Source organism: Setaria viridis, chromosome 6 (genome assembly GCF_005286985.2).
Source record: "Setaria viridis chromosome 6, Setaria_viridis_v4.0, whole genome shotgun sequence".
In the NCBI taxonomy this organism is placed as follows: Eukaryota; Viridiplantae; Streptophyta; class Magnoliopsida; order Poales; family Poaceae; genus Setaria; species Setaria viridis.
In genome coordinates, this window is record NC_048268.2 from 10,833,685 (window position 1) to 10,904,765 (window position 71,081).

At 43.8% G+C, this 71,081-nt stretch overlaps 5 protein-coding genes across 7 annotated transcripts; 2 read left to right on the top strand and 3 right to left on the bottom strand.

The window, feature by feature from the left end:
• Window positions 1–17,266: 17,266 nt before the first annotated feature.
• Window positions 17,267–21,533, top strand: LOC117859741 (probable receptor-like serine/threonine-protein kinase At5g57670). 2 transcript variants are annotated; one of them, XM_034742927.2, is made up of 11 exons: window positions 17,267–17,908; window positions 18,017–18,108; window positions 18,578–18,696; window positions 18,977–19,098; window positions 19,184–19,582; window positions 19,874–20,128; window positions 20,215–20,372; window positions 20,572–20,651; window positions 20,739–20,874; window positions 20,962–21,111; window positions 21,211–21,533. In XM_034742927.2, exons 1-11 carry the CDS (start codon window positions 17,740–17,742, stop codon window positions 21,328–21,330), a joined length of 1,800 nt encoding a protein of 599 aa, XP_034598818.1. In that variant the 5' UTR covers window positions 17,267–17,739; the 3' UTR covers window positions 21,331–21,533. The 2 variants fall into 2 exon arrangements, with proteins under 2 accessions (XP_034598818.1, XP_034598817.1); XM_034742926.2 differs by having other exon boundaries at window positions 17,279–17,908; window positions 19,181–19,582.
• Window positions 21,534–22,665: 1,132 nt separating this feature from the next.
• Window positions 22,666–23,948, bottom strand: LOC117860053 (uncharacterized). The gene has a single exon (XM_034743258.2). It carries the CDS (start codon window positions 23,834–23,836, stop codon window positions 22,991–22,993), a length of 846 nt encoding a protein of 281 aa, XP_034599149.1. The 5' UTR covers window positions 23,837–23,948; the 3' UTR covers window positions 22,666–22,990.
• Window positions 23,949–30,189: 6,241 nt separating this feature from the next.
• On the bottom strand, window positions 30,190–36,802 carry LOC117860544 (ADP-ribosylation factor 3). 2 transcript variants are annotated; one of them, XM_034743857.2, is made up of 8 exons: window positions 36,519–36,802; window positions 36,347–36,385; window positions 36,185–36,247; window positions 34,323–34,341; window positions 32,847–32,958; window positions 31,464–31,511; window positions 30,845–30,975; window positions 30,190–30,562 (listed from the first exon to the last, which is right to left on the bottom strand). In XM_034743857.2, exons 1-8 carry the CDS (start codon window positions 36,619–36,621, stop codon window positions 30,355–30,357), a joined length of 723 nt encoding a protein of 240 aa, XP_034599748.1. In that variant the 5' UTR covers window positions 36,622–36,802; the 3' UTR covers window positions 30,190–30,354. The 2 variants fall into 2 exon arrangements, with proteins under 2 accessions (XP_034599748.1, XP_034599749.1); XM_034743858.2 differs by having other exon boundaries at window positions 30,315–30,533; window positions 36,519–36,798.
• Window positions 36,803–48,078: 11,276 nt separating this feature from the next.
• LOC117862218 (aspartate carbamoyltransferase, chloroplastic) lies at window positions 48,079–51,983 on the top strand. Its single transcript, XM_034745749.1, has 5 exons — window positions 48,079–48,532; window positions 49,086–49,225; window positions 49,900–50,073; window positions 50,187–50,423; window positions 51,449–51,983. Exons 1-5 carry the CDS (start codon window positions 48,094–48,096, stop codon window positions 51,554–51,556), a joined length of 1,098 nt encoding a protein of 365 aa, XP_034601640.1. The 5' UTR covers window positions 48,079–48,093; the 3' UTR covers window positions 51,557–51,983.
• A 2,130-nt stretch (window positions 51,984–54,113) lies between these two features.
• Window positions 54,114–55,516, bottom strand: LOC117861174 (transcription factor MYB36). The gene is made up of 3 exons (XM_034744689.2): window positions 55,274–55,516; window positions 55,030–55,159; window positions 54,114–54,930 (listed from the first exon to the last, which is right to left on the bottom strand). The coding sequence occupies exons 1-3, from the start codon at window positions 55,407–55,409 to the stop codon at window positions 54,288–54,290; spliced, it is 909 nt and encodes a 302-aa protein (XP_034600580.1). The 5' UTR covers window positions 55,410–55,516; the 3' UTR covers window positions 54,114–54,287.
• Window positions 55,517–71,081: the final 15,565 nt, after the last annotated feature.

Genomic DNA, 71,081 nt, shown 5'->3' on the forward strand with positions numbered 1-71,081 from the left:
TGATATAATGGGCCGGTCGAAGCTGTCGTTTGGTAGGAAGACTGCCGTCTTTGGTGGGGATTTCAAACAGTCCTTCCTGTTTGTACAGAAAGGATCCAGAGCTCAAATAGTCGATGCTTCTCTAAGGAGGTCAGATCTTTCGGAATTCATGCGCCACCTTAAGCTCGTGCGCAACATGAGGGCGCAAAGTGACTCGTGGTTTGCTGATTATCTGCTGCGCGTTGGTGGCGGCACGAAGGAGGTTAACAGAGATGGTGATGTACGTCTTCCAGACGATATATGTGTCCCATATTCTGGCAATTCTGAGAAAGATCTTGACAGATTGATCAAATGCATCTTTCTAAACCTCAATGCAAACATGAAAAAACAAATACAACATGACCTCTAGATTGATTTTATCCACACGTAATGATTGGGTAGACAATATTAATATGAAAATGATTGGCATGTTCCAAGGTGGGGAGATTGTGTATCATAGTTTCGACTCCACGATTAATGAGTTGCATAATTACTATCCATCTGAGTTCCTTAACACATTGACACTCAACGGGCTACCTCCACATTTGCTAAAGCTCAAGATCGGTTGTCCGGTAATATTGCTTAGGAATATTGACCCTGCGAATGGACTCTACAATGGTACAAGGCTGGTGGTTTGAGGGTTCCAAAGAAATTCAATCAATGTTGAAATTGTGATGGGACAGCATGCTGGGAAGAGGGATTTTCTTCCTTGAATACCGTTGTGCCCCTCTGATGATGAGATATTCCCATTCCAATTTAAGAGGAAGCAGTTCCCTGTTAGGCTCAGCTTTGCCATAACAGTCAACAAGTCACATGGCCAAACTATAGGTGTGTACCTGCCCGCACTTGTGTTCTCTCTTGGTCAGTTGTATGTTGCTATGTCTAGAGCCATAGCCAGAACGAACATCAAGATCCTCGCCCTCCCGCCTAACGTAGAGGCGGAGGAGGAAGAGGCTAAAAAGAAGGAAAAGAAAAATGCTAAAAAGAAAGCGAAGGGCCAGGGTAATCAAAATGAAAAGGAACAAAAAGGTAGATCAAAGAAGAAGAAAAGGGTACCAATAGTAGATGGCATGTATACGAAGAATATTGTATACAAGGAGGTTTTAACACCATAGGTGAGGTAATATAATCATTATTCGTGTGTGTTTTATACTTTTCATTTAATTTTTTTTAAAATACTTAACTCATAAATTCCATGTTTCTTGCTCTTGCTAGGTAATTTTAAATTCCATGTTTCTTGCTCTTGCTAGGTAACTTTAAATGCTTTGCCGTAATCTCCATGGAAAATTTGCATCCACGTGAGCTGCTAATTATCAAGTCAAGCGTTTAGGTAAAAGTGATTGCTTAATTTTGTCACATGATGTCACTGCATAGGAAATTTTCATCCACACGAGCTACTATGAATCAAAAATTACGGTTTACAGTCCAAAACAATAGTTCAAGCATGCTCCCCTGATTGAGCGAATATCCTTATGTTTGCAGATTTTGAGACCCTGATGTACTTCTTTTCCAAGTTGTAATGTGTAACTACTATGACATTAGACCTTTTTGTGGGAGCATGTTCAATCATAGGTATACCTCTAATGGTACTGTAATTATTTCCAGGCTTCAATTGTTTAGATAAGCAATTACCAATCTCATCATTTTCATTTTACAATACAATTAGAAGATCAATAATGTTTACCTGAATGGACTCATATCCTCCTAGGTACTTGGAAAGCTGCTTTTGAAATATGGTTCTTGAAGGGAGCTCGTGTGTTAGAAAATTTAAAATGCTATATTGTACTGAGCATGGAAAAGTTGTATCCACACGACCTGCTAATTCTCAAATCAAGACTTCAGATAAAAGAAAGACATTGCTTACTGTTGTCACCACTAGATGTTGGTAGATGGTTTCAGTGCGTCGAAAGTGATGTTGTTCTGTTACTTTCAGCGGGAGGGAGACAGAGTATATAATTTCCCAAGTTTGATGTGAGATGACATCAGGCCATTTGTGAATGCATCGCCATTTGAGATCCTGGTGCATTTAGTTGCTGTTAATAGTGGAGATGCTGCTGCCACCTATGCTGTTAGTTTTATGTGAGATGATATCAGGCCATTTGGCTCTAAATTATTGATATAGTTCTGTAAAAAAACTGACTACTAATCAAAATGTAGTTTTATTTGCATTATGAGAGGCTAATGTCGATGCAAAAATGTTGATGAATGTCCATGTTATATCGACTCAAATATCTTTATCTGCTTGTCAGCGTTATGCAGGCTTGAAAAGTTCTTGGAAACAAGTGGACTGAAATTGCAATGCTGTCTCGGGAAGGTGGGTTTTCTATGGGAAGTGCGAACTAAGATTAATGGCATGCGTATATTTTTTGTTTTCCTTGCAACAGAATTAAAAATGTGGTGAAGATTAGGTTTTCTGTTGTAAGCAAAAGGAAGGACAAGGAAGAATATATACCAAGAAAATGGTGAATCATGTTCCAACACAAATGCAGAGAGGGATTCTAACAGAAGCATGATGCTGAGAGTATATCATCATCCAAGATGCAAGCATGCATGGATGGATGCTCCTCGATGTCGCCTGCTGATGCCGGACGCTCGTAAAGTTGGCTCATTGATACTCGTTAAGTCGATGAGGTATATAAAGTACAAGCTGAACTTGTTACATATTCTATATCAAGTATCAAGTATTCAATGGTCTGCGTAAAATTGTACAGCTTAACTGGAAGTAGGTATGTTCTTGGATTAAATATTTTTTAATATAGGTGCTTATTTTCACACTATTGTTACCTTATTGAATGCTCTTTGTATTGAAATATAAATATATCACAGCTCGTAGCAACGCACGAGCACAATCCTAGTTAAATGGAAATGACCCAACTTTTTTATGTATTATTTCATTGCAGCTCGGCAAATCCGGGAAACCGCCCCGTTTTCCGGTTGGGAAAGGTTGCTCGATTACATTGTTCGGGGTTGGGGGAGGATGCATTTGTGGCTGTGTCACGCAGAGAAGGTGCACGGTCTGATAAAAAAGGACACCGGCCGGACTGATTTCGTTTTTCCATCTTTCGACGTTCTCTATGCCACGTACGGCAGTAGCAGAGGGTGTGAAAGAGTGGTTGGTTGGCAGTGGCACGGCCAGCTCGGGCTCCGCGAAATTAATGCAAGTGGCAAATGGAATGCAGGACACATTGCGCAGCAGCCCGCTACGAGAGACGAACCACGGACTGGGCCGCTGCTGCCGCTCCCGGCAGCCCACTACGTACTGTAGGAGAGACGAACCAGAAGGCCTCTCTAAATTTTCAGTTTGCTGCATTTGGGGTAGGTCTTCTTCTCCTCATACAACAAAATCTCAGGCAAGAGGAAATGCATGTAGGCCACTGGCCCATCGCCATTTAATAATTGATGTTTCAATAAGTGCCCACCGTCATATCACCTATCACACTTGGTTCATATTATCCTCCACCTAATTATTCGAGAATTTATATGACTACATGTAAGCACAGGATTATCTCCTCGTCATGCTCCTTTTCATAGGATTATTTCCCCGAGTTGGGAACTTGTTCCGGGTTGCCATGCATCTTTGCTCTCAGATCAGTCTATTCTCAGCGCCGTTCAACCTGCCACCAGTTAATATGCTAACCTCTAACAAGTTGGGAAGCACCTGTCAATGTCATGTGGCGCCACACACACACACACACTTGACACTTGCAACGCGGGACCCGCCACATCTCTACGCAATGATCGCGCAGCATCTCCATGCAAGTGAGAAACAAGCTAAGGAACATCTCTCTCATGATCAGATTAAACTAACACACGATCGCCGCCCATGATGATGATTGCCTCCACGACGGCATGGCGAGGGATTTTGGCGCAACTCCCTGCGTGTGGGAGCCAAATATCCCGTGCAGTATGGTGGTGGATCCTGTGGCCATGATCATATCACGGGCAAGCTAGCTGAGCCGAACTGCCGAGCTAGGCCACTCCACACTCATGCTGCCGCTGGCGTCGCCGCCAAGCAGAGGGAGAAGGGATGGCAGGCAGCCCCTCCACTACTGGATGGACGCGAGTGAGCCTTGGCTTCCACCCTAAACAAGCCTCTTTCCCTGTACCAACCGGCATTACTGCTGACTTGCCCAATGGCAACTAACAGTTTGTAGATAAACTTTTCGGTTCACTTATATCATTTTACTTGAAGGGTTAAAAAGTCATGATATGCGACATTAATTTTTGGACTTTCAGAATTAACAAATATGAGTTGTAAAATCCAAATTTGGCTTTAGCAATTACAAATGATGAACATAAAACAATTTGAAATTTAATGGTTCAGAATTTTGCAATATGGGTGTTGAGAAAATAAGAGCTTAATTTCCCTAATAGTTGAACTTTTATATCGTGATTCACGGCAGTGGCGGACGGATGAAAACTTGGCTGTGGCAAAGTTGATCGATCTTGAAGCAAATCAAACTTCTATTTGCAGTGCGCAATGTCTGAATGTGCATAGCACTTCACCCCTCTTCTTGGTACAAGATTGGTGCTTAATATGCATCCGTGGCAGTGTTTATATATAGCAGAAATTAACAGAAAGAGCTGGAGGATTCAGCTAACATGGAAAAACAAGGTATGGCAACTGCCATACTTTGCCATGTTGCTCCTAGGCCACTGATTCAGGGTTTCTTTAGGTTCCGGATTGAGGTTGGAAAAATAAGAAGATGAAAACTATGGCAAACTACAATTTTGGAAATCTATTTGAAAAGCTACACATTTCTTGTCCTTTTGCATCGCAGCTACAAATATAGATTCAAAACTTTAAAATTACGCTTTCTACTATCATTTTGTATGGTAAACCTAAGCCTTTCCCAAAAAAATGTATCATAAAACTGCACTTATATTATCATTCCATTTCACAAAACTATATACTTACACAAAATGCCAGTTGAAGTGTAGTTTTCGATACAATACGGTAATGGAAGTGTAATTTTGTGAACTTGACTCTTCTGAGTGCCATCCCTACGATATATAAAAAACTAGAAAAAAGTGTAGTTTCAAATCATATTCGAAAGTTTTTTTTTTGCCATTTCTACAACATACAAAGCTGGAAAATTATTCCCGATTGCAAAGCAGTACTTGAAAACACTGGATATTTCTGAAATTTGTAATTTAATATTGATAGTTTTGACTTAGTTTAAGACTTTTAAGTGCCAGTTGAAGTGTAGTTTTTCGACACAATATGGTAATGGAAGTGTAATTTTGTGAAATTGACTCTTATGAGTTTCATCCCGTACGATATAAAAAACTAGAAAAAAGTGTAGTTTTCTTATGGCTTTCACAATTATAGTATAGTTTTGTCAAATTTACCCAGTTCATTTTCCAACTACTCTGCATTCTGCCAAACCAGAAGTTCAAAACCAGAAATTCAAATCATATTTGAAAGTTATTATTGCCATTTGTACAACATACAAAGCTAGAAAATTATTCAGGATTGCAAAAGCAGTACTTGAAAACACCGGATATTTCTGAAATTTGTAATTTAATATGATATATAGTTTCGACTTAGTTTAAGACTGTTGCCATAATATTAAAAATATTGAAAAGCTAGCACAGAATTCATCGAACCAAACTTGCACCCCCAAGATTTATTCTTCACAAATAATGCGCACACCAACAACATTTTAAGAATTCTAAAAAACAAAATTTTAAAGGTTTTGGATCAAAATAACAAGTCGAACATGTAGTTAACGGGGTGGCCTGCTGCACGTACAGATGGGATCCATAAGAGCTTCGTGAAGGATGTGACACATTAGGTGGTCTTGTTGTTTTGGCAATAATGTGAAGGAATGCTAGGGTGTTCAGCCACCTGCCATGTTCCATTTCAAATAATTATTGATAGCATGAGGCAACATGGAGCACTGCTGAAGCAGGGGCTAGTTTGTCTCCGGAGTTCGCTTTTTTTATCTGAGTGTGTATTTTTAGGGTTGTGTTTTTTCATGTCATTTTCCGCGTTTGTGACTGAGTCGCAAGATGTCATGGATTAGCATCTGGATTTTGCAACTTATTGGATGGTCTCTCCTCCTTAATTACACTACTGGGAAAACACCTTCAGTAGCGGGTCCAAACCCCCTTCAATACCGGTTGTGCAACCGGTATTATTATGTCGGTACTCCTGTACTAAATTGTCGGATTTTTTTCTTTTCTGTTTCTTTTCTCATTTTCTTTTCTGTTTCTTTATGCTATATTAGTATTTCATATTTATTTTCTTTACGTATGTTAGTTCTAATACGCAATATATATAAAGTTGTATTTGATCTATAATATTACATTTGAGGTAATATTATACATAGATATATTGTGCATACACATATATGAATATTATTACATTGCATCAACTCTCCAAGTTCAACATTTTGGATCAATTATTCTGAACCTAAGTCCTAACAGTGATGCAAATTTGATCCATCGTTATGAAACTCTCCCGCTGGATTTACTACCTTATCCATAAGAAATCCACTGAGTTGTTCTTGAATTGCCCTGATTTTTTCCGTCTCAATGAGTTCTTCCTTCATGTGCATAATCTATGTCATTAGCAAAGGTTATTATATTAGATCAATGGATCTGCACAATTAAAACAAATGTACTGTTAAGAAATTTGTATACATACTTTGAATTCGTGGTCAGTTATACGCTTGGGACCTACAAAGCCACGGATGAACTTACATATGTAGTGTCCGTATAAATTATTCCCCGGATTGTTTCAAACACTATATATGGCAAAACAAGTTATGAAATATTTATTGTGTTCAAGGAAGTGACACGAGATATGCAAATTCAATACATACCGGGAATTCATAGTGGATATGAAGTTGCTCCTTAAATTCACCTAAGTGATGTTGCGGAAGCGAGCCCATGCTCTGTTAAGCATGTCTATGATGTTGGTGTATTGATTTCTTGATCTCCTTATAGAGTCCAGGATATAGACCATGCTTCGATCAACCACGACAACAAGGAGTATTCAGTGGAAGCTGTACATATTGCATAGTGAAAAGCTATTTAGTCTTATTTTTAACTGCTAGTTCGAAACATAAAAGAGATGGGAAACACGCTAACTTGAAGTTGTACGGCAGAAGTATGTACTTTTTGTAATGTTGTTTCTCCAAGAAATTATATATATTTTTCAAGGTCTAATTTAGTTTATCTCTTACATTTGCCTCATTTATAGCATCCGGAACCATGAAGCCAACGTTATACAATCCTATCATCCGGCAAGCTTGAACAAAATAGAATAGGAGATAAGACATCGCACAATGACTAGAGCAGGGATTCTGAAGTTAGAGCAAATTAAACACTTACAGAACTGAGGAACTGATGAGTGATTTGTCAAGTGCGTCTTGATTGTAAAGGAAATAAAGTTCCTCGAGCGGCACATTTATAATGGCATCACCATGAAAATAATGTTGATCTCCAATCCAAACTTCTAGCATGAGTAAACCGGTGGTTGAAGCCTCTATGTACCATTAGTGCAATTATACATCTTCGTTGAAAGATGATCCACCAACTGCAGCCAAACAAACTCTTTCCCTAACTCAAATTTCCATTTACCAACACCAGGATGCTTTGGGATGTGATCCTCCCCTCGAAGTTGAGCTGCAATGAAATTTGTATATTTAGCAAATAGAAACACGTGCTTATCAAACTCCGAAAGTACCTGAAGTAGGGCAATAAATTGGTTGGATTGGGTTCCGAGCTGTGGAATACTTGACTCACTTTTCTTCTTCTTCTAAAAAGCCTTTGTTATTGTGCAGTTGTAGTCAGATAGCGGTGGTTTCTTTGGATTTTTCTTTTTCTCCAACTCCATGCCTCTAATGAAAGCACGAAATTTAACCTTATCAAGTGGTGGATCTTTCTTCACGAGAGGCTTTGGTGCGAAGTGAGCTTTAACCTCAGCATCCACTACTGCGTTGATTTTCGCATCAGTCTTCTCGTAAGCTTTCTTGGGCTTTCATTGCTTCTCCTTCGGCTTCTTCTGCTTCTTCTTTGTAGGCGGAACTAAGGGCGTCTTTCACCGTGTAGCCTTGCTCATAACAGGGGGAGGTGGACTCATGCTACGATCCCTATCAGGTGGTGGAGAGCGTGGACTCATGCTAGGATCCCTGTCAGCTAGTAGAGAGGGTGCCCTAGCAGATGGTGTAGGTGATCTTGCCCTTGAGACCCAAGGTTGGGGGATTCGGTTGCGGAATCCTTATGTAGCGCTTGGGCCATAGAATCCAACCATGGATGGCTTCTCCCAGATTCTTTTCCCCAACACCTCCAGTTACCTCCAGTTCGAGGTCATCCCAACCGTCGACCACTCGGTCCACCCCAACTTTGGCGTAACCGCAAGTTGGAATCTTCATGCCATGAATTATTTGGCCTTGTGTCGATTGTTCAGCAACACCATAAGCCACCACGATGAGCTTATTTTTCACAGGAGTAACAAGCTCACAAGGGGCCCTCCTAGTCATGTCGTCCATGGGGTGGCGTTGGTTGTCCTCAACCATGTCAGAAGATTCTCTAGTTGGGGATTCCGTGGAAGCAAGGGATTACATTGATATTTTTCCCTAATGATGCAGCTGCTTGTTCACTGGCTTGTTTGCTAAGAGCTACAGCTCGTCGATTGCTTCCTCCATTCTTGCTTCTGTCAAAGCTACGTATTCTTGCAACTCTCACAGCTGTCGTGCGTGTTCGGCCTTACTTCTTTGGCAACATGTAGGAATCAATGAGCTCACGAAAGGCAAACTTCAATGGAATTACTCCTTTGTCTTGGCAACTTCCAGGGTGTTCTGGATTACCTAGTGCCATAGTCAGCTGGTCCTTCTCTCGATCAGGCACGAAAGATCTTTCGGCCGTAGACTTTATTAACTCAACAAACCTCGTAGCCGCTTCTCTTAATTCTTGGCCAAACACAAATGATCCATCTTCGGGATTGAGCGTGCTGCGATGAGAATAATACCAATGCTTTGCTAGCTCCGGCCATTCGACAGTCGCTGGTACTATTCCCTTCTTGTAACCTCCTGGCCCAATTACTACAACAATATTCCCTTCTTGTAACCTCCATTAGCAATTATGTCATCTTCCATCCTCTGCCATTTGATGATCCCCTTCTTGTAACCTCCTAGCCCAAGACGATGAAAGTATTTCTTCTGACGAGCATTGTTAGTGCTGGTTTTAGTTGTCTTATTGCTCTTTTACAACTGCTTCAACTACACAAATGAATCCCAGTTATCTCTTAACTTCGGGTTCGTGAAATCTGGTGTAACGCCGTTCTTTATGTAGCCTTTGTTTAGGTTCTTTTTGTACGTCTGAAAAGCAATACCCTTCCAAAAGCCCCAATCTTTCACTTTTTCTTCATCTACATCTTCGAACGTGAAGCTGCTCCCATATCATTTCCTTCTCTCGCTCGAGGACCGTGCTTGTGGGGACCACGCTCTCATCAATTTCAGGGCTTTTCCAAATCTGAAAGCTTATTGGGATATTATCCCTAACAAGAAACTAAATTTGATTCACCAATTTGGTCTTAGCATTATCTGGAGCAGATGGTTCACCCCCTTCATTAAGTTCCATGATGATGATACGGCCCTCTAACTTCTTCTTGGGCCTCATTTTCGTTTAGGCCTACTCGATCCAGATGGCTGAAAAATGAAAGAACTATTAATTCCTAATAATCTTGATAAGTAGAGAATTCAAATCATGTTTACATATAATAATTGCTATACCTCGCCTTGTTGCCTATCATTGCCTCCCTCAGCAATTGGTTGCTCCTTATTGCCATCACCACACATGTTGAAGTAGATGTCATTCTGGCTATGATCAACCTCTTCATTTGGCGGATCGTTCGTGCGACCTTGAGCAATCAAATCCATTAGGTATTCCTCATCCAATTGGGCCTACTCATCCTCTGATCGTGCCATTGTAACTAATATAATATAAAAAGAATTATTTAAAAAATGACTTTAACTTATACAATTTCAAACAATAAATGACTAAAAAAGAATGAAACACTTGAAACACTTATACAATTTGTTACAATAAATGACTACAACAATATTTATTGTGAATTGCTAGTAAATGAAAAAAAAGAATTAAACACTTATACAATTTGTTACAATAAATGATTACAACAATATTTACTGTGAATTGCGAGTAAATGACAACAAGAAAAGAGTTAAATAAATATATATTTTGTTACAATAAATGACTACAATAATTATTATTTACTATGAATTGTTAGTAAATGAAAAAAATGACTAAATAAAACTTATACATTTTGTAACAATAATTGACTTCGGAATGAATAGCTAATATTTGTAACAATAATTGACTACAAAAATTAACATGATTTCTAAAATAATTTGGTAATTTCTAAAAGTATCAGAGCAATTTTCTAGTATTTCTAGACATTTCTAACAATTAACACGATTTTCTAACATGGCATGTTGTACAATTTATGATTAATAGGATTTATAGCTAATTCAAGAATTTTTCTATATTTTCTAGCTAATTAAACATTTTTTCTACATTTTCTAGCTAACTCAACATTTCTAGAAATAAAAAAGGAAAAAAATGACGTCAACCGGTCGCGAGCTTACGGCAGCGGAGAAGACGGAGCCCGCGGCCGGCCGGTTGCACTTCGTGCAGGACGGGTCACGGGTGGCATCACCGGTGTCGGCGTGGCGCCGGTTTCGGCGAGGCCGGCCGGCAGCACGTCGACCGGGAGGAGGCCAGCGTGGAGTGGAGGAAGGGCAGCGGAGTGGGGAAGCCGCCAGCGGTCGGGTCGGGGGCGGCGCCGGTGTCAGGCGGGAGGCTGGCGGCGGCGGAGTGGAGGCGGTGTCAGTACGGTGAAGGAGGCCGAGGCAGCGGCAGTGGAGGAAGGGCAGCGCCGGTCGAGGAGGGGCGGTGCTGGCGTGGAGGTTGGGCGCCGGCGACAGGAGGCTACAGAGCCGCGCGCACGATGGGGGTGACGAGGCTGACGTGGGCACACAGCGTCGGAGAAGGCGCTGGGGGCATGACACGACAGCAGCACGCGGCATGGAGGAGGAGTGGAGGATAGGGTTTTTATCTCTCCCCCCCTCCCCCCCCTCCCGTCCCCCGCCCAGTACCAGATCTTACCCCCACTTAGTACTAAAGCCCTTTAGTATCCCCTTTAGTACCGGGTGGTAGCTACACCCGGTACTAAAGGGGTGTAAACACACCCCTTTAGTACCGGGTGTAGCTATCACCAGGTACTAAAGGGGTTATAACCCACTGTTTCAGTTCCTGCCAAGACAAATGTTTTATTTCCTTTCTTTTAAAATTGCTATTATATTTATTTATTGCGTAGTAAATCTAATAAAGTTCATAAAATTGCAAAAAAAAGTTTGTTATCTTTATGTTGATTAGATCTACACAATGAAAATATTAGATGTAGTTAAATATCAAACATAGTAAAATTAGTAATATTAAGTTAGTAATAGGTTATAAATGGTCATAATACTAATGTTAACTTAAAATAAGAAAAAATAAATATTTTCACCATGCAAAAATCAAGAAAAATATTGCCTGTAGTGTTATTAACATGTTTACCATCACTTAGTCATCTAAATTTATTGTTTAATATTTAATGGTGCTACAAAAATCAAAATAATTAATATTTTAACCATGCAAAAATTAGTTCTAGTTTAATAACTGCATAGAACGTTGTTACATTACTTTGTCGCTTGACTACAAAACTTTGTTACTTGACCACATTATATTACATATCATTACAATGCATTATTATATTAATTTGTCACTTGACCACCAAACATAGCATAATGGTTTCAATACATTACACATCATCATCTAATGGAACATTAAGAACCTTCCTCTTGACGAACGTCCCTTGGTTGTGATCGCGGCGTAAAAAGGAGTGTCCTCTTTGGCTAACAGGATGCTTGGGTCAACCTCGACTGAAAATGCAGAAAGATCATCGACTAATCATAATCCTCTAAAATGACAATTTTATCCTCAACTCCAATGAGTTTTCTTTTCCTTGGAAGAACTATATGGCGCTTTGGCTGATCATCTGACTTATTAGCACCCTTCTATTTTGGTTTGCTTAATATGTCCTTAACATAGAAAACTTGAGTCACATCATTGGCTAGGACAAATGGTTCATCTCTGTATCCAATCTTGTTCAGGTCCACTATTATCATCCCATAGTTGTCTGTTGTCACGCCTCCTCCAGTAAGTTTCACCCATTGGCACCGAAACAGAGGGATTTTCAAAGGTCCATAATCGAGTTCCCATATCTCCTCAATGACACCATAGTATCTGTTTTTTTCCATTGTTGTCTATTGCATCTATACGGACACCACTATTTTGGTTTGTGCTCTTTTGGTCTTGGGCTGACATGTAAAATGTGTACCCATTATCTCGTATCCTTGGAATGTTGATACTAAGATAGATGGACCCCTAGCTAACCATGCTAGTTGCTCTTCAATCGTGTCATCACCCATCAGTCGTCGCCACAACCAAGAGGTGAAAGTTTCAATATGATGACGTGTAATCCAGGCCTCAGTCTTCCCCTAGTTTGAGGACCCTACAATGGTCTTGTGCTCCTCCAAGTATGGAGCCACCAGGGATGATTGTTGTAGGACCATGAAGTGTGCTTTACAAAATGTACTATCATCAATATCCATCTGAGCTTTCCTCCCTGATATGCCCTTTCCCTTGAGTCTCCCCTCATGGCATGATGCAAGAACTCCAATCGAACTCAGGTCATCAATAAAGTCAATACAAAACTCAATGACCTCCTATGTTCCGTATTGCTTTGCGATGCTTCCTTCTGGACGGGCACAATTACGAACATATTTCTTCAGAACTATCAAACCTGTCAAAAGGGAACATATTGTGTAGAAATACAGGACCAAGAATAAAAATCTTTTCAACAAAGTAGACTAGAAGGTAGGTCATGATATTAAAGAAGGAAGGTGGAAAGACCATCTCAAAGCTGACAAGGCATTGCACAATGTCATTCTACAACTTTAATAGATGGTTTGGATAGATTGCCTTCTGAGAAATCATGTTGAGGAATGCACATAGCTTCACGATTGTCATTCTCACATTCTCTAGTAGAATACCCCTCAGTGCAACAAGCAGCAATTGTGTCATCAGGACGTGGCAGTCATAGGCCTTTAGATTTATGAATTTCTTCTCTTTAACATTTATTATTCCCTGTATATTCTAGGAGTAGCCTGATGGGATCTTGATACTATTCAAGCACTAGAACATGTTTTTTCTCTTCCTTGTTGAGAGTATAACTGGCATGCAAATAATGTCCATCATCTCTCTTTTCCAGATGTAGGCCATCTCGTTATTTCATACATTTCAGGTCCCAACGTGCTTCAATTGTATCATTTGCCTTTCAATATGTACCAAAGAAGCCAAGTATGTTCACATAAAGATTTTTTGTCAGGTGCATCACATCGATTGCATTACGGACCTCAAGGACTTCCCAATAAGGTAGCTCCCAAAATATAGACTTCTTCTTCCACATGGGTGCATGTCCATCCTCATCGTTTGGATCAAGTTGGCTACCAGAGCCCTTGCCAAAGACTACCCTCACATCCTTTATCATAGAAAATACACGTTTACCATTACAGTGAACTGGCTTAGTACGTTTTTCTTCCTCCCCTTCAAAATGGTTCTCTTTCTTTCTTAACGGGTGCTTAGCAGGAAGAAATCGACGATGGCCTGTATACACGACCTTCCTATAGTGTTTCAAATACATGCTGCAAATATCATTTAAACAGTGCGTGCAAGCTCAATATCCCTTGTTTGTCTGTCCAGATAGATTACCAAGCGCTAGTCAATCATTGATGGTTATGAACAACAATGCTCATAGATTAAAAGTCTCTTTTTTGTCCTCATCCCACACATGTACACCTTCTTCCTTCTATAACAGTAAAGTTTATCAACTAACAGTCTTAGGTAAACATCAATGTCGCTGCTAGGTTGTTTTAGGCCTTGGATAATTACCAGCATCATAATGAACTTGCGCTTCGTGCACATCCAGGGCGAAATGTTGAACATACATAAGGTCACAAGCCAAGTGCTATGACCACTACTGAACTCACCGAATGGATTGAATCCATATATACTTAAATCAAACCGTATGTTCCTTACATCATTTTCAAACTCAGAAAATTCTCTGTCAACTATTTTTCACTGGGACCCATCAGCGGTTGTCTGATCATTTCATCTTCCTTATGTTCTTCTTTGTGCCAACACATCAACTTTGCATGTGCCTTGTTTCTGAACAAATGCTTCAAGTGTGGTACTATAGGGAAATACCACATTACCTTCGCAGAAACTTTCTTCTTGCTGGCCTGCCCCTCAACATCCCAGGGTCATCTCGCCTGATCTTATAACGCAGCGCTTCGCACGTAGGACAAGCCTCCAATTTCTCATATTCCTCACCATGATAGAGGATTTTGTACCTCCAAATCCAGAGGGCAAATAACCTTTTTCACTTCGTACGTTGAGGATGGCAATTTGTTCCCCTCAGGAAGCATGTTCTTTATGATTTTCATTAACTCATCAAAACCCTTATCAAAAACTTCATTTTTTGCCATCCACTACAGTATTTTTAGTGTGGTACCCAACTTTTTATAGTCTCGTTTGCAATCTGGGTACAACAATTTCTTATGATCATCTAACATACGCTCGAACTTCTTTGACTCCTTCACATTCACGTAGTCTTACTTTGCATCTCGCAACACCTGACCTAGACCATCGGTAGGAACTTCTTCTGCAACCATCTTTTCTTCAGTCTCGCCCATTGCAGCATCTGCAACGGCACCCCTGGAGTCCACACGAATATAGTTATCATCTTTTTCATCATCGTCATCTAACATCATAAATCCCATTTCCCCATGTTTGGTCCAAACGAAATAGTTAGGCATGAATCCCGAACTATATATGTGGGCGTGAATAATCTTTCTAGATGAGTAATCCTTCTCATTTTTTAAAATTCGGCATGGACAACAAATGAAACCTAACAACGGCTTGTTGGACTTTGCCAGATCGAGAAAAGCACACAAGCCATTAATATACTCCATGAAGCGTTTGTCCATGTTGTACATCCATTGCCGAACCAAAGATATTCTGATCATTCATAGAATTATACATGAAACATAACAAACATGATACAAATTTTATTAAACTCAAATGTTGGTAAAATTTCAGACCCAAACAACATGATACTATACAACAAACTCAAATGTTGTTAAAAGTTTAGACAGAAATACACAAATTTACTTTCAGACCTAAACAACATGATACACTACGACAAACCATCCACTGAGTACTATCTAGGAGGACTTTAAGCATCCTTGGGCAGCGAAGACGAAGGTTTCACTAACCCAGCCTCATCCTGTGATTCATTTGTGCCTCCTGCGATGGTAGTACTCAGCGGACCTGAAAACCCCGGGACTGGTGGTGGAGCATAACGACCACCAAAAGGAAATTCCTGACCCGCTGCACCATCATCTTCATGACATCTTTCCCACATGCCCATTTTCTTCGGCTTATCATGAGGACCAACTATGGTTTTCCCCTTACCCTGAGAGGAACGACGATCTCCCCCGCCATCGTCACTACCTCCAGCAGCAGCAGTCATCTCTATATACCACAATTTATTTAGCTCATACTTGCAAATGACTAAACTATGAACAAATTATATTTTTTTCCCATAATTTATTTAGCTCAAACATAACATATAAATGAAAATTTTCTACATTATAGCTTATTTTAAAAATGAGTCATGGCATATCTCTATTTCATCTTATTATCTCTGTCTACCATAATTTATCTCACTCATATTTACAAATGATTAAAATATGAACAAATTATATTTTTCCCCATAATTTATTTAGCTCATATTTGTAAAGGACTAAACTATGAAATTATTCCTCTAACCTCATATCAATTTCTTTGACTAATACAAAACATAGCATCCAAAAAATTGTAGCTTATTCTAAAAATCACAAATATGAGCTCTAAATAACACATGCATATAAATGAAAATTTTCTTCAGTGTACCTTATTCTAAAAATCATAAATTACTCTAGGTTTAAAGCATAAAAGTTAGTATACTGATTATGTCTCAAGGGAGGATGAAGTTTCTAACCTTTAGAATACTTGAATGAGTGAAATCCCCACGAAATGCTCAAAAATCCGGCAGAACCTCCCCTATTTCACCATGAATGGATGAAGCACGAGCTGGAGGAAATAGCTCAGGCAGGAGGAAGAAGACGCCTGGTTTATAGCAGGGAAGTTAGTATCAGTTGGGGGGCTCCAACTGGTACTAAAGGTCACCCATTAGTACCGGGTGGAACCTCCACCTCCACCCGGTACTAAAAGCCCTCACCCAACCGGTACTAAAGGGGGTCACGGGAGCTCATGGGGAACTAGCCAATAGACCCAACACTAATGCTCACAGTAGTACCGGGTCAAAAACCAACCAGTACTAAACCTCTAGACAAATGCCGAGTTTTCTATTGTTAGTACTCTCTCCGTTCCAAATTGTAGGTCATTTCTACTTTTCTAGGTGCATAGATGGTTGTACTATATTTAGATGTATATAAACATCTGTGTATCTAGAAAAGATAAAACCACATACAACTTTGAACGAAAGGAGCAGTTCAACAATAGCGTGCAAGCCTTTTGCATGTTCTAAAGTAAAACATGTGGACAGTTGAAGTGCCGTTTATTTGCCACATATACATCTATTCAGATTAGACAGTAGGTTGTAACATTGACCGAGATTGGGTGCTCTCTTATCTTAAAACTTGTTGATGTAACTTCTCAAACATCTATATATGTCTAACACGCTTTAGAAATGTAGAAAAATATATCGCGCAAAAGGTCAAAGCCTGTCCCCATTGGACAAGTTCATCCTCAACTAACTACCACATTGACTAACACATTAACCTGTAAGTATACAAAAATAATCATATGCAAACTCTAATGCGACAAATACTAAAATGAATTCGTCCCGTGAAAATGGAAGCAACTCCGATGCAAAAATGGTTATTGTACATTTGTATTCTGACCAAGAGGCACCAGTTATACACTGGATTTTTTTTCCCAATTATGAACAAGTACTAGAACTCCTAGCTTTTTTCCATAATCAGAACCCAATCAGAGGCAGTTTGGAGGAAATTAGTGCCCTTGTAAGATCAGGTCGGGTACCAGCTTCAAGTACATCTACTGCCAGATCCAATCAGATTCAGGCACCAGTCCTAGGTTGGCAGTTGGCACAGTGCTCTGCTGAATTCTAATCCCATCCCATCAGATCCCTCTCTCTACCCATCTTTGTACCTGCACGCATCTTCTGTCCTAAGCAACCCCATTTCTGTAGTCCTGCAATGGCAGCTCCATCCCACTCTGCCCAGTCAGCGAGCGAGCTAATGGAATGGCCATCACTGCCCTCAACTAACTAACCACCTTTTCACTGCGCCCCACTGGCCACTGCCATACCTATCGCCATGCACGCGCGAATTGAGCTCCCCGTCCAGCGCCTACAAATCCCTGTCACTGTCCCCGGCCGTCGCCGTCGCCGCCGTCGCCATCGCCCCCGCAGCAGCAGTGCCGGTGTGCCACTTGCTGTCGGCCAGCTCGAGCTTTGAGCTGAGTAAGAGAGGGAGTTGGGGGAGGGTTGGTGTTCAGAGCATGGACACCATCGAGGAGTGTGGCGATGGCAGCGACCGACACCTGCTCTCCGGCTCCAGGATCCTCGTCGGCGTGCCGGACAACTCCCGGGGGTGCTCGGAGCTCCTGTCGTGGGCGATCGGCGCCGTCGCCAAGGCCAATGACTCCGTCGTCGCCGTCCACGTCCTCGGTAAGTTGTTGTGATCAGTGTTCGCCTCAGTAACTGATCAGGTGTTCTGCTGCTCTTCTTGTGTCGGTCAATCAGGTGTTTAATGGCTGTGGTCTGTGTGGATTGCAGGAGGGAGAGGGAGGAAAAAGAGGCTGCAGAAGGCGAACGCCTTCGTCATCTACATGCTCGGAGAGTTCGTGGAGGCGTGCGAGGCCAAGCAGGTGAGATCGAAATGAAGAAACAACAATGGAATTATTTTATTAGGCTTCGGTGATTTCTTGGTACCTACTGTATGTATGTTTTGGTGAATTCAGGTGATGTCAGAGTGTAGCTCTTATTGATTCTGTTTGGATTGTGTTTTCTAATTGTTTGGGTGAGGTTTCCTTTTTTCCCCCCAATCTGTGATGGCAGTGCTGTGGGAACTTGGAAGCAAAGTTTGTGCATAATTGGTAGTTGGTGTTGGAGTTCCTTTCTGTCAGTTTTGTCATGTATCTTTTCAGCTGTTAGCCAGTTAGGTGAAGTTGGGCTTTTAGGCCATGATGATGATTAGTGCCCTGCTCTGGCTCTGTCTTTTTTGCCTGTCCATGTTCTCTTCTGTACTTGTTTATACTACTAGTAGTTCCGGGATAATGTATTGTGGTTAGGCGTGAGACAAGTGTGTAACCCTTTTTATTTTCTTTTATTTTTCAGATCAATTTGGAGGCTAAGGTGGTTTGCAGCTCAAACATTGGGAGAGCCCTGACCCAAGAAGCTGCACTGACTGATGGAAACATCCTTATTGTTGGGAGATCAAGAAATGCATACCATAGGTAACCTCAGCACGCTACTTCGATTCTCATGTATTCAAGTACGGAACTGAAATTCTCCTCAAGTTTGTGATGTCAGATTATGTAATATGCAGTTTGTATGGACTGCAAAGTGGCTCTTGTTTGAAAAGTTAATTTGCAATTTAATTCAAGAAACAATTTAGTCTAATTTGAAAAGTAAATTGCAATTTAATTCAAGCAATTCTTTATGGGTCATCTCTAGTGAAACTGCTACTATTAGTTAAAAGCCTAGAAGACTGAAATTACAGTTACAACATAACAGGAGCCATTTTGAGACTGCAAACTACTGCTTCATGCATGCTCCAAAAAACTGCTCTGTGATAGCTGTTGGAAGAGAAGGCTTACCACAATGTAATGCCCGATTAAGGTCTCGGTCGTTCGATGGTAAGATCATTTTTTTCAAAATAAAATGTTCTCAGATGCGTGATAAAAATGTTGTTGATACTAATTCTGAAACTGAAAGCAGCAGAAAGCAACATATCCTCAAGCTCAACATGGAGCAGAAGATTCCCACCACTTCAGAAGCTACTCAGATCAAACTCAATGCGAAAACCGGCTCAATCCAGTACTGAAGGCGCTGAGGACAAGAGCTCACCGAGAGCGGTTCTTGATGGTCCGGAGGAAGGGGACAACCAAGTCACTGAAGAATGCTACAGCACGTCTAGCCATGAGGTGAGCCGGCGTGGCCACAATGGCCTATGGAGGCGGTTGTCAGACATGAAGCTCTGGCTTCCATTCCTAAGGACAATCGGCGATGACAGTGTGAGGGCCAGCGATGCTGGTTCGGCGTATGCTGAAGATCAGAAGCCTGCCTGGAGGTGTTTCAGCTTTCAGGAGATCTCAGTGGCTACTAATGATTTCCATCCAGGTAATTCTTTTCTAGTATTTCATTAAATTGTCAGAATTTTCGTTCAGGCTAGTGTATGAGAACTCAGTGAGTTTCTGAAGATCACTGAATTTTGAATTTTCAGAAGTACAACAGCATAAGAAATTTTCAGTATACAACAGCAACAGGATCAGTATACAAAATAATTGATTGAGTTTTCAGAATTTTGGTTACTCTTAATGTAACAAAAGTTTACTGAATTTGATGTCATCATAAGAAATGAGGCATCAAAATTACAATGCTATGCTGTAATCTTTTTATCGATTATTGTAGATAACTTGGCGGGAAGAGGAGGCTATGCAGAAGTATACAAGGGCGTCCTATCTGATGGCCAATATGTAGCTGTAAAGAGGCTGGCAAAAGGCTCGCCCAGTGAACAGAAGGAGAAAGAGTTCCTGGCCGAACTGGGGATTCAGGGACATGTATGCCACCCAAACACATCATATCTTCTTGGATGCTGCGTCGAGAATGGATTATACCTGATATTTGAATTCTGCGCAAACGGAACTCTAGCATCGGCATTGCATGGTACACTGAATTTCAGTCAGTAGTATTATTCAGAGATGGTGAAATTTTGCCGGAAACATTGTGACAACAGAGGTCAAATTTTGCAGGGAAGAGTGGGAAAACCCTTGAATGGCCTTTGAGGTACAAGATTGCGATTGGCGTTGCAAGGGGTTTGCAGTATCTGCATATGTTCTGCAGGCACAGGATCATCCATCGTGACATCAAGGCCTCCAATGTGCTTCTTGGTGATGACTTTGAACCTCAGGTAAATCCATTTTCTGACTGAACGATGTCATCTTTTTATGATCTGTATGCCAAAGGAAATGCTACAAACCAACAACAATGGATAAAAATATTGGTACGTACAAGAAAACTAAGCCAAACTGAATCAAGATTATATGATCATGCTAAATCAAATTTATCAGAAGGATTGCTTGATAAGATGAATGCCATCTCTTCTGCAGATTTCAGATTTTGGACTAGCAAAGTGGCTCCCCAAGCAGTGGACTCATCACTCTGTCATACCCATAGAAGGCACATTTGGGTAAGAACAGTATTCTAATATTAAAACTGTTAATGCAAACACATTGCAATTCGACTCAAATTTTCAAAAATAAAAAACTTTGTGCAGGTACTTGGCACCAGAATATTTCATGCATGGCATCGTTGATGAGAAGACCGACATATTCGCTTTTGGGGTTCTGCTGCTGGAGATTGTCACTGGAAGGAGACCTATTGACTGCTCCAAGCAAAGCCTTCTGCAGTGGGTGAGCATTAGAGGCACAAATATGAGAAACAAATTATGTCTTTACTAAAAAGCAATTCACATGTATGACTGACTCCCTGCTGTCCAGGCAAAGCCACTCCTGGAGGCTGGGCAAGCGACTGAACTTGCCGACCCGAACCTCGGCGACGACTATGACCAGGATCAACTGAAGAGGATGATTGCCGTTGCATCCCGCTGCATTATGCGACCGGCAATGTGGCGGCCCTCAATGGCCGAGGTACCATGCATCAATTTACTACCTGAACTGAACTGATTGACATGTTGTGAAATGTTCAGTGATGACCTAATGTCAGTTATTCTCCATATCATCTTTCAGGTTCTGCATTTCCTGTCTACCGATGATTGTCTGAAGGAACCGGAGAAATGGAACATTCCAGAGGACGAGGTCGATGACATGGATGATTGCACATTGTTTTCTGAATCTTGTTCTCCATAGTTAATAGCCTCCTGCCCTTTTTGTATTTGCTGCTGCTGCTGGCATGCCTTCTTCTGATGGTGCTCGTGCTACCTTTTATGTTTCTTTTTTGGTTTTGAATCTTAGATGATTGGTATTTATCATGTAATATAGGAAGGAGATTTTGGGATGTATCCAGCGCCGGTTTGGCTTTATCGGTTAAATTAGAGTATGGATGAGCATAAGAGATTGCATTTCCTAACTGGTGGGATTATGGCTAGGAAACTAAGAACTCTACAAACTCAACACTATAATCACATCGATTTTGAATGCAAGGCCCCTATGATCTCATGGCTGAGGGTATGAACAGTCGCTGACAGGTGGACCTATAAGACAGTAAATTTAAAGAAGACACTATGCAATCATCACCGTCCAAACGTCATCACAACTATATTTTTTAGAATAAAGATTGAGTTAGAATATTCCCAAGACTGATTCCTCATTTGGAAAACATCCCACAAACCGAAAACAGAAATGCTTTAACCATGATAGGCATCGTTAGCTAAACAACTAAATTAACAAAGGACGCAACGATCATGTCGCCCTCCAAAACACGCTAGAAAATTTGGAGCCATGAATCATGCAACCTACTATATGTTCATAAGAAATCACGTAGGATTTATTATCTTAGAACAGATGACAGAACAGCGAAAACTACATGTGAACAACTGCACAAGCTTACTCGGACAGCCTCATGAGCTATATTTAAAATGCATTAATCACCTAATTCACTAATAAAAGCGACTTTTACCACAGGAAATCCATATTATTAGGTGAAAAATAGCACGTTATATGTTTTTGCATAGAACTAGTTATCAAAGGATAGGAAATCCAACCGATACCGACGAACAGTTACACAAGCTATCTTACATAACATTAATTATCCCTATTCCCCAGTTGACCCATCAAAACTCTGAATAATCTCACCCAAAAAGTAACTATGGAGGATCCACAATTGTTGGCTTTAATAGTGACATGAGATAAGCTACTTATGATACATCAATTCCTAGTTCACTAATTGACCCATAAAAAATCCATTGGAGAAATAAGAAAAATAGATATGTAGATTTTTACAACAATTATATTTACTGCAATAGTGACATAAAATCAAGATCCCCATGGAAACTAATTATCTTGGAATAGAAAGTCAAAACAGTAAAATTGTGGAAGAACAGTTATGTAAGTATTTATCAAAGATTAACCACTTCTTCATCGATTGACCCATCGAAAATCCGCATGATCATCAAAAAAAATACCAATAGCGGACTTTCGCTACAATTTTCCCCTCGGTAAAGATACAAGAGAGAAACCACCACATAACTAATCATCTTAGCATAGAAAATCAATTCATGAAAGCTAATGGTGAACATCTACTTAGGCTATCTTACAACACATGAATCCCTAGTTCACCGATTGACCCATCCAAATTCCGGGCCATCATTTAAAAATAGCGATGGCGGAATTTCACCACGAACAATTGACCACAACAATGACATGAGACAAAACAAACAATGGCGCCCATAGCATGGCGACATGGCCCTCGCCCATTTCTTAACTTGTTTTAAGCTGGGTGAACGCCACCGCCGTAAACGTCATGGCCACCTAATTTCCAAAACCTTCTTCGCGAGGTGTCTGGAACATTCTAGAAGCTTGGCACGACTCCGTAGGCCGCGGCGTCGACGTAGAACCCGACGCCGTCGTCGCGGGCGTCGTCGGAGAAGGAGAGCCAGAACTTGGAGGAGTCGGAGGCGTTCGTGGCGGCGGCGGCGTTGTCCGACGTGGCGGCGCCGGCGGCGCGCTTGACGAAGCGGCCCTTGATCCTCGGCCGCGCCTCGGCGTAAGCCTTGCGGGACGCGTAGCGGATGGTCTTCTGGAACTTGCGGTTCTTGCGCTTCTCGCGGTAGCGCTGCACCCTCGCCACCCGCTCCGCCGCCGCGGCGACCACGGCGGCGGCGCCCGGGACGACGACGGCCGCTGCGTCCGCCGGAGACCATGTGGTCGCCCACGCGGCGGCCATGCCGGGCTGCGCCCACAGTGGTGCACCGCCGTGATGGACGGGCGCAACACCGTCCGGCAGGTATCCGCCGCCGCCCGTGACGCAGGCCGCCGCGAGGTCGACGTCGGAGAGCAGGTCGAACAGGCTCCGGCCCTCGGTGCCGCTGTCGCTGGTGGTGAAGCTGGCCGACGAGCTGCCGTTCTGGGGACTCCCCTGCCCCTGCGCGACCGCCGCTGGCCACGACGACGCCGCATCGACGTCGTCGGGCGCGAAGAGGTCGTCGTACACGCCGGACGCCGCCGCCACGGCGGCCATGGAGATCGGCACGCGCTCGTGGCGCGACGCCAGCAGGTTGGCCGCGTGCACAGCGGCGTCGCAGGGGGTGCAGAGCGCCGCGGCGTCCGCAGCGCAGTACACCGCCGCCACGCCGCCGCAGACAGCGCACGCGGCTCCCCCGGCCGCTGGGCTCGTGCTGCCTTCGCTTCTCATCATCTCCTTGATCGAGCCTCTCCTCCTAGGCTTTTCTTTTCTTCTTGAGCCGCTTGCCTCGGCTTCGCTGAGCTTCTTGCGTTTGTGTGTGGGAGTGGGAAATGGAAGTGAGCTGCTGAGCTGTATTAATAGGGAGGGGGATGCAGTGACGAAGCCACGAAGAGGAGAATGGCAGGAGCTTAGGAAGGTGGAGTTGGTGAATCGCCTAAAGAGGACACGTGGAGCTCTAATGGCCGCGAAAGTTTTGAGCTGAGGGAGAAGATCGTGTAATTTAGGGGGGAAATGGTAGGTGTACTATGGTAGGTACCCTTGTTCCATGCCAACCTAGACCTGCATTTGGCAGAGTTAACTTTGGTACTTATATGTGCCAACAGTTAGTTTTGTTTGCAACATTTAGTTGTAATGCACTTCCAAGATATATAGGAAATGTAAGTCAGGATGTATAATCAATTATTTGTATCAGAAGAACACTTTTACAATTTGGTCAGATCTTTTTATTTGGTACATATATGATGCATGAACAAGTGATTTTTTATTTTCTTAGCAATTTAAATATTTTGAATCTATGCTTGAAATACACATGATTCTTGAAGGTAATCATAGGGAGGTGCTCACGGAGGTAGGGCTACGTGCATGTGTTCGTAGAAGCGAGTATGCGTGCGTGTATGTGATATGCATCTGTACTATGTGATTTGTAAAAAAAAAGAGAGTCAAGGTAGCTTTAAGTAGCCCTGTTAATTGGGTTGTAACCCATGTTGTAACCACACCAATCTATTCTCATAAGAAAATAAATATAACCCAACCTAAACCAAACCTCCACTATCACACACCACACCACCCCAAACTTACCATTGCATAAGTTATACAAATTACTTGCCAAATATGGTTACAACCCAATAAGAACCCATTAGGTACCCAATAAAAACTCATTAGTTAACTTTTTTTTTGAGTTTGTATGTGACTCTCAACGTGGGGCCCACATGTAAGTCTAGCCATACTACTTTGCACAAAGTAGCGGACTGTCAAGCTAATTCATCTGCAACAAGTTTCGGTCAATTCATCCAAAATTTTAAGGTGTGAACACGAGGTTTTAGTTTTAGGGTCCGACTCTTGACGCGGGCCCCACATGTAAGTCCAGCCGTACTACTTTGCATACAGTAGCGGACTGTTAAACTAATTCATCTGTAACAAGTTTCGATCAATTTATCCAAAATTTTAAGGTGTGAACGCGAGGTTTTATTTTTAGGGTCCGACTCTTGATAGATGAGGCTCCAGGCTTTTGGGTTCTTAATGGGTCTCAACCCACGGGTTGAGAGTCTTTTAGATCCAAAAATAATACCACACACCCCAAACACCTTCCAAACTATTTATTTGTAAAACCCAAACCAAACCAAACCATCTAGCAGGCCAACTCATTATAAACCAATTCAAATGAACTTATTATATAAACCAAACAATTAAAACCAATAAACCCAACCCAATTAACCGGGCTAGCTTTAAGGCATGTGGTGGCTTCCATATTTGCTAAGCGATCAAGACCGTTCAATGAATATTAAATGGCTTTAACGGGTGATTGAGAATTATTTAATTTGTGGTCACATGAGATAGTCCGAATGGGTGATACTATGTAGCACTTAGGTACTTAAACGTGTACCAGCATTCTTATTATATGCTAGACAAATGAACCAAGAAGAGAGCAAGACGTAGATATGCCCAACTTATTAGCTTATGACACACCGTTTTGCAAGGGAAGATAAAAAACTTAGCTAATGCACCCATTAATAGAAGGTACAAGGTCATTTAAGATCCCCACTACAGCACCATTATCCCGTCAACTTTTATGTGTTCTAGTGACATTAGAAGGCTTATGTTGTCTTGGAGATAGTTATTGTCTCCCAACATTATTCATTTGGATTTTCGGTCATAACTTAGACTGCACCACAATTGTCAATCAAATTGTACTTAGTGACCGCATTACATGGAGTTGTGTTATTCTTTCATTTGGCCAGTAGTTTGTGGTCTTTTGTTTGATGAGTGTTCAATGTAGCTCACATAAGATGAGAAGAACCGTTATTCTAGTGAAAATTTGATAATTTGGGAATTTCCATATATGTTGCCTGTCAGCCTATGTAGAAGTTGCTGTGGTCATAGTGATTTCCGCGTCGGGGAGATTAGCTTAGCTAGTCAGACGGGTAACAGGGAGCTGTCCACTTGGTCTGTGCCGACGTGGGGCCCGCCCCCCCGGCCTACACCGAAATCGCAGAAATTGATCCTGACGATGACGTGGCGTGCGCGGCCGTCCGGGATGTTATTGTGGTGGGGCCTGCCTGCTTTTCGCGGGGGCACGTTAATTCAACGCGCGTATTTAAAACAGTGCGGGGTCGATCTGCTGCTGGCGCGAGTGAGTGGTGATGCTTGGCTTGGATTGCTCGCCTCGTGTTGGGTTGCTGTTGGCAGTGGCCACAACTCGGTTTTGCTTTGCATCGCCTCACTTCCGAGTTCTGTCTGACCTCTCCAATCCTGCCGTACAAGCCAGAAAATCCCTGTTACTGCTGGTATTGGTAAGCTCTTCCTTCCCAAGAAAAACCCGCGTCACGGCCATGGCGTGCGAAACGAGCAAAAGTGATCGTGGGTCTAAGCTCACTGTGATAATATTAGATCAATTTTTACTAATATTAGACATCTATAAGCCGTTGAATTGACAAAAATTAGCAGAAACTAGATATCGGTAGCCTTGAAGCAAGAACAACTCTCTCTAGTTCTGCCTTTGAATCTGTGTGTGTGGTTGTTTTCAGTTGGTTACAGGTGGTCTTGGAGGAGCGCTGTGGTGGACCCCAGCTAATAGCCAGTTTCTTCAAACCAAGGCAATCAGCAGCGCAACCCACCTATCATCAGCGGTCTAGCACACTGCAAAATAAACAAACATACTTAACCGACTAGTGCAATACCACTTTGGTTGAGACTTTAGAATTGTATAGATTGCCATTAGTAGTTAACACAACATCAGGTCGGGTAACCTAATCGCCCCCTATTAAACAAACACGAACCATTAGCTCTTGCTCCGGATAAACTTTTAAAAGCCTCGCCGAGTAAATAAAACTATCGCGCCGCCATCACCAGGGTCTGCCTTGGTGCGGAGCGGCTGCTGATAATTTTTTTTTCCTCTTTTACCCGACGCAATGCATGAATGATTGCATTGAACAACTGCGAGTGAAAAAGTTAAAAAAAGAAACACGAAGTGAAAGCCATGTAGCATGAACAGTAATAGTTTGTAAAGGGTTAAGATTAAAAGGAAAGGTGAAAGAAAGCCGTAGCGCACTCTCCGGGTGGATTAGTGCGCCCATATCCCTGTCGCGCAATCGCGTGCTCGGCGGGCGAACCCGGAAGGGCCACCTGAAAGTCAACGGGGTCTCCCGCGTTGACCCCTTCGCCTGCAGAAAGCAAAGCCCCGACAGCGCACGCGATGGGCTTCCGCTTCCACTTCCGCGCGCTCTCCCCAGAGCGCGACACGTGTCCTTCTGGAACGTTCGGATGGCAGAACTGAAGAAGCTACCGAACGAACCGGCCGGGTGGAAAACCAGCTGGGGCGGACGTCGTCGCGGGGATAGCTGCGTGCGCGGCGCCGGCCTAGTGCCACGTCGGACTCCGAACGGGAGCGCGAGCTGTAGGCTTGGAGATGACGTGGGCTACGAGCACTAGCGCAGTTTCTTTTTCTCTTCTCCACTGCACCTGGTCAGTCAAGAAATTTCTTTTTCTTATTGTTAGGTTGATTGGCAAACCGTCCATGAGCCGTTCTAAACCCTGCCTTCACAGCCGTTCTATATATATATACATATATACATATATATATATATATATAGACACGCACGTAACTTTGTATCTCTACATTAAAAATGGTAATAGTACCGTTAATTTTTTTAACTATTCTCTTCTATCATGAAATTCATGGTGAACTGAAAAACGAGAAAAATGCTCCTATTGTATGTAGTATGAATTATTTTTAACAAAATTATACAAGAATATGTACCGAGTGGTCAATTTAACCTTACCATTGTAAAATTGTATGCATCCCATTCCATGCATGAACACAAACTTTTACCGTATAAATCAAAGAAAGATTTGGGAATGGGCCATCCTTCATGAATCATCTATTATTATTTGGCTCGTTCCTCACGTAAAATCTTGGCTCGGCCCGAGTCTCGTACAATACTACTACTGGTGTCAAAGTAGCTCAATAATAAGTTAACAGTTTAACACTAAAGATGCATGATTTCGACAGATAAGGGCTGGCTGGATTTCACCAAACTAAACCCCTTTTTACTCTGTTGTGTTCGCTTCAGCTTCTTTAACCGGCTGCAGCTGCCGCTACATCCCAGCCGAACGACTGCAAGCTTAACCACCTATCTATCTAGCAAGAGGGATTATTTTCTAGCTGCTACTATGTGCGTTTTATTATAGAGCTAATGGTTGGCTGCTGCAGCTGCATAGTCAAAATAATCTGTACCGAACAGGCTCAAAGCGCATGAGTGTGTGTGGTAATCAGACTGGCTGCAACCAAAGGTTGCCTTTTCCGGCACGTCCCACTCGTCGCCTTATCCTCAGAGTTTCTTTTTTGGGAGCACTCCTTGCAGGAGATGAGGTTGTTGTTGGCCTTATCCTCCATTCCTCCCCGCTGCTAGTGATTCCAGAACGTTCCAGCCTTCCTTCACTCCTTCCTTATCCCTTGAGGCCTCCAAAGAAACAGGACAGGCTTATCGAAAGAAACAAAAGAAGAAACAAGGCATGATCGACCTGTCCCGTTACAGTTACTGCTGCCCCTTTCGGCATTAATCGCTAACCAAGTCGTTTGTCGTCTTCAGCTTTCATTTCGGCCATCACAGCACAGCAATAGATATTTCCCACCTAGCAGTAGTGGCACTTTGTCCAGCTAGTGTTCCATCCAATCTTATTAATCCACTAACCGAATTTTAGTAATGGTTTAAGAATGTGCTAGTGCTACTATAAAAAATGACAAGAGTTAGGGTGTGTCACTGTGTCTCTTAATTATGACAAGTATATTTCTTACTTCCCTCCGTCCCAAATTACTATTTATTTTTACTTTTTTAAATACATAGTTTTTGATAGATATATATTATGTACATAAAAAAGTCAAAACGAATAGCAATTTGGGACGGAGAGAGTATATACTTTGATAGGGACGTTGAACTCCAAGGTTGGGAACCTTGTTCTATAATGAGTCAGGATTCTTTTTAATGGACACCGTTAGTCATGATAATGGGTCAGCTGGCCAGAGCAATTTACCTCTTCCAAACAGACCTTACAAAGAAAGAAGCGCATATCTAAGTACTCATCCATCCCAAATTGTAGATCATTCTAACATTTTTTATTCATAACTTGTACTATTCATCTATATATACACTATGTCTACATACATATTAAAGACTACGAATTTAGAAATACCAAAATAACTTATGGTTACAATTTGGTACGAATAGAGTAGAAAGCAAAGGCAGCCATCACTAATATAATAGAGTAATAGTGAAACTTACGCACATTGCTTGTAACATACATCTACGTGAAAAGACAAAAAAAACTCCGGTTTTTCGACACAATTGTGAAGAACTATCAACTATGGGTGCAACGCGTGTCCTACTGTTGATGATATTACCACGAAAGGCACGTTAGCCCTTTGGGAAACGATTTATTCCAAGGTCCAAGTCGTTAAGTACAGCGTTTTGCTGTGAGACACGACCGTTGAACAGTCTGCGGCACAAAAGTACAAGCAGGCTTGCCGTTCAGCGCAAGAACCTTTGCTTTCAGGTGACGTCCTGGCTGACGCCAATTCGCAGGTCTCCTTGTCTCATCTCGTCAGGCGGATGGGTTGGTTTGTGCGATCGATTGTGCCAAAGGCCAGCCTGGCCGCCTGGGGCCTACCTGCAAATCTTTTCCTGGCATCGGAAGGATCCATCATGAAAACACCTTCTCACTCAATTCCCAAATACCAGTACTACCTTTTTTTTCCAATATAAAAGTAAGACTCATTTTCTTATTTAAAAAAGTATTGTTTGCAAATGCTTGCACTACAAAAATACTTTCAAATTTTTTTGAACAAGTAGGGATGATCCACCTTTATTTCTTTTCTTTTCAAACTGCATGCCATTTTCTTCTGTACATATGAGTAACCTCGGGCATCCAGTTAGGCTTGCAACAATTTATAACAGAGTCCGTAATGATCCTTGTGCAATTGATGATTGAGTAAAAGATGTAGCAAAAGATGCTTAAGGTGGGAAAAAATGATGCTCAAGGTAGAAAAGTGGTGCGTCTGATCCTTGACTCTCATTATTGACAAGACAAGGTAGAAATGTGGCCCGTTTTAATCATTGAAGAAAAAATGTCACAATCCATGGGATTTACGGGCAAAGACACGGCCACAGTTTGCTCATCATTTTCTACAGACCTATTCTTGATCTCAATATGAGGGTACATCTAATGTACTAGTATCTGAAACTTTAGCAAGCACTTTACAGACAATTGACTGGTGGTGTAAAACTTCTGGAGTTAAAACAAAGAGAATGGGGATTGTCACGCTGACTTGCAAGGAAGAGTGTAGCACCGGCTCTATTGTTTACCATCCAGCAATGGTTCATGAGGAAGAAGGCTACTACATTAGCTGCTTCCGGATTTGAGTGTGTTACTGAGCCTGCAATAATAGTGAGTGTGTTACTGAGCCTGCAATAATAGCCAACCAGATTCATGAGTTGCTTCCAACAATTATGTCTCAGTGTGTCCCAATCACGAAGTAAATGTGTCAGCTTGATTTTTGAATTATTTGATAGAGCTGCAGCCTGATCATAGGGCATGGAAAGGACAGCCACTACTTAAAAAAGTGGGAATACTTGTATTATATGCCAATATAAATGATTTATTAAAGACAGTTAGCCACTTGTGGCCTTGTCTTAGCAGATTGTTAACCAGAAACATCATTTAGTACAGGAGTTTCATTAGACTTACCAGTCCAAACCTTCAAAAAGCCCCTCCCCTTTTATGGCAGATGTTTTGAAAATCGCCCATTGGCGGCTCTTGATCTTGTGGAGTTCTAATGACTCCGTTATGGCAGCATCATCGAGCGCACCTGGAAGATCCTGCATGAAAACAATTGACATGTCAGACAACATGCAAAAACACCACATGAGATACAGTAAACTATAGCTACAGGCTACAAGTAACATAAGGCACACAACCCAAAGCAAATGTCTTCTAGAGATATGAAAACACATCATGTTCAACAGTGAACATACTAGCTACATAGTAAATCCGCTTTAAGCAATTTGATAAGAGTGTGCAAGCTACATGGATCGGTCAATGGATCCAACGAAAAATTATGAAGTTAATGATAAAGCAGGGCATTTGTATAGTAGAAAAAGACAATTATATTACAAAAGGTACACTTTATACTGAAAGCACTACAGCCTAAGTCAAAAGATAGCATTTCCATGTGTTTTAAGTGCTGAGGAGTGCGTCAACATTCACGATAATGTGCATAGAAATACACACATCCAATTTAATTCTGATAATCATGAAAAGTAACAAATCAAAACCCATATGAGAAATGTAAATGCTTCTTTTTTACCTGCTTATTTGCATATACAAGGACAACAGCACCTTTTAGCTCATCCTCCTGCCAAATAAAGGCATTTATCGAATCAGTAAGTGTAACAAATTGCAGGGCAAATTGTGCATACTAACCTTTCTTATTCGAGAAAAAAACTAGCCTTTCTGTAAGAAACAATTAAGATCGGAATTCTGCAATAGGAATAAGGACATATGAATACTGGCTATTATTTCAAGTTCTGAATGCCATATGGGTTTTAGAATGAACAATCAAAGTTGTTGAATATTCTACAAATGAAATGGGTATTAATGTGATACAATGACAAGCAGCACAGCACTTGTTACCCCATGCTCCTGCTCAGATACCAGTAGCAGTATTCACTATATCAGACATGTATTCAATACATCGATACTTCTGACATGACAGTACTAAGCTTAGCCCAATTCCAACTAACTCCATCCAAATTGTACCACCCTCTTACAACATTCACTAGCCAAAAAAAACATTATTTCCACTGCATGAACTATGTTGTGAGTTTGTGACTCATAACCCTTCTACATTTCTTTTCATTCCTACATATACTAATATACGTATATACTCCACGTGTTGATGCCTCCTTTGTTTTCAAGAGATCCTGTATCTATATCAAGAATCCATTTAACATAGAGCACAACCAACGCCACTAGTATGAACCGCTCTATTGCTTCTGTTGGCATATTATGAATGGATACACAAAAGATTCTTGATACCTCTAACAGAGCAGTTGAATTCATAACCTACCCAAAGGCAGGTTCAGTTTGCAAATCTTGGCCAAACAATCTTCTAATGCTCAGCAAATTTATTCACTACCTTGAAACGTATTGCATTATATACATGCATGTGGCATCAACTTACTCATTAAAAAGTAACCCAAAAAATCACATGCTACAGTGTTGCAATCAGTGTGAATAGTAAAAAAACCTTGACCGGTGGGGGAAGAACCGCACCCACGGCATTGCATTAAGAAGGGTCCGTATGACCCCGGTTGAGAAAACCCCCCGAACCCTGGCCCATACCCGTATAGGGCCAAACTGAACTTGGGCCAGCGTACACCATTACCCAGGCCGGCGCAGCGCACCGTTACTTGGGCTGTCGACGCACCGCAGCCACAAGCCAGCAAGCACAGCGAGGGGAGTTTTTTTTGGGTGCAATACCGAGGTTTGAACCCTGGTCGGTGGGCACGACCACAACCAGCCACACCACTGAGCTATCGCTCAGATAATTACATCTATCTTTGAAAATGTTGTAACCTTTTTATTTCTTCTCATATAATGGCAAGAAATGTTAAATCTCAATCAAATGAGGCCAGGAAAAGCATCTCAGACTGCTTGGTGCAAATGAGAGGTCCTCAGCAAGCATTACCTCAAGGATGGCATGGAATTCTTCCTTTGCTGTTACAAGCCTATCTGTATCACTTGAATCAACAACATATATGATTGCCTGGGTGTTTGGAAAGTAGCACCGCCAGTATGGCCTGAAAATGCACACATATCAAAGATATTGATGGAAAATGAAATATGTTAGTTGATGGAGAAATTTTAAATGCATCATGCCAAGTAATGGTTCTAGTTCTGATATTTGAATGACATAGTATCAGCAATGAAAATCCAAACTGGTTGACATGTCATTCTTCTGTACGAAACCCATGAAGAGTATCAAGCTTCAAGAAAATTCATGCCACGCCATAAATGATTGTTCCAATACTTAATGTAAAAGGGAAAATGGACTATTGCAGTACTTACACAACTACTGCAATATTTATACGGCCCTAATTTATTTTCTCTAAAAAAAACTCACATATGGAAACAAGTACAAAAGTCAAAAACAGATTATCAGCAACTAATGTTACAAAAGCATCAAGACTTGCATTGGAGTTCCCTTGTATAGAATATCATATCTTGGTTCGCACTTTAGAACTAGTTACACCATAATTGCTAGGATTCAACAAGACCATGTTTTAAAGATTAATCAGATCCTTCATTTTGATTAGTTTTCATTGCCTACTCCACTACGCATAAATATATCATATATGTCCCCTATATGTTGTGCCACCGAATTATGAATGGTCGATGTTTCAAGAATCAACCAACAAGTATTGCATCCATGACAGGTGCAATGTAAATCATATAGTAGTAAAGCCCCAGTACAGGCTCCATTTAAAAAACTAGAGTATGAAAGAAATTGCGCGCTGCTCCGGTGAAACCCTAAACTGCACGCTGCAGATGTCCCGCACCGTCTTCTTCACCACGTACGTCACCCCGCGACGCTCCGGTGAAGGAGATGGCCAGCGCCCAACTGAGGCAGTGCGCCCGCGCCCTCTCTCAGCCATCGCCACTGCTGATCACCCAACCGCAGCTCTGATGCCACTTGTTGGCAATGGCCAAGGTGAGTTCCTTGAACTCACAAGAACACCACACACACACACACAAGAGCTGGGAGAGGGAAAGGTAGATGAGAGAACAGAGCGCACACACTTGACTCAATTTCTGGTGCTGCTGAACTACTTGAGCTGCAGCTGTACTCTTTATAGAGTCTAAAGTCAAAGTAGAGTACACAAAGCTATGAGTGTATCTACCAACTACACTACCAACTACTAGTACTATGTACAAGACAGGGCATACTGCCCACTACTCATGGCACTGCTGCCCCATACGGCAGGCAGGGGCCATTCAGCCGGTCAAGGAGTTTCACCTGCTCCATTGACTTTCAGCAAGAGGAAGAGAGAAGCTAGAGCTAAGCAATTATCCAACATTTTCCATCAACTAAATAAATGGACTAGTACTATTTGCATCAGAAGTGACTGTCAAGAGTTTAACAGTGATGATAAAAAGCCAGTACCTGATGCTTGTTTGTCCACCTGTCGAGAAGAAAGTTGGTGTTAATACAGAAAGATGGATATTTTGAAGGACCAAAAGATAACACAAATACCAACAAGATTAAAGTGGCAGCACTAGAAAGTTAAAGGTGGCTTCAAATTTGCAGTTGAACACAACTAGTAAATGCAGTACAACTGTACGATGCATTAAACATGGGGGAAATATTCTTGGATGTGGATAAACAATCAATTAATAGTGAGGTACCCAAAAATTCAGCATGTAAAATACAATGCACTAGCCAAAAACGTTCAATTGTAACAAAAAAACAACAAAAAATCAGCATTAAGCATGCTGTTTGGGTACAATTTCAGTTCTCATGGCAAAATTTGTGCAAGACTTCACAATAAGCATAAACTAAACAAGGATAAGTAATCTATACAGTGTCAAATGGTAATGACACTAGAAATATCATCTTCGTTCACAAGCCTAGCTTCATAAGGATAGAGCCCATTTCCAACAAGATTAGAACCATACACAAACTTCAAACATAGTATCAAGACAAGCTAGTTAGGCTTCACTCTTTTCCTCAATTATGCTAAAGTTCAGATCCCAAATAATTGTTGGGCCAAGTCAAGTGATTATTTATTCCAAATTCAAATACAACAGTGACAAAGAAACTAAAACAATGCATATTGCATGGCTACAGTTGTGCACCTGTACACGCATCATGCTATTTCGCAAAAGAACCACGGACTAGGTTGTGACATCATTTTTGTCTTAAAATTTACTTATCGATGACCCTTTACTTTGTCTTTACTCAATTTTGACTGTTTTACAGTGCCTTTCCTTCATTTCTAGAGTTGTGTTTGCGTAAGAGTCCAAGTATGACTGGCACGGCATAAGATTGGGTATGCCTTATGACTGCCAGATGCTAGTAGCAAACATGTTCAAACTAACCACACAACATTACCATGAACTTACACTCCGATGCAAAGTTTTTAGATCGAAGTGTGCCATTACGATACTACACCAGCCATAATAAAATATAGAAAGAACCAATCACAGTTCTCTGAACTAAGATAATGCAATCCCTATATCATAGACATTTTGAAATCTGAACATCCTATTTCCCCAGAACAAACTTGGATAAGCAGTAAAAGATAGTGACTAATATATCACAGAAAAACATAAGATAACATGTAGTGCAAGTTGTATCTAGAAGGTTGATCTTAAGATAACATGTAGTGCAAGTTGTATCTAGAAGGTTGATCTTAAGATAACATGTAGTGCAAGTTGTATCTAGAAGGTTGATCTTAAGATAACATGCGAACTTTGGCAGCACAAATGGAGACTAGCAAATAAGCAAGCAAAGTTGGGACCCGTTGATAGGTTCAAACTAGTGTTACAAGCTAAAAGCTAGGCAAAGTGGTCGTAAATTTCAACATGATTCTGTGACAAGATGACAAGATCAAAAAAAAAAATAGTGTTTTAAAGGCGTCGCCTAGGCGTCCAGGCGGACCCAGCTCACCTTGGGGAACCGCTCCGCCTTGTTGCCTAGGCTATAAGGCGTGCACAGATTTCCAAGGTCGCCTTAGATGGAAACAACTACTTGCACACAGGCATAAGCATGCATTGGTTTAATAAAATACCACTTTGATTTGACCCAAGCATACAAAATGGGGGTGCAATTACAATCATCTTTTGCAGAACCAGCATTAGATATATTAACACTGATCAGTTTCAATTGCTTGGCTCACATCACATAACAGTCTCTAAGTTTTGGTTTGGAATTGCATTTATATAATTGATATCTGCTCATAGATGTCTAAACAGCCAATGATCAATACAGATGCAAAAGAGAGCGGCAGAATCCGAGCAACTCACCTAGATCCCAGACTTGAAACTTGATGTTGTTGTACTGCACCGTCTCCACATTGAACCCGATAGCTGCAGCAATACACACGCCATCACATCAAATCCACCAACCCCAACCCAACAAGAGCAACAATGCACAGGCAGAGTCCGTAAATCAGAACCGGAACTCACTTGGGATCGTGGAGACGACCTCCCCCATCTGCAGCCGATCTGCGAAGACGAACCAAAACGCACGAGCGGGATCAGAAACGGGGAACCCTCGAGGAAGGGCGCCGCAGATCCGGGGCGGACCCGCGGAGATTCAGGGAGGGAAAGGGCGCGAGACGGGCGGAACGCGACTTACAGAGTATGGTGGTCTTGCCGGCATTGTCGAGGCCGAGGACGAGGATGCGGGCCTCGCGGTTGCCGAAGAGCGACGAGAAGAGCCGCGTGAACACGATGCCCATGGCGACGCCCGCGGCCTGGCACCCGCGGCGGCGCTAGGGATCCGGAGCTCCGGGCTCAGGGCTGGGAGAGATCTGGGATTCGGTGGGAGGGATGGAGGAAGATCTGGGGAAAGGGGAGGGAAGGTGAGAGGGAGTGAGCTGGCGCGCGCGAGTACCGAAGACGAGGAACGACGACTCCGCGACCGGGAGGAAGGGAAAGGCGATGGTGGGTTCGGTGTTGATTTTTTTTTTCCAACTCGTTTGTTTGGTTTTGGTTGGAAATACAAATATAGCTTCTTTGGACATTTGAATTTTAAAAAAAACTATGTTCTTTTTATTTTACCTCTTGGATGCTAAGTACTAACTAGATAAATACAACATACCATTCTAATTCGCCAAGCTACATTTTCTCCAATAGAAATACATGTTTAAGCAAATGGAGATCAGAAAGGAAGTGGCGTATAGTTTCATTGAGGTCATAAACTCCTTGTATCAATAGTGGTGCCTAAGTACAATCCTAGTGTAATAGGTTCAACCATTATTTTCATCGTGCATGAAGGTGCCATGTCATTTTTCTCCAATATAAATACATGTTTAAGCAAATGGAGATTAGAAGGAAGTGGCGTATAGTTTCATTGAGGTCATAAACTCCTTGTGTCAATAGTGGTGCCTAATAGTGTAATAGGTTCAACCATTATTTTCATCGTGCATGAAGGTGCCATGTCATTTAATTTAGATCGTAGATCTCAATGATGCATAAATTAGCCATCCATCGGTCTCAACAGAGTGCTCGCTATACGAACGGTTAGCATGGGATGTATTTGCTTGAATCATATGAAATTATGAATGGAGCATTTCCCCTCGCAACATGAGTGAGTCCTCGCTCGAGAAATGATGTTCTTACTCCATTACAAATTGGCAATAGAGTACTTTTCACCTTGGTTTTGTATATTTACTTTAATATCCAAAGAGTCTCCAATTCTGCCTAAAATAAATAGTTTTTGACTAATTTCTTCAAAATTCATGGTGAGAATCTACTGTTAAATTTAATAAGAGGATATCGATACACGAAAATATTTACAAAATATCCTTATTTTTTATTTTAAAATTGTTATCTATCTCGATAGCTTGAGGATGACAACGAGTATGATTGAGTTGTATCTCAAGGATAATGCTTAAAGCTGACTTTTGAGTTCGATAATTTTGTAAACATTATTTAGAGGTACCAAATCATCCTTATTTTGGTGCAATAATAATTAAGTAGCTGACCACTTCAACAAATCTTTCTTGGAAGAAGGGAGGAATGCCATGGAATTTTACGTACTTCTCCCCCTAAGATGCATACATATTGGATGATCATGTGTCTCCACCAAAATATAACACATATAGCTTCAGTGTAAACTAGATGAGAAGAAAATGACCACGTGAGATCTTTTTTATCTTTGCAAATTTTATCGCTATCAGAGTATCAGGATTTAATTTATGTTGCAAATAAAAGGGATCTGGAAATTACTTTTATCTAGTAGTGGAAGTTTTACATGAAACTTCTAAAGCCGTATTGTTACGTGGAAAATCCATGTGACAAATATAATTTCATAGACTAATTTCTAAAACCATATTGTTATGTGAAAAATTCATGTGACAAATATAATCACAAAAATGTAGAGCCACTACAATCTATAATCTATGGCACTTTTGGGTTAAACCGCTATAATAATTTAGTGTCATAAATTCACGATGATATTGTAAGATTTATGATAGAGAATCTTCTTCATCGCCGGTTTTAATCAAAGACGAAAATCACATATTATTTTATTGTGACAAATAATTAGCTATCCTTGATGAAATCAGTTGTCATCGATCACACTTACTAAAATTAAATCACAAATCTTGCAGTCGTAAGGTGCACGCTCTAATGGAGAGGTTAATGAAGGTGGATTGGTGGAAAGTTGTTGCACGGGTATTTAGGGCTGCATATTCCGCAAATGTATTGTGAAATTTTGAAGAAAAACAAAACATAGAAATACAATTTCTAATTAAAAAAAGCTAATGTGACGTTAAGCAACGAACGGAAGGTACTGGTTGATTTCTTTGCAAAAATTGATGAAAGAATGGTGAAATTATGCTAATCATCTTTCCATCAGCACTCACCACTCTTGTTGCATCAAAAGTTATACATGAATCATGACAGTGCACCAAGAGGATTGGTCAGAATACGCCTAAGATCCCGTTCGTTCTCCTCAGAACCAGGGGCGGACCCACAGGGTATGCCGGGTGGGCCATGGCATACCCTGGTCCCTGGGGCCCAGCTATACGCTGGTATGGGGTATACGCCTGGACTTCTTGAAAAGTTTTTCGCCTCCAAAATCCGATCCCCTAGATCCCATCTGTTTCTGGTCACCGGTTAGGGAGGATCCAAAAACTCCACGCGGCAATGCCCAGCTCCCGCAGCCGCAGGACCCGGTAGATCCGTGCTTGCGCCGTCTCCGACCTGTTCCCAGCCTCGTTCCGAGCGGATTCGAACGGCCCTGTTTCAAAGCCTTGGCTGAATTGGAACAGTCATTCAGTTTAGGCTAGCTCGAAAACTACACAGGACTGGAACGGCCTTTCCACTCCTCACATAGTCCACAAGCAAGCTACACCCAGCACCCTCCGGAACTTATCCAATCGGCTTCTTCACCGAGTGAGCTCTCCAACCTGCCGGCCAAATCCGCCACCTCCGCTCCACCATCTTGAAATCATTGCTGCACACGCCTGCCTGTGTGGCGGAACCGCCCTAATTAACTTAGCTAAAGCACAATTAAGTCACCTGACATGCACTCTTATGCTTTAATCAAGTTAACTCGGCAATCCGTCGGATTTCATCCGATAAAACAACTAATCAGAACCGAGAAAAGCATAGCTCACATGAAGGTGAGTGATTCCAGAGAATATAACAGATCATCCAACTTAAACAAGTACATCAATTTATTACAACACTGGTTCGAAAATCAAAGTTTTACAGAGTTCATAAGCTGCGGAAAAGATAAACCAACGGAAGCTAGTGCCGGGGTCGGATATCACGGATGAGGCCGATCCTGACATCACCGGTCCCTATCCTCGCCGTTCGAGGAGGGATCCCACTCGACCGTTCACCCAGGCGGGAGCTAGGGAGGCCAAGTGCCAACAGCAGCAAACTCAGGAGTTTCAACACCGCCTAAAAGATGTGCCACAAGCAAGGCTGAGAAACTACGCTCAACAAGACTTAACCGACCTACTCCACCAACCTCTAGACATGCAAGGCTTTTTGGCTGAGGGGTTTGTTTTGCCAAAAGTGACTACAGGTCCTTACTTTCAATATTTTAGCTTCTAGTTCTAGGTTCATTTACCAAACTAAGTTAGCAGCTATACTAAACAAGCAAAAGTTCCCAAGCAATTTATGACAAGAAACATATTACATCATTATCAAGTTCCATTCTTACTCAGTGCAGCATAGCGATCAAGCAGTCCCAAACTATGAGAGGTAGACGAATCGATTCGAATTTCTTAACCATGCATGGCGAACCTAATCTCACGACATCTACGCACCACAAAGGTCGCTTCATTTGTCAGCCGTCCCCATCAATTCCCAGGCGCGCGTCAGGTCCAAACTTTCCTTGGCATGTAATGCTCCACAGTCCCGACCTCTTGCCTTACTGTGACCGCACTTGCACCCACAGGATGCACCATGGGAACCTCGTTCCAAGGACAGCAGGGGTATAAACCACGCCCTAGTTCAATCAGGTACTAGGCTTCCCCATCCCATACTAGGTATGAGATTAGTACTTTCAAACACTTGATCATGAACGCCAACACTTTCCGACCTTAACCAATTTCATGTAGACAGACGGGGCAATCCACCAACCATCAAAATAGTTCATAGAGCTCTGCCCCGTCCATCGTCCTTATAGTTGTAACAAAAATAAGAGCAAACAACTCCTACAACTCGCGAGTGACCGGAAATCACTCGACTTTTACCGAGTCATGTTTAAGCATTGCAACTACTCAGCCTATCATACTAGTATTCAGATCAAAAGGGATCTAAGTCATGCATCTATGGTTCCAAACAACTCCTGAACGTAAATGCACATACATACAACAGAAGGCATACGCAAGTTTAGAAAGATTGGGTGATGCTCCGGGGCTTGTCTTCGAGCGGGGTGGAAGCGAACTGATCTTCGGCGCTCTCGGCTTCAGCTCCTGCAGGCGGTAGCTCGGCTACAACTCCGTCTTCTGGCACCGGATGCAGCTCGTACGTGCCGTCAGCGAGGTTTAGCTCTACACGGAATGCAAATGCAAGGGTCAAACACTTGGACAGTTATTTCAACAACACTTGCAAGATTTAGCCTAGATAGTGTAGCAAAACTACATGAGAGGTGTGAAACCCATTTTATTGGATTCTACTCAGAAAGAGGATTCCAACCCAAGTGATTTCACATTTTTTTGATTTTTTTCTCAATTTAAGATGAATTTCCCAAGCTTCTGTTGATTAAGAAGATAAAAGAGTCGATTGGTAAAACTTACGATCTGACCCTTAGACCTAAGGAATAATTGTACCGAGGTCCTCAGACTTAACACAGAGAAGTCCCTGAAATTTTATACAGATACCCTCGGTCAAAAGAAAAGGATACAGCCGAGCCCTCGAGCGAGGCGGACAGGGGTCAGGCGAAAAAGATAGGGTCGGACGAAACGGACAGGGGTCAGGCAAGATGGACAGGGGTCGGCAGCTTACTTTTGGTCCAACTGACGAAGTCTTGGGGGTCGGGAAGAAGCAAGCTCAGGCGGAACGTCGAAGGGCGTTTAAGGTTCAGGCGGCGGCGAGGTCCGGTGGTGCTCCGGCGGCGGCGGTGCTTCTTGTGGACAACAAGCAAGCTCTAGCACAACGCGAAGGAAGGCGAAACGACTGGTGGGGTTGGCAAGGCACGTCGTTGGGCGGAAGGGGAGCTCCACAGAGAGCTCAGATGGCGGCACTTGCGCGTGAAGCAAAGGAGTGTGCGGCGACGAGGGCGAAGGAGATGAAACCACGCAATCAGTGCGGCAAGGGCAAATATGGCGAAGGGAACTCCGGTAAGAGGCTCTGGTACCCCTTTTATAGCTGCGCGGAAGTGAACGAGCTCGAGCGGTGCGAGGATAAGATCGAGGAAGAAGGAGTGCTCTACCTCCGCGGTGATTGGTGGGCGTCTGCATTGGCCGGTGAAGCGGAGCTCCGGAGACAGGATCTTACGGCATTGGGCAAGGAAGACAGCGCTAGGCAAGTGCGGTTTTGCCGGGCGGAAGGATTGGCGAGGTCGAGCGCGTGCCTGGTCGCGTCAAGCGCCGGATTGGTTGCGGCAACTCGGTGCGGGCTCTGCAGGTGAGGTGACAGGGCGAGCGATGCGGTGCGAGCATGCGCGGACTAGCGGCTCTGCCGTGGCACACGGCTAGCGAGGCGGGGGAAAAGGAGTTGTCACTGCCTGCGCGGTGGTTGGCGAAGGCGGTATCGTCGCGGGGCGCGCGCGGGCAACGCGACTGAGGTATGACGGAAGGGCCGGAAGGTGTTGGGGCGCGCGGCCAGGGATCCGGGTGAGGCGATGCGCATGGGAGGCGAGGCGGTATTGGCGCGGCAGCGGCCAATCTTCGATCGCAGCGGTGGCAGGGCGCCTGGCACAGCCGGCGAGGTCTCGGGCGAGACGAGACGGGGCGGAAAAGTCTACAGGGTGCTTCTGCGCGCGATTGGGAAAGAGGCACGCTGATCTATCTTGTCGCGGCCGGTGACTGGGTGAGGCGGCGCTCGTCGGTGCAGTCACGCCACGTGGCGGCGGGGCTCTGAAACGAGGCGCACGTGCGCTCTGGCGCTCTTTGTCCGATAGATCCGCGGGATCCTTTTCTAGGTCCATCTTCCAGCCTCTTGATCTCCCGATTTCCGAACTACACCACTTTGACTTCCATAACAAGAGTTGTAGTACTCAGGCCAAGGCCCAACTCTTGTAATCGGACCGAGTTTAAAAACGCAGTGGATTTGAAGATCCAAAGCTCCAAAGTTTGGAGGAACAATGGTTTCGGAACTTAGAGAAAAACGGCGGTTTGCTGGGTTTCAGGGGTCGGGGCTGATTTGAACTGCAGGTTTGGGAATCTTCGGAGGCGAATTGGATTAAGGTCCAATTAACAAATTTAAAGCAGGGACTTCGTTCTCCAAGTTCTAAAAAGGGATTTCTTGACGTTTAGCTCAACTTACCAAAGATAAACCCTCCCTAAGGCGCCAGGTTGGGCTGAAAACCAGACTTAGCCGGTATAGCTCAAGAAAGGCCGAGTCAACCAGATTAGGGGACTTATCTTAAGATTAAATTCGGTTGGGTTAATCTAGGTTGTTACAGTCTGACATCCTCCTCTACCCCCTCGGCCACCTCTTGTTCACCGCCTTGGCTCTTGGCATCGGGGATTCAATCCCCCCACGGACGCGATTGCCGCCAGCCCCAAGCTCGGGCACCGCCGGTGAAGACCACCTCCCTGGCCTCCTCATCCCCAACAAGCTACCAAAACAGCATTGTGGTGTGCTTCGCCTTGGTCGTGTTGGTGCCATCCGCCTCGCCGGATTCCTTGCCGTCGGTGAGGAATCGCCGGTCAAAATCGGCGGTGACCGGCTTGACCCGGCCTATGTCGGGTTGACCCCATGCTATTAGGTTTACGCTCTATATCTTATCCATTTGAACACAATTTTTTGATGAATGGAATGATTCAAGAAGAGGATTAGAACCAAACCAGAATTGAGTGAAAGAACATGATTCACTTGATCCATTCCCTGAACGGTTCCTAGGCAGGAAACAATCCTCTGTAACCGAACGAGCCCTAAATCGATATGCTTGTAATTGTAGAGTACTAAGTTAGAAAGTTGCGAAAATTACAAAGCTCTCAAGAAAATTATTCTTGATGATTCCTGGACACACCCCATCAGGTTGACCACGACCCACGATGACCACAAGTCCACAACCTAGACGAAAATACACAGCGAGCAAAATCTAGCGAGCTCCCGCCACTCGTCAGGTATAGATGGCCGAATGGGCGACCCGGATCGGCCTAGCACGAGCACGGTTTGCCCCGGCACAGTAAAAGTGCTGAGCCGTGCCGGCCCATGTGCCAAGAAGCGGCCCAGGCACGGCCCACTGCCTTCTTAGGTGGGCTGTGCCGGCACACTGGCCCAATGGACCTTAACGGCCTCGCCGTGCTCGTGCTAGCCCACGGGCATGACATTCACCCTTCCTCTGCTCATACACTCGCGGTGCCTGTCATCGCCGAGTTCGACAGCCCCAACGACTTCGACCACCTCGTCACCAGGGCGCCCAAGGACCTTTCCAAGATCCACCCACTCGTGCTGCAGCTCCCAGCGCCGGGGGACGACAGGGCGTTCGCGCTCGCCGCCGTGCAGGCAACTGTTCTTCCCCGGCCGCGGCCTCTGCCTTGATGTCTCCGTCCACCATGCTGCCTACAATGGCGCGCCTCGCCCCTCCTCCGCTGCCTCCACCTCAGCAGTAGTAGGAGGAGCAAACACCGATGGTGATGGCGTCATTCCTGCTGCCGCGCCACCAGATCGACCACATCAAGGAGGGTGCGACGAAGCAGGGGCCGGCAGGTGCGGAGCAGGGGAAGGTGCGGAGCAGGGGCTGTAGAGGGCGCGAGGGGCCGGGGAGGCGGCGGAGGGCACGAGGGGCCGGTGAGGGAGGCGACGGAGGAGGTAGCAGAGGGCACAGGAGAGGCGGTGGAGGGTGCGGGGGAGGCGGTGGAGGGCCGCGGGAAAAGCGGCGACCGGCGGGGCGGCGGAGGAATGGAGGACAGGAAGGAAGGGTTTGGGGTGGGGGATTTGTAACACCCGTAAAATACACCCAGTTAAATCACCCATTAAAAATGCCTTCCAAAAAAATTTTCCAACCGCTGAGCTCCGTCAAACCTTTTTCCCCTCCGTCGGACCCGCCGTCCGGCCCCGGTTCGTCAACCCTCTTTTTTCGCTCCCCGTAATTTTCGCCGCGTGCCGTCCAATCCATCACACGAGCCGTCTAAATCCCGCCATTTTCGCTGAGCTGCCCCTCCCCTTTTTCTTTTTCTCTCCCTTCCCCTTCCTTTTTCTTTTTCTTCCTTTACTCCTTCCTTCCTCTCTTCTTCTTCTTCCTTCTCTCTCTCCCTCCCTCTCCTTTTCTTCTGGCGCAGCACCTCCTAGCGCCATCCGCCTGGCGCTGCAGCCCGCCGCCTGGCCCACCGGACCGCTCGCCCCCGCACGCGCTCGGTCGCGCCGCGCCGGCCGCGCCGCGCGCGCCAGGCCGTGCCGCGCGCCAGACCGCGCCGGCTGCGCTGCGGGCGCCGGGACGCGCCGCGCACGCCTGACCGCGCCGGCCGCGCCGGCCGCGCCGAGCGCCCCTGTGCACCCCTGTGCGCCGCACCATCCACCGGCCACCTCGCCATCCCCACCCCCGGCGCATTTCCCCAAGAGGTCGCCGCCCCCTGTGCATCCTCGACGACCACGCCGCCACGCCATCCACGCGCAAGCCCGCCCGGGCACGCCACCGGCCGGAAGTCCCGGCCACCATTATTGCTACCGCCGCCCCTCCCTTGCCGGCCTATAAAAGGGGGGCCACGCCCGGCCTTCCGCACCACCACCACCGCCGCCAGTTGCCGCCGCCCCTCCCTTGCTTCCCTGTGCGCCCGACCGCCGCCGCCGCTTGCCGCCGCCGCCCCCTACTGACCGGCGCCGGCGCCCCTCCTCCCACCATCGCCGCCCAAGGTGAGGGCCCAAAACGGGCCCCCCACACCACCCTCTCCCTCCCCCATCGCTCGGCCGCGCCGCCGGCAAGCGAGGCCGGCCGACCGCCGCCGGTCAACGCCCCCCCTTCTTCCTGTTATGGCCCAAGGAGGAAGAAGAAGATAAAATCCCTCCTCTCCTGATCTAACCCTCAACTTTTCCCTATTCGCGAACAAGTCCTCCCACCATTCCGAAAATATTTACAAATAGGCCCTCGCTTTCGCGGTTTAGTCCTAAACCTCCCTTAAAGCCCCTAATACCCCTTTTAACCCGTCATTTCATGCGCCAAATTTCCTCCGATTAACCCCAAATTCGACCACGGCCTCCTCTCATATATTTCCGCCGAGGCATATCAAAATCCCACGAAAATACCCTTCCTACCTATTTTCCGTTCATATTTCCTGTTCGGAGCTCATCGGGTAAAATCCTTTTTCCTTTTTAGTTATTGTGTGCTCGTTTGTGTGTGCCGTAGATCGCGGAGTACCCGAGGAGGAGCGCGAGGAGGAGTTCGACCGCGAGCCCGAGCCCGAGGACCAGTACCGCGAGCAGGAGCTCCCGGACGGCTTTGAGAACGGCAAGTCCAATCTCACCCTTTGATGCATATTTAATACCCAGTTTTTCAGACACAACCTATCGGCCTGTTTTATAACATGCATATTGTTTTATCGCAAGACATGGTTGGATAGCCACCCCTTGATTGTTATGACTATTCCTTGATTGTCCCATATTTATCTCTAAATATGAGTTGCTCTGTTTAGATGATAAATACTGCTAGAACGCTAAGGAACTCATTATCCAAATTCAAACTTGACTACACCTGTTTACTCGAAAAATAATGTGTGAGTATGTTTAACTGAGGAGTTGGGTTTTCGGGTGTAAAGAGAGGTGGTGGATGAGATGGATGGGTGTTTCTTGTGTGGAACGCCGGGTTGATAGGCTCGTACCTCAGTGGTTGAGCAGAGTGGGAGATATCCATCTTGTCATGGCTAAGGACCGAGTTGATGTGTCATCCTGCCTAATTCCATCATCGTACAACCACTCGACCGTTGTATGGGCAACGGCTTAGCATAAATCCCACTAGCTAAACTGCTAGGCTTCAGGTGTGCTGGTGAGCAACGGGAGGCCTTGGAAAAGGACTAAGCTCTTGGCGACTTAGGTCCCGGTTACGGCCCCGTGGATGGGTTGCTAACCCCTTGAGCGCTCCTGTGTTGACTAGTCAGTGTTGGCTAAGGTGAGTAATGGCTTTGTTAGGATCCGTACCGACACTAAGGTGATCGCGATACGGTACCCTACTTGTGGGAAAAGTGTACAACCTCTGCAGAGTTAAAACCTATCCGGGTAGCCGTGTCCACGGCAATGGACGAGTTACGACTCGGTCACACAACTAGCTTTTGGGGATGACTGGTATTTTACCGCGTGTGTGGGTGTGTGGAATTTTGGAAGTGTCCGGCAGGTGTGCCGTGCGCTACGGCAGACGGGGAGTCCGGTAGTGATAAAACTTGGATCCTTTGTGTAGGATCAACCCCACTTGATATGTTGTTTACTAAAATGTTTTTCATTAAACCATTTTGAAATGGAACCCCGCATGTATCTAAAAATTTAGTTTTACTGCAAATAAACCATAGCTTATTCCTTGATTATTCATTTGCATATTCTTGTTGTATCCCCCTCCGTGGATGGGGTTGGACTTGCTGAGTACTTTCGTACTCACCCTTGTGTTGTTACTTCAGAGGAGGATCCGGACTTCATCGCCGAGGACTTCGAGTAGGAGGTTGCGTCTGCACCCAACGCTGCCTGCGGTGTTGGCCCTTTTGCAGGATGCTTCCGCTGACGCTTAGCTCCGATTGCAGCCCGGAGTCCGACTGGACTGCAACTTGGATTTGTATTGTCATCGCTTTAGTCTTGCTTTGGGTGTGGCTTGCCCGCCCGCTCCTTCGGGAGTTGTACGGTTTCTGAACTATCTGTTGAATAAATGTGTTATCAGCCTCCTGGGACTGGTAATTGGATCACATTTAGTCTCTACTTATGTGGGGACGCTTCAGGATTTTTATATGCGAGTTGTGTGGGCCTTAACAGGCTTGGCCGCCCACTTAATCTCGACGGGTCAAATGGGCCAGGCCGTGACGGGCCAGCACGTGGGTTGAGGCAGCGGCCCAGGCACGGCTCGTGGTGTGGGCCGAGCCAGCACGGGCATGATGGCCGCCGTGCCGGGCTGTGCTTGGATCGGGCCAAAATCCCGTGCCGTGGGCCAGCCCACGACCCATGGGCCATATGGTCAACTATAGGGGTGTTTGGATACGAGGTGCTAAACTTTAGTAGGGTCACATCGGATGTTCAGATGCTAATTGGAAAGACTAAGCATGAGTTAATTACAAAACTAATTGCACAGATGGAGTCTAATTCGCGAGACGAATCTATTAAGGCTAATTAATCCATCATTAGCAAATGGTTACTGTAACACCACATTATCAAATCGTGAACTAATTAGATTTAATAGATTCGTCTCGTGAATTAGACTCCATCTATACAATTAGTTTTGTAATTAGACTATATTTAATATTCCTAATTAATATCAAACATTCGATGCGAATGTGTGGTTTACCAACGTGTTCCCAAACACCCCTATACCGTCAGGTCGTCACTCCCTGCTCCACCCAAAGTGGCAAAACCCTAAACCCTCCCCACCTCCCTCCCGCCGCCCCTCGCCGATGGCCGCCGCCGCGCGCGCCGCCCTCCCGCGCCCCTACATCCCCTTCTCTCCCTCCACCCGCCGCAACCCCCGCCTCTCGCTCGCGCCCTCCCCCATCCCTTGCCTCCGCGGCGGCGCCGCCGCCACCGCCACCGCGGCCCTTCCGCAGCAGCAGGTCACCACGCGCCTGAGCGACGTGATAGAGGCGCAGCAGTTCGACCGGGACGCGCTGAACGAGATCTTCGAGGTGGCGCGGGAGATGGAGGCCGTGGAGCGTGGCTCCCACGGCGCCCCCAGCCGCGTCCTCGAGGGCTACCTCATGGCCACGCTCTTCTACGAGCCCTCCACGCGCACGCGCCTCTCCTTCGAGGCCGCCATGCGGAGGCTCGGCGGGGAGGTGCTCACCACCGAGAACGCGCGCGAGTTCTCCTCGGCCGCCAAGGGGGAGACGCTCGAAGGTGAGCTTTCAGCTGGCTGTGAGAATCTGGGGAGGTTTTGAGCTGCTGAGGGAGTGGTTGGAGTGGGAAGGTCGGTGCTCCATTAAAAATGGGAGAAATTTTGGGTGCCGTTGAGAATAGAAGTTGGCTGAGCGTAAGCGGGTAGACGAGGAAACGGGCATCTCACTTGCCGCTGGTCAACTGTTGTCACTTTTCTATTTCCCCCTAAATTTCAATTCTGAAGTAGTGAAATTTGAAATAGACTGGAAAACTATTGCCAATTTCTGATTTCCCCTAAATTTCAAATTTTAATCAGTGAAATTTTAAATGGAGTTATATTCTGGTTAACTATTGCCAGTTTTGGATTAACCCCTAAATTTCAATTCCGAATTAGTCAAATTTGCAGTGGATTTGATTAAAGATAAAAGAAAAGATTGCAGCAGGGACACGGATTGACATTTCTTTCTATATAATTGTTATTAAATCAATTCTTAAGTTTACTATTCATATCCACTTTTACCACTTTCTGTTTCTTCTTGAGCGAGGTTACCAACCATGTCCATCCATGCTGCAGATACCATAAGGACTGTTGAGGGTTATTCTGATATTATTGTTCTGAGACATTTTGAAAGTGGTGCTGCAAGGAGAGCAGCCGACACTGCGGACATTCCAATTATTAACGCAGGGGATGGGCCAGGGCAACACCCAACCCAGGTAAATATTCATCCGCGGAGGACAGCTTCTGACTCCTGAGACAATGAGTCAATGACTTTTGAGTTTTTATATCGGTTCAAGAGCTAAAAAAATGCACTGTAGGTCTAGTCTTAGTTGGGATGTCGCAAAGTTGTTCACAGGCAAGAAGTACTGTTTGATGGCCAGTTTTGTAGTTTCAGCACTTTGGGAGGTTAAAAAAGATAGGGATGTGCACTTGTACTTGAGGATGGACGCTTATGCAAATGCTTAGCTTGGATATTCTTGTAGAATTTTCTTCACATTGTTTCTGCCTGTCTTTCTGGACCTGTCTGATGGGTCATTTAATACTTGATGTGTGATTGTAGCATTGGAATAATTTTTTTTAATGACCACAAAAGAATAAACCATTTCTAGATCTCTTCTGAACAGGTCATATAATGGCATATACTTTGTACTGTTTATTTATAAATTGACTATGACTATGACTTTGTACTTTGTGGTCATAACTCATAACCCAAGGTTCATTTGGAATACCTCTGTATCTGCTGCATCTTGTTGACAAGTCAAATCAGGTCATACTCATTGGAGTGTACTTTTTTTATATAACAACCTGCTAAACTACCTTTTACGTTGCATCTACCTTTCGGTTTTAGAATCTTGTTTTATCATTTTTAATTGGTAATTTCATTCTTCAGGCTTTGTTGGATGTGTACACAATAAAGAGAGAAATTGGCACACTAGATGGAATTAAACTTGGTTTGGTTGGTGACCTTGCTAATGGGAGGACAGTTCGTTCTCTGGCTTATCTGATTGCTAAATACCAGAACATTAAGATATACTTTGTATCTCCAGATGTTGTTAAAATGAAGGTATGGCAACTGCTCTTGTCAACAAATACCATTGACTTTTGTTTCCTTTATCCTCTATTTTATTCATATATATGAAATAGATGAAATGGTATCTGTTCTCCTTTTGTTCAAAGGATGACATCAAGGACTACTTAAATTCCAAAGGTGTTGAATGGGAAGAAAGTTCAGATTTGTTGGAGGTGGCATCCAAGTGTGATGTTATTTATCAAACACGTATTCAAAAAGAAAGATTTGGTGAGAGGATTGATCTTTATGAAGCTGCTCGTGGTAAGTACATTGTGGATAAGAAGGTGCTAAATGTCCTGCCGAAGCATGCTGTGATCATGCATCCCCTTCCAAGGCTTGATGAGGTTAGCAATTTTCACTGTATTCATTGTTTTTCTATCATAGTGGTCTCTGTCCCCATTGAGTTTTAATTAATTGTGTCTTGACATTAGGAACTAACTGCGGGAGTTGACTTTGTTCAGTTGCTACTATGCCGTATTGCGTTAACATTTCACAATTTCATCTAGTATTTCAAGTGCTAGCACTTCACAGTTATGATAATAATCTTGCTTACACTTTTAGTTTTTTTTTTGTGTTTGTTAATGTTGCAAATGAGACCTTGTTGGGGTTAAAATGAGAGAAAAATGTTGAGGTAGTAATATAAAATATTCATGCGAAAGAAAGCAGGCAAGCATCAAGTATTAGATGACACAACTGGTTGAGGCTACAATTTTCCGAGCAATTTATTAGATTTTTGACACCTGCTTTTCCACATCAACTTTAAAACTAAATCCAGCATAGCACGTCACAGCGCAACTACCACAAACTGGCCCTTAGTGAAGCTGTGGATGGAAATGCTAAAATTGTCTGTTTTGACTAGTAATAGTCACTGTACCAAATGAAATAGATTTGTCTAGGTAGTTGTTAAGTATCAGCTTTCTTTAAGTATGATGTTCGAATCATCCCAATGTCCAAGCCTTAAACTCAGGAGCTGCTTAGCCACAGAACTAGTCTGCTGTTGGTTCCAGTGGATGTCAGATAATGGATCTTTAGGCATGACTCTATTTGGAAGTTGGCTTGAAACCATATTGAAAGTTTGACAGGTTGATGGTTGGAACTTTTTTCCCCCACATTCTTAGCTGCATTTTTGGGCACTTTTTTTAAACTATAGTATGAAAATCATTTAACATCAGTGAGAACTATTTATGTTAACCATAACTGATGAAATAACTACCATGTGTTTAACTATGTTAGTTGCCATGTGTTCAGCAATCTTGGTTATTAGTTGACAATTGAAGTGCTCTTGCATTTTTTACTTTGATGTTGGTCCTGTTTATCAGTGCAGTCCAATATTGACCATAAAATCTAAATGTGATGAATTCTTTTGCAGATCACAGTAGACGTTGATAGTGATCCAAGAGCAGCATATTTTAGGCAGGCTAAGAACGGCCTCTACATAAGGATGGCATTGCTCAAACTTCTGCTTGTTGGTCCCTGACAGTTCTCGTGCATTAGCTTGTGCTGTGTCGAAGGATCAGAAAATGTAGTAATAATCAGTGGCTCCCATTGATGTTCAACCTGTCAGTGCTGTGCAGGAATAAAGGGCTGGATCCTTGCGAGAGTGCAGCAGCGAAGTTTTGCGTGCCAATGTTAATGTACAAACGGTGTCCGAAACAAAGCTTTGCTGTCTTCTCATCTGGGTATGCGGGACATCATTGATTTTGCTTGCACAAAATCATTTGGCCAGTTCAGTCTGGATGATGCTCTGCTACATTTTTTAGTAAGGTCGTACTTGTCCCTTACATATTTAGGTCCTCTTTGGGAGGGCTTATTTCAGTTTCCTTGTCAAGTTGACTAATATTGGATATCCCACACTTTAAAATATGTCCTCTATTTAAGGTGAATACACACCCCGCTACATCGCATATGTGCTCGTTCTTTGTGCAAACTTGAACATTGCAGCTGGATCCAATATTAGTCAACTTTCTGACATAAGGACCGTCAACAATCTCCCCTAAGTTTGTTAACCTAGTGCTCGGGATGGAGCACACGACTGCGCAAACATGGAGACGAATTTTGGAAGACGCATGGAGACGAATTTGGGAAGAATTGGAGACGAATAGGAATTTGAACTTATTACGACAGGGCATGTTTGTTTCGCAACTGTTGTTGTCTAAGGTCGTTTCTTGCTGCACTTTTATATGTTGCAAGAAAACAAACTTGGGCAAAAAGAAAGTGTGGCTGGTCATCTCCAACCTAGGAATAAACCAGCGAGTTTATTCGCGCAAATTGAAGTATTGTAGTGTAGAGCTATTTTATAAGCTAAAATGAATCGGAAGTCGGATAAAATTGTTTTTAGCTTCAAGCTATTTGCATGGGCAGCAGGGGCGGTTCTAGCGGTGGGGCTCAAGCCTCCGTACCGCCGCTCAGCAAGAAAACAAACTTGGGCAAAAAGAAAGTGTGGCTGGTCATGGTCATCTCCAACCTAGGAATAAACTCGTGAGTTTATTCGAAGTATTGTAGTGTGGAGCTATTTTGTAAGCTAAAATGAACTGGAAGTCGCATAAAGTTGTTTTTAGCTTCATTGATGAAGCTATTTGCACGGGCAGCAGGGGCGGTTCTAGCGGCGGGGCTCAAGCCTCCGTACCGCCACTCGGATAATAGAGGTACCGCCACTCGGACAATAGAGTCCTTTAAGACAATGGAGTCCTTTAATTAGGAAGAAGAAGAAAGAAGAGAAGGGAGGGAGGGAAGGAGAAAGAAGAAGAGGGAGCCTCTCGTAGGCCGCATCCGCCACTGACAGGCAGCATGGTCGGCAGGGATACAGGGCTATTGGGCAGCAGCCTAGATAGCTCACCGCATTAGCAGCTAACCTATACGCGCATATATTTTCAGACTTTTAACTTTTTTTAATCGAAATAGGATGGTCAAACATTTTTTTAAGATGACGGCAGGAAGACTTGGCACGAACTGACTGTGCGAATGTACACATCGCTTCCAATTCTTGGGATTTTTATTTGCGGCTTCGACTTGTAGTCCTATTCTTAATTTTTAAGGATTTAAGGCTTTGCTCTCATGCCTTTCGATTGAGCCTAATTTATGGGCGTTTTGTTTTGTCGGCCTGATTCCTAGACTGTTTTCTTTATTTGATTTCAGGATGTACTGTTTTGTTCATTTTATGTTTTTGCTGCAAAGAAAGGTTCATATGTTCTAAAAGTTAACTAAGTAATTTCATATATACTAAACATATAAGTAACTTTGCGGAGTAACCTTCTGTTTATTAAATTGTAACCTTCTGAATTATGTAAAAGGTGACTTAGAATTGTACATCTGCTATATTTTTCTGTTAAATTAGTTGTAACTTACAAAAATTTCAAGCCTGTTAATCATTTGAAAAATCGACTACTATACAATCTGGAATGTTTTTTTAGCTTACATTGCCTGTGCCAACGAAGCACTGATGTTAGGACTAACAAAATTAGTACTACCACAAACTGGCCCTTAGTGAAGCTGTGGATGGAAGTGCTAAAATTGTCTGTTTTGACTAGTAATAGTCACTGTACCAAATGAAATAGATTTGTCTAGGTAGTTGTTCAGTATCAGCTTTCTTTGAGTATGATGTTCGAATCATCCCAATACCTTAAACTCACTAAAATATTATTATACATCTAGATATATAGATATTATTATGCATCTAGATATTTGTCTGTTTTAGCTTTCTAGATATATAGATATTGTTATACATTTAGATATAGGGTATATCTAAGTGCATAACAAAGTTCATGAATCTAAAAAAGGCAAAACAATCCCATGTACTGTAACTGTGTTTAGACAGTAAACAAGTGTCATTGTCAGTTCTGATTGATGCCAGTTTCATATTGATGATTCTAACACCAATTCTTTTTTTCCAGAAGCTATGAAACTGACAAAGTGTTCACGGTAGGCACCATTTCTTGTTTTCTCTATCAAAAGCAACCTAAACAACTTTGCCAACCTCACTTCTTCTATCAACATCACAGGTCCCTTTTCTGTTCTTTTGACAGAAAGAAGCCATATCATTTCTTAGAACCTGGCATTTTTTACATGCATTTATTTTATACCTTACATCTTACCACTAATTTCTTACAAGATGCTTAATCCAGTTTATGTAGATGTCACAAATCCAGAGCCAACTCTAGACAACTCCTATTACCTCTCTATCTTAATCCACAGCTTCTTCACTTCACTCTTCAAATGTCGTAAACAGATGTGTAGTCCTGGAACACTGCGTTTGCTTCCGGGGTGAAGTCCCAGGAACCCATAGGTAACTTCCCCTGGTCATAGCTCCACCAGTCCACATCCCCTTGCTGGACACCGCCGTCGACCGCACCGGCCTTCCCTCGGTTCCCCTCTCCATAGAGCAGCTCTTCAAGCTCAGCCTCCATGCTGATCACGTTCGAGTTCTCCGCGCTCGACGGCGAGCCGAGGCCGTCCATGGCAGCGCCCTCCAGCTGCGCATTCATCAGGTGCTCGTTCATGGAGCTGGACTGCCCTTGTTCAGCCACTGTCACACTGCTGCTGTTGCTGTTGAAGCTGTTGTTGCTCAGGGTGCCAGGCCACGCCATGGGGCTGTGGTGTGCGCCGAGCGGGTTCTGCAGCTCCTGCAGCTGCATGCAGAGCTGGATCCTCTCCATCGCCGACGCGCTCAGCGCCCGCTCACCGTCGTTCATGTTATCGGTGGACATCTCACTCGTGGCAGCGGCGGCGCTCTGGCGGTGGTGGGCGTCGCGGTCCTTGCGACGGCCGAGGAGCCTCTTCTTCAGCTTGGTGTTCCAGTAGTTCTTGACATCGTTGTCAGTCCTCCCCGGCAGCTGCGCGGCAATGATTGACCACCTGGCCATGTTGAGCACAGAGAATAATGGTTAGCATGGATGAGGTTCAGTCTAGTTGTAAAGAGAGAGGGAGTGGGTAACTGGGTCTGTGGTTCTGTACCTGCTCCCTATGCTAATGTAGAGGCTGCAGATGATGCTGTCCTCCTCGGGGGTGAAGTCCCCATGCTTGATGTTTGGCCTCAGGTAGTTTAGCCACCTCAGCCTGCAGCTCTTGCCACACCTCTTCAGCCCTGCAGTTTTCATGAACCATCAGTCACATGAAGACACAATAAATCAAACTGAACAGGAACTATGATGACATGGCTGAAAATGCATGGATGGGTGAGCAAGAGTTAGTTCATTACCTATCTTGTGTGGCAGCGCAATCCAGTTGCCCCCAGTGCCGTGCTCCTCGATGTAGTTCTTAAGCATTGCGTCCTCCTCCGGCGACCATGGCCCCTTCTTCACCGTCGCCTTGTCGCAGCAGGGTGCTCTCCCCATCTCCTTCTCTTCCTCTGCTCTCTACTCCTGAGCTTGGGTCTCTCTCTGTCTACCTGTGTGTATGAGGTGTGTTGTGCGTGATGAGCTGCTGGTTTGCTCGTGGGGTGGTATGTGCCCAGGATTTATAGGAGCAGGCCAGATGACTTAAAAAAGTACGGATATGGTTTGACCTTGATGCTGACACAAGCTTTTGTTTCGGCGTACTTTGGAGAGTGCCTTTTGTTTCCCCAGCCACCCTATGCTACTTGTATATTGCCCTGCTATGCTGCAGAATGGTGTATTGCTATGATCTGTGCTTTGCTGAACTTCTGTGCCATGCATCCTGCTTTCTGAAACATGGATTGGTGTCTCAGCAACACTTTTTTAACTAACCATTTCAGCTGAATATATACTTAATATATTCTTCACTGCAATTATTTCTTCAAAAGATCAATTTAAATTATTTGAACAAGTTAGTTTGTTTTTTAGTTTCTTCACACGAAATGTTGCATTTTTCTTTCGAGAAATGGTAAAAACCGTATACTGGCAGAACTTCAAACTCTGTTCAATAGGAAACCTGTAGTAGGTGAATCAGTTATTTTGTTCTCAAATTGTACTACTGAGTTTCCAAATACATTAGGATTTACAATAGATGAGTGCACGAGCCACGATGAACAGTTAGTACTCTGCTGTCACCGTAGCTTGATGACCAATGCATAGAGATCAGCTTACGCTAGAACTAGGGTAGTGACTGGAGAGCCATGTAGAGGACGAAGCTGGTACACCACCTGTACGTTGAAACTGGGCTAACTGCTGTGAACATAGTTAATTACTTAATTTACGTAGGATTTAGGTTCTAGCTAGAATGGCGCCTTTACTGAATCAATGAAACGTGTCAACGGATAAGAGTGCAGTGCGACGCACAATTTCTACTTCTTGTCTTCATCCATCCATTAGAATCACTGTAATGGGATAACTATGACGGACAATGACATTGGGTTAATCATTGGATATGATGAAACCAGGGCTCAAGCAGAGGTCCCAACTCAGCTACTTGAAGGAACAGGTTCCGAATTTTGGAAGAAACCAGCTGGTTTTCGCTTAGTGCCATATAGGTTCTGCAAATTTTCACGATCTCTGAAAAAAATGGCTTCAAACATGGCTTCTTTTTCTGCAAAGCAAAGCATCATTCTTTTAATAATTCATTAAATTACTATGGTTATGAAAAAAAGGAGAAAAGTGTGACTGACACAATTGGGAAAGAGTGACAACTATCACTCAGACTAATGTAACCCCCGAATTGGCCATCATAATCAAGCCAGTAACCCAAACACTACTATCAGCTCCCATTCCAGGTAACCATCAGTAAACACTTCATCAGGTCCAACGGTGGTCAATTCCGAACCTGAATAATCTGCGCATACGTACACTATTTCTATCTGTACGGGACATGCAAATTAAGTCTTCATACAACGTCATCAAGGTTCCTCTCAAATTGGTAAGGGAATAACATCACCAATAATTCGAGTACCAGTACTTTGACAGCAAGCGTACTCTACAATGCCGCGTACAGTGTACCAGAGGTAACACGGCAAGGATGACCAGTCCAAGTCCTTCCATTCAGTTACGGCTGTACTGTGATCCCAAGTCAAGAACCCTAACTTAGGGTGGACCATGGGGAAAGGAGATGAATCACCAAACCAACGTTGGGGGCCCTCTTAGCTAGGCTGACCTGCCAAAAGTCCATGGGCAGTTGCAACTGACACTGCAGCAGTATCCTGGATGCATGGTGTCATCTGTTTTGACCCTAAAGACTAGTTCATTCCAGAGCCGCGTGTGACCTCACAGTTTTTTTTATTTCTTTTGTCATGTCAATAATTCTGTGCTGTGGTTATGGATGGATGAATATGACACTGGACCTGCTTAAGGGCATCTTAAAAATGTACTATGAGTTTAGCAGGAATTCTGAAAGAATTTCACAGGAAATCAGTACGAATAGTTTTGGCGTTAAAAAACAGGGCAAGGAAAGGATTAAACATCAATTGGCAATGAGGATCAAGTAGGCTGTTCTTGGAGCATGCCTCTTTGTGTTTCATATTACTAGATCATTGACCTTTCGTGGTTTGTGTTTGTACTTTCTGTTTGCAAAGCAAGGGACCTTGCATCTTGGGGTGGTTGGTTTTAGATTGATCCTTAATATATTATGATGAATATCAACTTGGACAAGATTATGATAATACTTCCCATTCAATTCAATTTGATGAGAGTATAGTTAAGCTGAACATTCTAGCAAGAGAACTAATTGATCAACGGGGAAGAAGCAGCTCCAAGAACTATCCAGCTGATCTGTTAGTCGTATAACCAACTAAACCATGAGTGTTTCTTAAGTTTTGCAAGATATTGGATTCTCAAATCGCACACCGGTAAAATAAAATATTTTGTAAATCATTGGTGCAGAAGTTTCACAACCATCCATCCAGTATTTATTATGAAAGTTTCAGCTGCAAGAGAATAGATCACGAGTCACATTTTCTGGTCTTCTGATTCTTCATTTCCCCTTCCGTATGCTCAAGGACAGTACACGTACTCGTATGTATACTCAAACGTTTGAGCTACCAGCACTGGCTGCCTTATTAATTGGAATCATGTACAGTTGTTCTGCATACCGTCTTGTCAGTATCTTCCTTGGTCAGAGCGAAGCAGGTCTGGGAAATTACATCCGAACGAGTACACTGTTGACTTGCAGGATGAGAAGTTGTTGCAGCTTCCTTCAATGGCCATGATGTATATGGTATACTGTTCTGTCTAATTGTATACATCTTGCGCAAGTAATTAACCAGAAACAATGGAGATCAAGATGCTAATAGGGGTCTAATGCTAGACACTGGAGCAGATGCATGTTTACTACTATCAGGAATATAATGCAGCTTGCATACATCTCAGTGGTGTTAGTTGCTCTTGCACAGGATAAGTGAGATGTATATCCAAAGATGCATGCTGTCCTAAAAGAGGTAGCATCAGTAAGCAAACCATGCCCTAAACAAAAATATTAAAAGGTTAGTAGCAAGGCATGGAGCATCACAACTCTGCCATGTGCCTCCAAGCAGAAGCTGGCTGCATGATCTGACACCATGGAGTAGACTCACCTAAACAACTTACAAAATAAGGGCATTAGACCTTCACAAGTCTCATGATCAGTGAAATTAAGTAATGCAGTGGTGCTTATAGTTTAAGGATTCTTTGGATAAGGTGAGTTGACCATATTATTCAGGGATCTCAGGAGGAGTAAGATAAAGCTTTGTAGTGGTCTTGGTGATGAACTGGTGATCAAGTAAACTTGATGGATGACCTTTAATATCTCAGTGCAATTAACTCATTTTTTGTCCTATGAAGAATATTGTGTACATATATTACTTCCACGCCTTTTGACTAGTGTTTTCTCCTTAATTCTTTAGTTATGGGTGACAAAAAAAGTAATTGTACTTGGACCCGTGGATAGACCATGACATAATCCTGGATTTATTCTGACTGAGCTTAACTAATTTGATCCGTTGGGGAGAAAAAAAATAGTACCACTGCACAAAGCATTGACAGCTGTTCTGCACATCCTTGGCAAGAACAAAGTAGTTGCAAGAGAGGATTTGAGTGTTGTTTAAAGAATTTATTTCCCTGAAGTCAGAATGTTGTACAAAATTATTTTAAATTCGATTTGAATAGTCAGTGCTAATTCTTCAAAATTGGTACAGGAAGTGAGAATGGTAACTGGTTTGTATGAGGACTAGTTGTACTTTTTTTTTTAACAAAGAGAACATGTTGTAGGAGATTTTTTAAAATTTTCATCTAAATTCTGCGATATGAGTTCCAATGTTCCATAGAAGTGCACAGACCGTCAGAGGAGGGTCAAACAGAAGTATGACAGCCACAATCGTTGGCTCAACAAGCCAGTACAAGTAAGATCATCCACTTTTTGATCCCTATTCATGCACTTCTATCCATTCTTCTTGCATGCTGTTTTGCAAGAATAGACATACCAAGCGCATCAACTATCATTCTGCTTTGTTCTCACTCTGTTTTTCAAGAATGGACATACCAAGCGCATCAACTTGCATGCTTTAATTCCCCGCTAAAAGATAGTGTGCATATCGGTCTTTTCATGCAATTTCCTCATTGTTAAAGGATCACTCAGGAAGAGTAAATATAATCTTCTAGCGGTCTTGTTGTGTCATCAAGTAAACTTAGAAAAACTTTAGTATCTCAGTACAATTACTTAATTTTGTCCTGCGAAGAATATTGCGTACGCCAATTATTTCCACGCCTTCTGACTAGTGTTTTCTTCATTATTTGGACCTGCACCCGTTGATAGGCCATGACATGATCCTGGATTAATCCGTACTGATAAACTAATTTGATGCTATTTAGGGAAAAAACATAGTACCACTGCACAATGCTTTGACAGCTGTTCTTCACATATCTTGAGAAGAAGTACTTCGCCCCTTCATTTTGAAGGAATTGGAATCTAGTTAATGGAGTAGGCTATTTATCTTGGAATGTGGCATTCCACAACTTTTTAAAGTTTAGATATAAGTCTATCTTAAATTCATGGGGGTGGGAGATGGAAATTGATTCTATAGATCCTCAATGCTATGTTTCTAATATGCAACTTATAGCACGCTTTTTGACTCGCTTCCCTATAGCAGAAGTGCAGCACATAAGTATGTCTCCTATATGGCCAACAATAATATACAAATATATTTCATGTACAACTATATTAGCTTAATTAATTTGTGTCTAAATTATGATTATTAGAATGAAATTCAATTCCAAGGATCCAAACAGGGTCTTTGAGAAATTTGAGTTTTGCGCTTGTTTTTTAAAGCAGAGTGCTGTGCAAAGTTTTAAAACTTTTTTATCAAATTTCACGAATTAAGCACCATTATTCCAAAAAGTGGTAAGAGGAAATCACAACTTGGTTATTTATACAATGGCTAAGCATTTCAAACATATAATGTATATTAGTTTATGAAACAAGGTTTCGTATTTACACGTGTAAACATATTTGAGAAAGTTAATAAGGTGCTTAGTCATTCAATCATCTGCTCCGTTAAGTAAAAAGATAGTGTGTTCTTTCGTCTTTCCTGCAATTAATCATTTCATCTTTTTAAGTTACCTTTTATATGTTTTGATTTGATATTTGTAAAGTTAGAAGATAGCGTATCGAAAAATAGCTTCATAATAATATACTTTTGTTATACTTTTTAAATATATCAGAACAGAAAAAAGGTAAATCGGTATTTTTGAGACATGTTCAAAAAGTTATTCTGATTGGGGGATTAATATTCTTGACTTCTGATTTCAACCAGCTGCTTGACTGCATTCATGATAAGTCCTTAGCGTCGTGTGTGATATGGTTCCTCCTCTACCGTCAAACTGGTTTCAAATACAACTGAGTTACAGTATTCGACATATTGGCAGGGTTCCATAAGAGAAGAGCCGAGTAGAAATTACCTCAAATGGAAAATGCAAATTGAATGATTAGATTATATCCATTGCTTGTTGCCTGTGAAATACTCCCTCCGTCTCAAATTATAGGCCGGTTTGGCTTTTCTAGGTTTATAGATGTTTATATGCATCTAGACTATATTTAGGTGCATACAAAACATCAATGTATCTAGAAAAATAAAAACGACTTATAATTTGAAATGGAGAGAGTAATTTGGTAGCTATGCACTTTCGTCACTGCTAGCTCACCACCTTGCAGAGATCACAATAGCTGTGACATTTTAATTACAAGGCAGATTGAAATTTTGAAAGCCACATCCATTGCTGTGCTATCTCTGTTTTTGAAGATTTTGAAATGGGAAAACATACAAATGTGAAAAACACATGGATAACAAAGGAATGAGTAGCAAAGATAGAGGAGGAACGGCAAACATATAAATACAATTCTACAGGAATTGGTATTTTAAAAAATAATATTAGGATAATCAAGAACAGGATTTGGGTGGGGTTCTTGTCCAACACCACATAACAACGTGCTAACAGAGGAGAAAGATCAGCTTCATGGTTTCCCATCCATTTCGCGCTTCATGCAACTTCACCTGAAGGAGCCTTTCCTCTTGACCGGTGCATGCAATAATTAGTGTAAAGAAAATACCACACTGCATGGAAGAGTAGTGGAGAGAGTATACATGCATGCAAATAAAGATAAAAATGATGATATGACCAGCATGCATGCAAATCGAAAAATTAAAAAAAATCATAACTCATAAATCGAACATCCAAATTAAATTTTAATTGCACCATTATATTTTTTACGAGAAGATCTTCAAAACAAGATTCCACTTGACTATGTTTCGATAATATTTTTTAAAAATATTTTTTAATACAGATTAATTAGTTCTGACTCTTGCGAACAAATGATTAAACACCACGAACAAAAAATAGTATATGCGTAAAAAAGTTTGTACATCATGAACATTTGATTGTACAAGAAAAAAACTAAACATCATGAACAAATAAACCACATCATCGGACAACTTAGTCTGCAAAACTAAACAAATAATTTCAAAAAAATTAGTCTAAAAAATTAGAACCACAGTCAAACTAGTTATTATTACAGATGAATAATTGAGTTTACATGGTGAACAAATATTATAACATTCTGAATAAATTATTTTTATTGTCAAACAATTCACTATATAAAGCTGTTGGCGCTAGAAATCGGTCAACCGAATCCCAGCAACCGACACACGACCCGGGAGAATCTGCTTAGCTCCTGTTCGGGTGAATGCCCTGGTGCGGTTCGCGCGGCGTGCCAGCCAATCTGACCTGTTGATTGGCAAGGAAGAACACGTGTCAAATTCAGTAGCCACGATCGGCTAGGTTTCCGATCGGGAGAGCTTATCGGCAGGCCGGCCGATTCACTGTGATGATGGAATCGGTTATAAGGCAACACGATCCCTGTAGCTTTGTAGACAGAAAAAAATACTAAAGCAATCGGTACAAAGCTTATGAAAACAGTACTAGGAAAAGATCTAATCGGCAACGAATGGATCTAACTATAAAAAGCAACGAAAGCCGATACTACCGATTCCTAGCAGGATAACTGGTGATAGAAACTAGAAAAACAGGTAAAAACCTATGAATCTAGTCGATATCGATAACTGATGAATAAATCTAAACGAAACGACAGCGATGCGCCGGAAGTTAAAGCTTAGATATTACTCGATAAACGGAACTTACAGAATCGGCCGGAGATCAAGATGATGCAGCCCTGCCAACCCGCACGAACTCGTGAGAAGGAAAAGTAATGGCGAAGTCGCCTGCTTGACAGTAAGTACGAAGAATAAAGTAACTTGTTGTATTGATTGATTGTTGTGTTTACAGATTTACAAAGGTAGCTATTTATAGCCCCGTACAAATAATCTTCTTAACCGACTAAGACTCTATCTCTAATTCAAACAGAAAACAAATATCTACAAACACAATCCGTGCTAAACTAATTACTCCACGCTTCGTGGGCCGAATTCCACCTTATCCCTCCATCTTTCCAAGCCCATACAGGCCCACCTTAGTTCACCTTCCCGATCGGCCGATTTCTTAAAGGATTGCCGATTGGGAACCTGGCGCGTTCACCCTGAAGCGAGGTAAAAGCCACTTGACCGATTCCACACTGTAGCACCTTTTGGCCGATCCCCATCCGTATTCCTTCGATTTCTTTCTTCTTTGGCGCCGATTCTACTGATGACGAAATCCGACGTCAACACATGCCCCCCAGTTTCGGAGCAAAACATAATCTTTTACTTCGAAATTCTTTATAACCTCTCCTCCGAAACGGCCGCAGTGAAAATATCCTTCTGTTTCGTGGTCTCCCGGCTGATCATTGCAATTTTTTGAAACGGGCGCCCACGACAGCCACTACCCCGAAAACTCGATGCGCCGGCGCGGTGAAAATTCCATCTTTACCCTTTCTTCAGGCACCCTATAAATATCATTTCACCGCAACTCTTCTTCAAGCTCGTATCTCCTTTTCCAGCACGCGCACCTCCTTCTTTCTTCAATCTTGCCATTGAAATCTTCCAGTTTCAGCTCCAATCACTTCTTCCCCTTTCCCTTCAATGGCGACTCCCTCCGGTAATTCCCCAGCACGCGATGCTCCAAGGACGATGCCCCCGGTAGAAGTAGCGACGGCCGTCACTTCTTCAATAGACGCAAAGGCTTCATCAGAAATTCCAATGGCGGTCCCCGTCACAGCCCCATCATCTGCGCCAACGTCGGCGACCACGCCGATTACCCAGAACTTTATCCCGGAGGTAAGTACCGAATCCCCTCCTTATCGGCAATATTTTTAGATCTACTCCTTACATTTCTATGTCCCTTTCCCTTTTTTAGGCGGTTAGAGATAGAATTACTATTCACCTTACGGACAGTCCTGGCCTTGTTTGCCTTGGTCCCATGGGAGATCCAGATCCGGCGATTCTTATAGATTTGGAAACTGATCGGATACCTTTCAAACGGTCCGATATGAACTTAGATCAATGGGCAAGCACTTTTAGATCCTGGCCGAACGAAACCCCAGGTTGGAGGGAATGGTACCAACGGGTGTCCGCATCAAAGAGCGTCTCATGGGATGAGCTCAAAATCGGCCAATGTATCAACCTTTCCCTATCGCAAATGGAGAAAAATGAGCCGCTAGTGATGGCAGCTTCCTATTTTTGGTCTGACGCACTTAATGCGTTTTTATTTGGTCATGGTCCCTTGACCCCCACTCTGGCCGATGTGGTCCTCTTGACCGGCCTGGATGTATCCTCCCCTGACACGCCTTTCCAACTTCTGACCGTACCGTCGCATCGGCTGGACACAAGAAGAATCGGTGGCTGGAAGGGCTTTATTAATGATAATAAGAAGACCGGTACTGTTGATAACAGGGAGCACACCGCTTTCCTGATGATGTGGCTCGAAAAACACCTCTTCTGTGGAAGAGCCGCCGGCCCAACAACCAACACCCAATCTTTAGCCGAGGCACTGTCCAAAGGAAGCCACATTCCTCTCGGGAAACATCTTCTGGGTGCGGTGTACCATATGCTCCACCAAATCGGCACAAAACTTTCCAAGGGAGAACCAATCGGCAACCCAGGTGGGCCTTGGTGGTTCGTCAATCTATGGTTGAACCTTTACATGAATAGGATCACCCGGCAGCCAGTGGATCACATGACGTTCCCCAATATTGAATCGGCGGAAGACCCTACCGAGCGTCGCCGATGCACATCTTATGGTGAAGCGGCATCAGCTTTTCCAGGCTGTGCGTATTCCGCTACAAAGGTAGCTGAGTACTTTCGGTGCTTCTATAATGGATTTAACGAGGATGCAACTATCTGGTTTCCATACCAGCGAGACATCCCAGTCTTCGAACTCCCCTCCTACTTTGATTCGACCTCTGGCCGATTTGATGAAAACCTTTATGAAGAATTGATCAAACCAGGACTTTTACCGGCCAACTTCTTTTCGGGGAAAGATGCCCCTACATATGAGTTCTACAATCCATCTACTGCTGCACGACAATTCGGCATGGGTCAGTTGCCGATACGAGTATATTTTGCTGGCCGAATCAAGTTCAGAGAAGCGCTTAAAACTGGCCTGGACTATTGTTGGCTACGAGACCGAATTCCGGACTCTAGTACGATCAATTTGAATGAATGGCTATTATACCCGTTTGCCGTCCAACCGTTCAAGCTTTGGTGGGCTGAATGGAAGCAATTCTTGTTCTGCAACTCAGCATCGGCATACTGCAACCTCCTAGACCCGGCCAACATTGATCCTAACGCCGAGGTATTTCTGATTACCGATTTTTTATTCTTTTCAACATGATTGAGCGCTAATGATTCCATTGTCTCTTTAGGCTGAGAATCGAGCCCCTCCAACGCACAGCCGCAGTGGTCGGTTAATGGAGAGCTACCCGTACACGACTTATCCTCTTATCGGCTACGACGCTCCGTCAGTTGACATGATTGCTGGCCGATCAAAGAAGGTTCGTAAGAAGGTCGTCAAGAAAACCAGTCGCCGAGTCCGGGCTCGTACGGCATCGGCGGATCCTCCTGTGCTAGTATCGGCAGAAACCTTATCTGCATCGCCGCAGGCCACAACGATTGCCGATACTCAAGCTATTACGCAAGCTGGAGCGACTGCTGCCTCTCTATTGTTGGAAGCCTTACGAGTGAGTTCAAGCTTTAACGTTTCCGATCGTCATTTTGACATTAACTCTTCCTAACTTTGTATCTTGTAGGGTTCTTCCATGGGAATGCCACAATCGGCGACAACTCAACCGGATACCAACGCGCCCTTGCCCTCATCCATTGAGGTACGGTACCCATCTTACGGATTTCCCTCGGGTACTTGCATAATATTTTTAACCGATTCCTTGATGCAGACCATCGGCACACCGAGCGCTTCTCGACAACCGATTCCTTTTCAGGGAGCCGGTCCGAGCACCGTGCCGATTGTTGTAGAGTCCTCTTCATCGGATGAACCTACGACACAGGCCACTGAACAAGACACAACGGCTTTACAAGCGCAGCATGAAGAAATCCGTTTTAAGATGGTAAGTTCTTGAACCGGCTTTACCAGCCGATCTGCTCTGTTCTCCTGCCGATTCACCCTTTCCCTTTACTCTCTCAGGAACAGGACTCTCCCAACAACAGCCTTTTTTCTTTCGCGGTTGCTTTCTCCGATGACGAGGAAACCACATCCCGTCAAGTCGCCTTAAGCTCCGTTCCTGACGATGTCCGGGCTAAACTCACCAATATCCGGTCCCTCCTTCAAGGGGATATCGTTCGGCTGGTGGAAGACGCCTCGCCGATTCGGCAGCTCTTCAGTGACATCAGCGGACGGGTTCCAGAGGAAGCGGAAGAGGCCTTGGCACCAGCGGCCTTTATTGAGTCCATGAGGATTCCCGTTTTTAGAGCCCTTCGTCATATGGCCGATCGCGCGAAACTGGTCAAGACCCGTGAGGATGAAAATGCTTTCAAGCATCAAGCTCAAGAAGCGAATCGGCGAATCCATGTCTTGGAAGACTCACGGCCGGCGATCATCAGCGAAATAGATCGCCTCAAACGACGGAGGGCCGATCTTGCCAAAGAGATGGAGCAAGTGACCAAGGCAATCAGCGCTGAAGAGAACAAACTTCAAGAGTTACCCTCGGCTATTGCCGATTTGACAAAGAAGAGGCAGCGTTTTGCTCAGGAGGCTCTGAGACTTCATCGCATCGCATCGGAGGTCCCTGGATCGGCAGAAGAAGACCAACGGGTTCTTGATTCTGCCGATCAGATCCGGTGTCGGGCCATCACGGCTATCGATACCCTTTTGGGTAATCTGTAAAACACTGACCGCTTTGTACGAACATTTACTGCCTTCTTTGACCGACCCTTCGCGATGTCTTCTATTTTCTGCCTTCCTTATTACCGATGGGACGTGGCCTTATCAGTTTTCCACGTATTCTTCCCATAAATATCGACCTCGGCGCCTCCTCCCGATAGCACCGATCTGGCTCCCATTTCGCCTTTCCTCTTTCTCTCATCGGCGCAATTACTTTGTCATGGCTTCGTCGTCGTCCTCTTCTGTCAACCAGGTGACGCTTCGTCTTCTCCCCCTGGATCTTTAGGAAAAGAATGCACCACTTTATTCCTTCTTTGTTTCAGCCTCAACACCTTGGCCCGGAGCTCGTGCGTGCCATCGAATGCATTCATTCAGAAGACCCTTTGGCCCCGGAGGACAAGGCTCTGATCCTGGCTCATCAAGAGGAGCTCCAAGACCACGTTACTGCGGATGCTCGTGTAGTCTTGGACGCCGTGGTGAACGAAAACTGTCGCCGGTCTCCAGCCATAAGGGATCGTCACCGTGACGTTCTTGGAGATGACGTCACTTCGACAGCCCGCACGATCTTGGACTTTTTAGAAAGGAATGGCGGCCAGCGGTCTTCTACCGATCGGGTTCGCCTGCTTCCTCGGCCCGTCGTTCTTGCAGCAGCGGAGGCTTCGCGCCTTCGAGCTAAATCGGAGAAAAAGGCATCCCAGAAGAAGAGCAATTAGTTTGTTTTTTATATTTTTTGTTCTAAGGGCGACTTAGTGTTTTGTCGGCCGTGTAATCTGTCGCCCGTACCGAATGCATGCAATCGGCTGTTCCGGTCGACTTTATGTATGTCTCAAAACCGAATAGTATCGGTTATGCATGATTGTGTTAACTCCTTAGGCGTCGACCCATATACTTGGGTAATACCTTTTTAAGTACCTCCCATTCAGAGCTCTAGTGAATCCTTCTCCTTCTATTGTTTCTAAGATGTAGGCATTTCCTGGAGCGCATCTGCCGATTCTATACGGCCCTTCCCAGGTAGGAGACCACTTGCCGAATTTAGGATCTTTCGACCCGATCGGTAGTACCAACTTCCATACCAAGTCTCCAGGGGAGAATTGCTTGACTTTGACCTTTTTATCGTACCACCTGGCCACTCTCTTTTTATTCTCTTCGATACTTATCAGAGCCCTTAGTCGTTGGCCGGCCAAATCATCAAGTTCTTCTTTCATAAGAGACGAGTAGTCATTGGCTGACAACTGGTCTTGAAGCAAAATGCGCCTTGATCCTGCCCTTGTCTCCCACAGAAGCACTGCATCGTGGCCGTATACCAACTGATAGGGAGATAACTTGGTGGCCCCATGACAAGCCATTCTGTATGCCCATAGGGCTTCGGTCAAACATAGGTGCCACTTCTTCGGGTATTCTTCAATCTTCCTTTTGATTAATTTGATTATTCCTTTGTTGGAAGATTCTGCTTGACCATTGGCCTGAGCGTAGTATGGAGAAGAATTTAACAACTTGATGCCCATATCGGTCGTAAATTCCTCAAATTCCCCCGATGTGAACATTGTTCCTTGATCGGTTGTTATAGTTTGAGGGATACCGAATCGGTAGACGATATGATCCCTTACGAAATCGGCCATGATAGCTGAAGTCACAGTCCTTAGTGGGATTGCCTCCACCCATTTGGTGAAGTAATCGGTAGCAACCAGAATAAACTTGTGCCCCTTGCTTGATGGTGGATAAATTTGGCCGATAAGATCTATTCCCCATCCTCTGAACGGCCATGGTTTGATGATGGGATTCATGGCCGACGCGGGTGCACGTTGGACATTTCCGAACTTTTGACACTCCTGACAACCCTTATAATATTTAAAACAGTCTTCGAGGATCGTAGGCCAATAGTACCCGTTGTTTCTGATCATCCACTTCATCTTATGTGCCGATTGGTGAGCTCCGCATACCCCTTCATGGATTTCTCCCATTAGAGTCTTGGCTTCTTCTGTCCCAAGGCATTTAAGAAGAACACCATCGATCGTTCGGTAGAACAGATCATCTTCGAGCAGTACGTACTTGGTAGCGTGAAAGCGCACTCGTCGCTCCACCTTTCTAGACGGATCCTTCAGGTAATCGGTAATTTCTTTACGCCAATCGTCGGCTGCAAGCTCTACGGCCATGGCGCCCGGAATCGGCCGATACCCAGATGCTTGTTGAGCGAGTTTGTTGGCTTCCTCGTTGTGGTCTCTTGGGACGTGTTCGATTATTGCCGATCCGAATTCTTTTAAAAGCTGTAAGCAATCTTCGTGATGAATTCGTAATATGTCATTTTTGCACTCAGCCCTTCCGGTTAGTTGATCCACAATTAGCATCGAATCTCCGAAGACTTCAACAGAATCGGCCTTGACTTCTCTCAATAGCCGCAAACCTTTTAATACAGCTCTGTACTCCGCTTGATTGTTTGTGGCGGCGGCTTCTATCGGCAGAGAAAAATCATATCTTGCCCCCCGAGGCGATATGAGAACGATGCCGATTCCTGATCCGACCCCGCATGATGACCCGTCAAAAAATAATTGCCAAGGCGCTAGCTCCACGAAAGCGATTTCCGGCCCACAGTGCTGGGCGACAAAATCGGCCATGACTTGACCCTTGACGGCTTTTGCCGATTCGTACCGTAGGTCAAATTCTGATAAAGCTAAGATCCACTTACCGATTCGTCCTTTCAATATTGGCAGTGACAGCATGTATTTTACTACATCATCTTTGCATACGACTATACATTCTGCCGACAGTAGATAGTGCCTGAGTTTGGTGCACGAGAAGTAAAGACACAAACACAAACGCTCCACTGGAGGATATCTTGTTTCGGCATCCAGGAGTCTTCTACTAACGTAATAAATTACCCGTTCTTTGCCTTCAAACTCTTGGACTAGAGCCGACCCAATAGCTTTTTCATCGGCTGATAAATATAGTTTAAACGGCTTACCCGCTTGAGGGGGAACCAGGACTGGGGGTGAGACCAAGTATCGCTTAATGTCTTCTAATGCCTTGCGCTGTTCTTCTCCCCAAATAAATTCCTGGTCTGGCTTCAACTTCAGGAGTGGTGTGAACGCCTGAATCCGTCCAGATAGATTAGATATAAACCTTCTGATGAAGTTTACCTTGCCGATTAGAGACTGTAGCTCAGTTTTGTTCTGTGGAGCGACGACTTTGTTGATGGCCGCTATGGTCTTCCGATTGACTTCTATACCTCGTTCGTGTACCATGAATCCTAAGAATTGTCCGGCGGAGACGCCGAAAGCGCATTTGTTGGGATTCATCTTAAGACCATGCTTTTTGGTACACTCTAGCACCCTTCGCAAATCGGCTAGGTGTTCCTCGTGGCTTTTGGACTTGACCACAACGTCATCGATGTAGATCTCCACCAGGAGGCCAATGAGTTTGTGAAAAATGTAGTTCATGGCTCTCTGATATGTAGCACCGGCATTCTTCAAGCCGAAAGTCATCACCACCCACTCGAATAGACCAAGGTGGCCCGGACATCTGAAAGCCGTTTTGGGTATGTCCTCTTCGGCCATAAGTATTTGATTGTATCCGGCATTTCCATCCATGAAGCTGATAATTTTGTGTCCCGCGACAGCGTCGATTAATACATCGGCCGTAGGCATGGGGTAGCCATCCATTGGTGTGGCCTGATTAAGATTCCTGAAATCGACGCAAACGCGTAGCTTCCCGTTTTTCTTGTACACTGGCACGATATTAGAAATCCACTCGGCATAGCGACATTGCCGAATAAATTTTGCTTCAATTAGCCGAGTTATTTCGGCTTTTATGTCTGGTAAAATTTTAGGATTGCATCGCCGTGCGGGTTGTTGGTACGGCCGATACCCTGGCTTTATGGGTAGCCGATGTTCAACAATAGACCGATCTAATCCGGGCATCTCGTGATACTCCCAAGCAAAACAATCCTTGAATTCTCTTAATAAATTTGTCAACTTACATTTATACTCTGGATCTAAATTTGCACTAATAAAAGTCGGCCTTGGTTTGGTCCCGTCACCTAAATCTACCATCTCCAATGAATCGGCCGACGTGAATCCGTGTCCCAGCTTCCCGTCTTCTCGGGCGAACTGATCCATCTATTGCGCTTCTTCGGAGCCGACTGCTCGGATCGGCTGTAGGCCAAAATCGGTGACCTTCAGGAAATCGGTTTCCCACACCCTACCTGATATGCACCTGACGGTTTCGCAGCTCCATTGCTGTGCGTCGGCTGCTGCGATGCTGTACACGGAGTCGGCTTTGACCACCTCGGTGTTATCGCCGACCCATTGTATAAGGCATTGATGCATA

Coding starts and splice junctions, on each gene's coding strand:
- LOC117859741 (XM_034742926.2), top strand. CDS start 17,740: ATGGACACCATCGAGGAGTGTGGCGATGGCAGCGACCGACACCTGCTC. Junction 20,652..20,738: donor CCCATAGAAGGCACATTTGG/GTAAGAACAGTA, acceptor AACTTTGTGCAG/GTACTTGGCACCAGAATATT. Junction 20,875..20,961: donor AGCAAAGCCTTCTGCAGTGG/GTGAGCATTAGA, acceptor CCTGCTGTCCAG/GCAAAGCCACTCCTGGAGGC.
- LOC117860053 (XM_034743258.2), bottom strand. CDS start 23,836: ATGATGAGAAGCGAAGGCAGCACGAGCCCAGCGGCCGGGGGAGCCGCG.
- LOC117860544 (XM_034743857.2), bottom strand. CDS start 36,621: ATGGGCATCGTGTTCACGCGGCTCTTCTCGTCGCTCTTCGGCAACCGC. Junction 36,386..36,518: donor CGGCAAGACCACCATACTCT/GTAAGTCGCGTT, acceptor TCGTCTTCGCAG/ATCGGCTGCAGATGGGGGAG. Junction 30,976..31,463: donor TTGTATATGCAAATAAGCAG/GTAAAAAAGAAG, acceptor GTTTTCATGCAG/GATCTTCCAGGTGCGCTCGA.
- LOC117862218 (XM_034745749.1), top strand. CDS start 48,094: ATGGCCGCCGCCGCGCGCGCCGCCCTCCCGCGCCCCTACATCCCCTTC. Junction 48,533..49,085: donor CAAGGGGGAGACGCTCGAAG/GTGAGCTTTCAG, acceptor TCCATGCTGCAG/ATACCATAAGGACTGTTGAG. Junction 50,074..50,186: donor CAGATGTTGTTAAAATGAAG/GTATGGCAACTG, acceptor TTTTGTTCAAAG/GATGACATCAAGGACTACTT.
- LOC117861174 (XM_034744689.2), bottom strand. CDS start 55,409: ATGGGGAGAGCACCCTGCTGCGACAAGGCGACGGTGAAGAAGGGGCCA. Junction 55,160..55,273: donor TGCGCTGCCACACAAGATAG/GTAATGAACTAA, acceptor TGAAAACTGCAG/GGCTGAAGAGGTGTGGCAAG. Junction 54,931..55,029: donor TACATTAGCATAGGGAGCAG/GTACAGAACCAC, acceptor CAACATGGCCAG/GTGGTCAATCATTGCCGCGC.